The 72,089-nt window shown below is 40.6% G+C and overlaps 4 protein-coding genes and 1 non-coding gene across 6 annotated transcripts; 2 read left to right on the top strand and 3 right to left on the bottom strand.

Annotated features, from left to right (window-relative positions):
- Positions 1-13,601: 13,601 nt before the first annotated feature.
- Positions 13,602-14,451, bottom strand: LOC129721008 (general odorant-binding protein 56d-like). Its single transcript, XM_055673029.1, has 2 exons — positions 14,150-14,451; positions 13,602-14,085 (listed from the first exon to the last, which is right to left on the bottom strand). Exons 1-2 carry the CDS (start codon positions 14,198-14,200, stop codon positions 13,741-13,743), a joined length of 396 nt encoding a protein of 131 aa, XP_055529004.1. The 5' UTR covers positions 14,201-14,451; the 3' UTR covers positions 13,602-13,740.
- A 9,541-nt stretch (positions 14,452-23,992) lies between these two features.
- LOC129720232 (uncharacterized) lies at positions 23,993-25,854 on the top strand. Its single transcript, XM_055671683.1, has 3 exons — positions 23,993-24,191; positions 24,339-24,620; positions 24,683-25,854. Exons 2-3 carry the CDS (start codon positions 24,521-24,523, stop codon positions 25,852-25,854), a joined length of 1,272 nt encoding a protein of 423 aa, XP_055527658.1. The 5' UTR covers positions 23,993-24,191; positions 24,339-24,520.
- Positions 25,855-25,902: 48 nt separating this feature from the next.
- LOC129721006 (uncharacterized) lies at positions 25,903-62,927 on the bottom strand. 2 transcript variants are annotated; one of them, XM_055673027.1, is made up of 4 exons: positions 62,853-62,927; positions 27,214-27,542; positions 26,949-27,152; positions 25,903-26,885 (listed from the first exon to the last, which is right to left on the bottom strand). In XM_055673027.1, the coding sequence occupies exons 3-4, from the start codon at positions 27,019-27,021 to the stop codon at positions 25,903-25,905; spliced, it is 1,056 nt and encodes a 351-aa protein (XP_055529002.1). In that variant the 5' UTR covers positions 27,022-27,152; positions 27,214-27,542; positions 62,853-62,927. The 2 variants fall into 2 exon arrangements, with proteins under 2 accessions (XP_055529002.1, XP_055529000.1); XM_055673025.1 differs by lacking the exon at positions 62,853-62,927 and having other exon boundaries at positions 27,214-27,613.
- Positions 42,630-48,567, bottom strand: LOC129720231 (uncharacterized). The gene is made up of 2 exons (XM_055671682.1): positions 44,096-48,567; positions 42,630-44,007 (listed from the first exon to the last, which is right to left on the bottom strand). Exons 1-2 carry the CDS (start codon positions 48,565-48,567, stop codon positions 42,630-42,632), a joined length of 5,850 nt encoding a protein of 1,949 aa, XP_055527657.1.
- On the top strand, positions 49,027-49,098 carry Trnae-cuc (transfer RNA glutamic acid (anticodon CUC)). Its single transcript has one exon. It is a non-coding gene; the product is annotated as a tRNA-Glu (tRNA).
- Positions 62,928-72,089: the final 9,162 nt, after the last annotated feature.

Below are 72,089 nucleotides of genomic sequence, written 5' to 3'. Positions count from 1 at the left end.
CAGTCTAAAAATATATTGTTTTGTTCGTGAATATACGTTTAATCGCTTGCCTGAATCTATCTTCTTTCGGAAATATCGAAGGCCGTGAGGAATCTTGTAATTTTGACTACTTTTTCGGTCAATTATGAAAATGTTCCACTGGGGGTAAAGTCGCCCACTATACAAGGGGTAAAACCGCCACGAATCCAACTGCTTGTTGTTTTACTTCAAGACCCAAATGCCTCGACACTACAAAGGAAATATTTACAGGATCAGTAAAGCAACTTCAAGCCACATAAGACATCGATATTAATCGACCATTTTCGATTTGGTTTAAGCTTTTCTAGTAATATATTTTAACAAGACTTATTTTTGAAAAAAGTAAACCTGTGTGAAAATGGTGTTAATAAACCAAAATACTTTTAGAGCCAGGACGGTGTGTTTGATAGGTATGACGTCTCCGGCAGAATTGAAAATAGTAGTTTTTTACTTTCGAAAAAAGTACACACTCTAAAAAAATTTAAAGAAAAAATATAAAAATAGAATTAAAATATTTTTTTTTTTCAAATTTTTTTGAAAAAAAACATATTTTTGCCTGTAAAATCTACAAAAGGTAAGCTAAAATTTTATGGTTGTTGGATCATGGAGTAAAAGAAATATTAATAGCTCAATTTTTGTGAAGAATTTTTTCTACGGTTTATTTGGTGTATAGAGTCGTTGGTAATTTTGTTCTTCAAAAAAAAAAAAACATAGAAAATTGAAAATATAAATAAAAGAAATAATAATTATTAGTATTTTGCTATACATAATAAGTCTTAAAAAGAATCATACAGATAGGTTTAATGAGTTTTAATTTTTAGCTTAAAGATAGGTATATTATGAATTCAATATCTTGAAAAACCCCAATCCTGAAAAATCTTTTTATTTTGAAAACCAAAAAAGTTACCTAAACATTGATTTGAACTTGAATAATCAGAAAACAAAATAAGTTAAAACTTAGAAAAAATGTTTTTCAGATTTTTCACATTGTATAGAAAAAAACTACCATCTACAACTTTGTCAGAGACACTATACCGATAGAATCAACCGTGTCGGCCCTAAAAATATTGTTTATCCTCAAAAAATGGTGGGCGATCTTACCCCGCTGGTGGGAGGGCTTACCCCGCATGAAAAGGATCTGCACATTTTCAATGAATTTTTAAAATTTTAAAAAAAGCTGGAAAATAAACAAAAATATTTCAGTTCTTATTTTTTACATGGGGGTATTGAATAGAAAAACCTCTTAGCGACAAAAAAAATGAAATTGCAGCCGCAACTTTTTTTTCTATAAACAGAATTGCTTAAGGGGGCGGTTTACCCCGCTTACTCCTAATAATAGTCAGAGTATGCATGTAGATGCAGATAATTGACTTTGGATTATAGCGCAAAACGAGAAAATATTAACTTTTCAAATATTCATTTGTGTTCTTCAAATTTCAGTTGTTCAATTTAATATCCGATGAAATGTCTGGTTATTATCTGATGAAGCTCTGATATAGGCCAAATGATGCATTCCCAATTTACTAGGTCCATAACTCTGCCGACCGTGCTGGGAAAGCAATCGTATAAAGACCAATCAGAGGTCGAATTTTATGTTTGGACAAGGCTTAAGAATTTTCAATAGTACAATAGTTCGAATAATAAAATTGCAATTTCATGCATTCGGTAGGAATCTTAGACGATTTTCTAATCGATTGCTGCAAAAATGAAGGAAATCCATCGAAAACTAACCGATTTATTAGCATTTGAAATTGAACAAATTTCTCACTTTTTCCAGTTTTAGATTTTCATTTCACATCCGAACTTCCTGAGAGAAGTATTCTATTCCGAAACTGTTAGCGTCGCTGAAATTTTGGCCTTCGAAACGCTAATCGCTGATTCGCTAATTTTTGTAGAGAAGCGACGATAAAACTATTTAGAAAAACTGTGAATTGCTGATGGCGTACTTAAATTGCTTCGAAAGATGAACATACTTTACTGCGAAAATTACTCTTGGAACGGATATTTCGTTCAAACAACGTTCAATTGTCTCAATTGTCTAGAGTTTCTTTCTTTACGACACAAGTGCAAGTCAGTCTTTTTTCCCTAGCATGGAGTTCCAGTCATCGTACAAGCCGAAAGAGCATTTTTCAGAGCAAGCTCAAGGTCTAGATAGAATTTTCGGCAACCAAGAACTTTTGTATTTCGGCTTGAAATTATGACAACTTTGGTTTGACCTTTTCGATTCAGATAATAATTGAATTTTTATGAAAATATACCAAGGTATTTATTTTTTTGTGCAAGCTGAATAACTTTTGATACCCCTTGTTTTTCAAAACCAAGTATAAACACCGTATTGTGAACCTCTTATTGTAAATAGCTCTCAAAAGTATTTTTTTTCGTTTGTTTTACCACAAAAGATCAAAGTGGTCCAAATCTTACAAAACACGAGCAATAAATATAGCGATATGACTATTTACATATTAAAAAGTTAGCGATTAGCGATTAGCGAAAGTTCCGCTAATGTGGGTTTAGCGTTTAACGTTTAGCTATTATCGAGCTAAATTTTCCGGTTAGCGACTTAGCGATTAGCGACGCTAAATTTTCGGTTAGCGGTGCCCACCACTGCCTAAAAGGCAATTTTGCGCTATTGCTTCTAAAGTAATAGGGAAAAGTTTCGCGTGAATGGATGCAGTTGATTTCAATTGTATATATCGTGTCAGCAGTTTCTTACACAAATTCTATTGAAATTAGACGACAATATCGTGTCTGTAATGGAAACATGTTTTTCCAGATGGTATTTTTTTTCCTGAAACAAATTGGTGCAAGCGACCTCAGTATGACATTGGAATGAGCAGAGCTGTCGGCATTTTTGAACGTCTGGTTATATTCACTACATGTAGTTCCATCCATGCTTCATTTTAGAACTAAGCGCAAATCATTATTATTCATTAAGTTAAAATTAAATTCTACAGTACTAACTAATCAGGAATTCTTATGATTAAGTAATTCGTGTAAATCTCCTTTGCAATGACTTTCCGATATAGCGGTGATCTGATGGATAGCATTTCTTTTTAGCGTCTGATATTGCAGCAAACGTTGGATAAATATTTCTTGCAGAGTCTATCTTATAATAAGGTAGCCTCTTTTAGATAAGAGATGATTATTTGGTTATATTGACACCAGATTTCAGATTTTTGAGATTATTTTGGTATATTGACACCAGTTTTCAGAAAATCTGAAAATTCTTTCTGACCTTAAATACGCAAACCGCTGCGGCAGCAAAATGCAACTCACCTATGAAGAAAGCAAATTTTCAATTTTGCGTCGTTTAGTTCGATTGCAAGTCTCTTCTAAGTTATCTGGTGGTTGATAATCTTTTTCAACACTAGGTTCTGAGACAGGTACGGGAAACACTACATAATTTTCCAACCATTCCGTAATTGCATTCAAAAAGCGATACTTCGTCCGTCTCGAATTACTCCATCGGCGCTCAAACTGTTGAAGAAGCATGCAACAAGTTAATGCACGCAACATCTACATATTTTTATGTAAACTCTAAAAGCGGTTTGTTTTTACTCTAAACTGCTTAAAGCTAGTGCAAATTTCAAGATATTTTTTTTTTCAACGAAATCTCTTCAAAATAGAGAAACAAATCAAGCGTAAAAAGTTTGGGCATAAAAGTAAATAACTTACGTTTAATTTTGAATACATTTTTCGATCACAGCTGTCTACAAATTTTATATTCATAATAGATTTAACTAGATTCTTCTAGATGTTCACGCACGTATTATCCGATTAAGTTTGACTTCTCTATTTCGCACACTGCCGAACGATTTAGTTTGAACACTGCCTACTAGGATCAAAGATGCCAGATTTTATTTTTTCTTCATCTATAATTTATTTGACACGGCACAAATACAATTTAATGTTTAACGGCGCCAATTATATCTGGTAGCTTACTTTCTAAAGTATCTTAATAACTAAAAGCAAATTTTTTATCCTCGCTGCCGACTACGAGCTGAAACTAAATCTAACTTAAAGCTAGAATGTTTTGCATTAAAAGCACTGATTTGTTGTTTGATGGTTTTCCATCGCCATAGGTAAGCAGCATATTGAATATGCTCCGCTGCTGGGCCAAGATATTACGGACTGGCATATTGGGTTGTCTCCCTCGGGACCTGAGAGTATCGCGCGGGTCTAGTTGCTGTTTCCGGATCCGGGGTCTTAACGTGTTCTTGACGTTTGGTTGGATGTAGGCGGAAGGGGATAGGACTAAACTGGGGCGTGGGTGGATTTCAGGAAAACGTATATAAGGTACATGTAGGATAGGTCACGGCTCGCCAAGACATCACGAACAGGAACAGCCGGCTGCCTACTTTCGGCCTGCAGGGAAGCTATTAATTTAGACCTGGCGTCACGGTGTACAGGGCATGACCAAACCACTTGCTCTATGTCGTGATAACCCTCACCACAGGCACAGATACCACTTTCCCCGAGCCCAACACGACGGAGATGCGCGTCAAATCTATAGTGATTGGACATAAGCCGGGACATCACGCAAATGAAATCCCGACCTACATCCAACCCCTTGAACCACGGGTTCGTCGACACCTTGGGGATTATGGAATGTAACCACCTTCCCAGTTCCCCTCTGGTCCAAGAATTTGGACCGGGATTCCACGAGTTTCTTCTATCATGGATGTATCGAAAAACACAGTAGAATCAGAAGTATTTGATAAGTCGACACGATTTGGAATATTCGAAGAAGGTTTAATATTTTGGGACATGTGATTGAAATACAATGTCATAAAACGGGTTTGAGAATTAAGTTCGATTAACCTTTCAAAATTTTCAATCACGGGACGGTTCAAGACCTCACATTTGATAATAATACGAGAAGACAGGCTCCAGAAACGGTTTTTCAATGGTAGTACTCCAGCTAAGACCTCCAAACTCATCGTATGGGTCGACTGCATGCAACCTAAGGCGATACGCAAACAACGATATTGTATTCGCTCCAGTTTGATCAGATGTGTGTTTGCTGCGGAGCGGAAGCAGAAACACCCGTACTCAATAACAGACAGTATCGTTGTTTGGTAAAGCCTTATAAGGTCTCCTGGATGGGCTCCCCACCATTGTCCGGTTGTTGTACGAAGAAAATTCACTCTTTGTTGACATTTTTTCATCAGATACCTCACGTGACAACCCCAGGTGCCTTTAGAGTCGAACCAGACACAAAGATAGATAAAACCTGAGAAATCGTTTTACCCATTAATTGTGTTTGAAGCTGAGCAGGTTCATGCTTCCTAGAAAAAATTACTATCTCAGTCTTCTCCGGAGAGAATTCGATACCTAGCTGTAAAGCCCAAGCAGACAAATTGACCAAGGTTTCTTGCAATGGTCCTTGCAAATCGGCAGCTTTGGCTCCTGTAACAGAGATTACACTGTCGTCTGCAAGTTGTCTTATCGTGCATGAATTTGCCAGACATTCGTCGATGTCATTTACATAAAAGTTGTAAAGAAGGGGGCTTAAACATGAGCCCTGGGGAAGACCCATGTAGCTAATGCGAAAAGTTGCCAAATCGCCGTGCGTAAAATGCATGTGCTTTTCGGACAGCAAATTGTGCAAAAAATTGTTTAAAATTGGAGAAAATCCTTGTCGGTGAAGTTTACCCGAAAGAATGTCAATAGAAACGGAATCAAAAGCCCCCTTAATGTCCAAGAACGCAGACGCCATTTGTTCTTTGCGAGCATACGCCAGCTGAATATCTGTTGAAAGCAGCGCAAGACAATCATTCGTCCCTTTGGCACGGCGGAAGCCAAATTGAGTATCTGATAGTAGACCATTTGATTCGACCCAGTGGTCTAAACGACGGAGTATCATTTTTTCCATCAATTTCCGGATACAGGATAGCATTGCAATCGGCCTATAAGAGTTGTGATCAGAAGCTGGTTTCCCTGGTTTTTGGATGGCGATCACCTTCACTTGCCTCCAATCCTGCGGTACAATGTTTTGCTCCAGGAACTTATTGAACAAGTTCAACAAGCGCCTTTTGGCATTGCAGGGTAGATTCTTCAACAAGTTGAATTTGATTCTATCTAACCCAGGTGCATTATTGTTACAGGACAGGAGGGCAACTGAAAATCCTGCCAACGTAAAAGGTGATTCTATCGCGTCGTGGCCCGGAGACGCATCGCGAACAATGTTTTGCTCAGGAACAGAGTCCGGACATACTTTCCTGGCAAAATCGAATATCCACCGACTTGAAGACTCCTCGCTTTCGTTGACCGTTACGCGATTCCGCATTCTTCGGGCTGTGTTCCAAAGAGTGCTCATCGATGTCTCCCTCGACGTCTCGTTCACGAACCGACGCCAATATCCGCGTTTCTTTGCTTTAGCGAAGCTTTTAAACTTGGTATCAAGCTCCGAATACCATAAATAGTCGCCAGGTATACCTCCCTTCTGGTAGGCCAAAAACGCGTCGGATCTTTGCGTGTAGACATCGGAGCACTCTTGGTCCCACCACGGAGTGGGAGACCGTTCTTTAATCGTTACGCCGGGATATTTCTTCGTTTGGGCTTGCAACGCGGCGTCGAGAATCAAGCCCGCGAGGAGGTTGTATTCTTCAAGTGGTGGATGATGTTGAATCGAATCGACCGCTTTTGAAATCATTTCCTCGTATAACTTCCAATCGACATTTCGTGTGAGGTCATACGGAATGTCAACTGGTCGCATGCGAGTTGACCCGTTATTAATTGAAATAAGACTAGGCAAATGGTCGCTACCGTGAGGATCGAGGATTACCTTCCATGTGCAATCCAACCGTAGCGACGTCGAACATAAGGATAGATCCAAAGCGCTTGGGCGCGCTGGAGGTTTCGGGATACGTGTCATTTCGCCGTTGTTTAAAATAGTCATGTCGAAGTCATCGCAAAGGTTATAGATTGAAGAGGAGCGGTTATCATTGTTAGGGGAACCCCAAGCCACGCCATGAGAGTTGAAGTCTCCCAAAATCAAACGTGGCGAGGGAAGAAGTTCTATTAAATCAAAGAGCAGCCGTTGCTCAACCTGTGCTCTGGGAGGAATATATATTGAGGCAATACAAAGCTCTTTACCTTGTATTGTCATTTGACATGCGACAACTTCGATGCCTGGAATCGAGGGGAAGTTAATACGATACAAAGAATAGCACTTTTTAATCCCTAAAAGTACTCCTCCATATGGGGTGTCTCGATCAAGGCGAATAATATCAAAATCATGGAAGTTGAGATCAATATTTGAAGTAAGCCAAGTTTCACAAAGGGATAATGCATCGCATTTGTTTTTATTTATCAAAACTTTAAACGAATCAATTTTTGGTAAAATACTTCTTCAATTCCACTGTAAGACAGAGAAAGAATCCTTTATATACGCAGTTGAATTAGGCGTCGAAGGATACAATCGCTGCAAGGAGGGGCCATTGGGCAGTCAACTGCTTCAAAAATGATCTAACTGTTGGGAGGAATGCTGTAAGAAAAATTTTAATTGGATCGGGTACATTGAAATTTTCCAAAATCCAGTCCACAATGTCAGAAAATTTCACTAATCCAGAGTTTTTTCATCAACTGGATGTGCAAAAGGAACAACTGGGGTTTTAGATGTTCCTGGCAGTGCTGGGAACTCTTTCTGGGACTTTAAATTTGCAAGCCCAGGAGGAGTTTGCTTCGGTTTTTCCGCAGCACTGTTTGGTTTGTTCGTACTTTTCATTACACTTTGGGAAATCTTAGGACCTTTACGGGGAAGTTTAGGAGAAGAAACATTTTTCCTCTTCCTAGACTCCCCAGGATTGGCATAAGATGTTCCCGCTGATGAATCGTCAGAATCGGTTTCATCAGAGGACAACAGATCAAAAGGGTTTGATGTAATGGGAGAAGTGGTATCGGTCTTCTTCAGCATCTCAGCGTAAGAACGCTTCGAACGCTCTTTGAGAGACCTCTTTATTTTATCCCTGCGCTGCATGTACACCGCACATGTTGAAAGCTCATGCTGACTCTCCCCACAGTGAATGCATTTTTCATCATTTTTACTGCAGGAATCATCCGCATGATTCTCCCCACACTTGCCACAACGTGCCTTGTTGCAGCTGTAGGCGGCGGTGTGGCCTAACTGCTTACAATTCAGGCAGTTCATGACGCGAGGCACATATAATCGCACAGGGAGACGAACCCGGTGGATCGAGACGTGGCTTGGTAGCGCTGACCCGGCGAACGTAACTCGAAACGAGTCTGACGGAGTGTATACTGTTTTGCCACCGATGATCGATGCTGACCGCAATTGCTTGCAGTCGAGCACCTTTACATCGGGACAGGTTTTGTTCTTAAAGCACCCTTTGGCACTTTTCAGTATACACTCGACGGACAGACTCGGATCGGTTATGACACCGTCGATCTCCACGTCTCGTGCGCGTATGTAAACGCGATACTCGCGTGTGAAGAGCTCAGAGCAAGCTATATCGTTGGCCTCTTTCAGGTTGCTGACCACGACACGGAGCTTGTTAGGCCGGACCTTGGAAATTTCGGTCACGCCCTTGTACTCCTTCGTCAGGTCTTTAGAAATCTGCAAGAGGTTCAACTGTTTCGATTTCGGTCCCGCCTTTGGCCGAAAATAGACAGTATAGCTGCCCTGGGCTCCGTCTGGGTAAAGCCTGGGGCGAGGGGGGACTGAAGAATGAACAGGGGAGGGGGTAACAGAAGGGTCAGGGTCAGAGGGGTTCGGGGATGGTGGCGCGGGAGGCGAGGGATCTACATCCATCCCGCTAAGTCTAGCGCACTAGCGCCGACAAGAGCACGTACCTTTTTACTTCTCCCTTCCAGTAAGGTTGGTTGTCCGATCGTTCGAAGTTGCAGCCGTTACAGCCAGCAGCACCAATACAGCAGCACGAAACAGCCACCAGCAGCGAGCCAGGTGTGAGATCACTCCACACAGCGATACAGCTCAACTGTCAACTGATGGCTTCTTCTTTTTCCTCTTTTGTGTCTCGTCCACTGCTGTAGCACAATTCAGCCAGCAGCAAAATCGGCTTACGCACCAGCTGGCAGTCACGATGCGAAACAGTTGCCCAAAGGCGCGACCTTGAACCCGGATTTATTTCACTCGACCAGGCAAACAATGCCAACACTTGTTCACACGTCTTTTGTTTTATATTCTATCGGAGCGATCACCAAACACGTCCGATACTGATGCGTGTTCGGCACAGAATGAAAGATGCCAGATGTTTACCACTGCTCAAAGAACCAGAATGATTTGCTCGAAATCTGAACAAAATCCAGCAGCAATTAAAAAAAATGTGCTCGTTCTCATGAAAATCTGCGGAAATCTGTACACATTTTGAGAAAGTCTGCGCAGTTTCATGCATTTCTAAGACATTTGGCATATAAAAAAACTTCGATATCAACAATTTTATTGCCACTACCTGTACTTTTTTCATAGACATTTTTCTTGAAACTATGACCGCTTTGAGGCACGTTTTCCCGCTGTCCAATCGAGCTGAAATTTGGCATGAGGACTCTATTCGAGAAGACGAAACTTTTGAGCCCTACCGATAAACAATATTCGAAGGTCAATTTTTTATCATACACCTCATTGGCACTCTAACCTATCCAGCTTGAAATAAGTTGACATATATTCTCTATTAAATTTGTCCAATGAATTTAACGTACCAAAAGATCTCTTAATTTTATATGATTCCATTAGAAATCCATTTGTAAATTGAATGTGATACAATAATTTTAACGAATCGCACAATGAAATAATAATTATCGGATTTTCACATCCATTTTATTAGAAATTCATTTACGACTTACATGTGCCGTAAAAATTTAAATTTACAGGCAATATTGCGGAATACATTTCCTAAAGTGGATATATAAAACCGTCATGTATCGAAACCAACATATAAATCTTATTGATAAATCCATTAAACAAACGACGTGTGCTGTGACTTTTTGTCAGTTTTACTTGTGACGTTTGGATTTGGTATCAAATAATCCAGACTGTTATTCAAAATGGCTACACCACGAAAAGACGGCGTCTTATTGAGCGATTGGAAGGATATTTCCTTATCTCCAATGGGTAAGTTATTTTTCTATACTTCAATTGAGTTCAAACTTACGTAGATATTCACAACTATAGATCACGCCGAAGAAATTGGCACTTAGAAAATCGTAGGGCAAACAACGAACAGACCACTGGAACTCGGATCAAGTGGCCAACGTTGAACCGGTAATTTCTTTTTTATTAATCATTTGTCAGGAAGTCGGTAGTGAAATCTCTCGAAAGTTGTGACTGCCACTGACCAACGTAATTCGTTTTTGCTTTAATTTATAGGATTGTCGTTCAGGCAGCAAACAGTAAACAAACAATTAAGTGCAAATTCCTTCAAATAAATATTATTTTTATAATAAATTCTTGTATCTTTCATAAAAAACACTTCGATTTGTTTTCATGTACAAATTATATGAAAGAAACAGTCCCTTTAGTGAAGTTATTTCTATAGGATGATAACAAGGAATGCATGAGATTTTCCTATGAAATTGTTATTGTATGCCAATATATAAATTATGGCATTTCCAATGAGTCTAATGGATTATTTGTTCTTTAGTTTTCAAAGGATCTTCTTATCTATTTTAAAAGCTTGGTAGTAATGTGAGTCTATCAGACGATTCTATGTAGAATGCATGACCCTTTTTCGATCACATCGTTTTGGTTGGAAGCTCTAATAGTGAAAATTTATAACACTCCCATATAATATGAATAGGTGAGATTATTTCAGTGTTGGTAACCTGTTGGAGTCAATTGATCGGTACTCACCTAATTTTCGGTATCGATAATGAGATCATCAGCAGCGCATAGTCCAATAAATTGTATTCGTATTTGCACCAAATGTGTGTCACGCGCGTGTTTCAATAAACGTCTGCATACTGATGCCGGCGAGCCTATATATTTCTTCCCAAATCGCAAGACTCCTGAGAGAAGAGGAACGAAACGGTGCCGTGCTTGTGGAATTCGCTTGCTATCGAACAAACAGTTTAACAAATTGTTTGAAAAAGAGGATTGTTTTCCTAAACCCTTCACTATCGAGACATCAAATTAGTCTAAGTTCGTGGAAGCAAGCGTTAATTGACCCTTTGGGAGAGGGGTACTCTGTCATTTTTTTGATACTGATATAGAAAGAGTCACAATAAATAGATCGGAGCTACGGTGATGCCACCTACAATATGTTTGTTTTATAACTGCAGAGGATAGGAATTTCCTCAAGAGTGAATGTGATTGCAACCATTTTGGTAATTTTCCCCAAAATTCGCATACGGGTTGTCAATGCGAGTGAAGAAGATGATTAACTTCCGTCAGGGCGAACTGTTCTCGTAAATTTGTTTTTGAAACTTTTTATCAATTTTCACCGCTGAGCAATAAAATAATCATAAATAGTGTATTGAAAAATTGTCCAACATTTTATCTATCCAACAACATATTGGTTTTTGTTATCCATTATGTAAATATGCTATTATTAAAAATTAAAAAATATGGAATATGACGATTATTTGCTAGTTTTAAATCAAGTTTTACAGAATGTACCCCAGTATAGAAAACAAAGACGCAGTCCCACGTCAAAAACAGGAACAAGAAAGTGAAAATAAAAACAAAGGAAGTAGTAGAAAGTAAGAAAGCGAAAGATAGATTATGCCAGAGGTGAGATGGAAATGACGAAAATATACGAACTAGAAGAAGAAAATTTTCAAAATTAACAGGAAGATAAAAAGGGAACTTCTGTGAGTTCTATAATGTTTATTATTTCCAGATTACGCTATAATACAACAAATAGTACAATGTATCGAAGTGAAATACATTACATGAGTACATATACGTGAAAGTGAAATAATTTGACTGTTCGGAAAATATCACTGAATGGATGATTTCGTTGGAAAATATCAACCCTAATTATATTATTTCAAAATACTGTTTACACAAGATTTCTGCTATTTCTAATGGAAGCGAGAGCGCATTACCCAGACTTGCAGAACTAGAAACAATTCATTATACAAATACCTGATTTATAAGGAGCGAAAAGAATCACTAAAAATAAACGCTCAGTAATTTTCAATGATAATTTTTAATTAAGAAATTCGTACACATTTTTTCTTTTGATTTCTTTACTTTCTTAACTGAGTATGAGCTCATTATAGCTTTTAACGAAAGGTGTATCATGGATGATTAAAAAAAACTATATTTAGAAAAACCTATTTTCTATACATAACAAAATCTCTTACTACAAATTAGTACTAACAATATCATTCCGAATGTGCATTTTACATAACCTGGAAAAACCTAACATATTTAAAATAGAATAATTTTCTATATAAAAGAACTGAAAAAGTCAGGTAATGTTTAGAATAATCGTGTTGATGACTTGAAAGAACTTTGCCTTGAGGATTTAATTATGCTTTGTGCGTTCGAATACGTATTAAGTCAAAAAGTCTTGAATTCAACTTTTCAAAGAAAAATCCTGCAAGCTAATTTACGCTGAAAACAGGCAGCTTTGCGATTTCAAATGAATAAGACTAGTAATTTATTCATAAATGCAAAGTTTTAAGTCTCTTATAAATACAAGTCGCTACAAAGGTTTGTCATTCGGGTCGCTCCAAAAAATCATCTTAAAACGAAAGGTAGTAGCATTGATGAAATCCACGGACTTCATCTACTTACTATTATTATTAACAAACAATCTTAAACAATTTCGAAGATAATAACCAGCGAGCGATAAACAGATGATGTAATAAAGGTTGAATAATCAATCATAATCAATAAATTATAAATACGAATTCAAGTCGTTCCACAAACTAAAATACCAGTACCAACTGTTTACTAATATTAATTCTTACCTGACTTACTTACTTTTATTTTCTGCAGTTTATACCGCCGAAAAATCAACAGTTGGAATTGATTGTTCATATATCTATACTAATAACAAAAGCCGGATTTAGGGTTGTTGATGCCCGAGAGCCAACTCACTTATGAGGTCCTCTTTTCCGTTGTTGAAACTTCAGTATAGGAATATGTCATACAAAATTGTGTTAGTTTTATTTCAAAACGTCACATTCACTTAAAATATAAATAACAAGACTTGGGAGAAACTTTGAACATTGATTGATGTAAGAGAGATTATTTTCTTCTCTAACTCGCACGTAAAAGTGTCACGAAATGTTTCGTCTTTTTAATTTTTTGTGTTAAGTTGTGGTCCGGGAGCCTGCAATTTGACTAGAATTACTTGTTTTGATTTCTCGCCAAACATGTACCTTTTATGTTTGATTAGAAATTATAGTAACAAAAGCCTTTTGTTCGAGATGTAGAAAATACTGTTAGTTTGATATGTAGATTTCTGATCCTAGTGAAAAAAAATTGAGACTAAAAGTCAAAAAGATCACGAGGGGTTAACAAAAGCTATCAAACTGTTAAACAATTATGCATTGCTGAGTATATTTGCCTGTTGGTGCAGAATAGAAACACAAAATTACTGATGAAACTGATATTAATCGTGATAATGAACTAATAGCACTCAAAAATATTTCACTGTTTTTATTCATTTTATTATTTCTTTAGTTTGAATAAATTAAAATGTTTTTCGAATTTTAAAACCAAAAAAAATATGGTACATCCACTCAACGCTAGAACTTCTTCCCAAATCACAGATAGTCACTTCCGGCCTAGACTAGTCCAGCCTTGGTATTGTAGAAGCATTTGTAGGCATTGAACGCCGTATCACATGCATTGGCACCCTTTTGACCACACTTCTTCAGGGTAGCTTCCACTTTGCTCTTGTCGTGGTCTACCGAGAGCTTTTCCACGACCACCTTCTCCTGGATGTCACCCTGGGCATTCATGAATCCGGCCTTCTCCAGAACACACTTCGAGAAGCACTTTGTCTTATCATCGGCACCGGTGAAATCCCCCTTTTTCAGCTTACCAACCGATTCCGGGGCAGCTCCAGTGGTTTTGACACATTCAGCAGCGTAAGCCTGAGCCTTTTTCTGCTGCTCAATGGTCAAACCCTAAGAAAGAGATAATCGAATAATCATTTTTGGATAACTATACTACAATTTCTGTTGGTCTTACCCATGCTCCAGCAGCCAGTGCCACGATAACGATAGCGATGAATACCTTCATTGTGCGTTGAGTGAGATGTTGGATGGTGGATTGATTACTAAAAGCTTTGAATGCTGTGTACCGAATGATAGCTTCTAGTGGCCCAAGTGTTCTTTATATAAGAACAATCTCTCATCTGTGCTCTGTTTCCAGATATCCTTCCACCTGTGGACGCTTTCCGTTCGATAACCTACTCAAGGAATGTTAGTTTTTCTAACTTATCAGCATTTATCTCGGTGACAGCGATTTCCTGGTTTTCATAATTATTCCCGAGAAAAATCGTCGCAGTCTAACTGACTGCCTACTCACGCATCGCGACATTTCAATAATCGTTTTGCATCAACGCTTCAACACGACGGAGCTGACGGTAAGGGCCCGGATAAAACGAGAAACTGTGCTAAACTGCAAACCGCAAAATGTCCTTGAACTTGTCTACTGACTGCTAGAGCTAGACTCTATATTTACGCCCTAATAGCAGCTCGAGCATGCAACAATGTTCTAACCCGGTCAGCTGTTCAGAACTTGTGGTTAGCCGCAGGTTGAGTTGCACGGGAGGCTTGAGAGTAAGAAAATACGTTAATAGCAACATTAGTATAGTAATCCAAATTGTTCATACCAAGGTCACTTTTACGGTTCATGCCTCGCGTGAATAATGCGTTAAAAGGGTAATAAAGCTTGAGGCAAAACTTTCTTCCTAGGCTTGAGTTGGAACAGGTTATTAAAAATGTTCATCTACGGTGCAACAATTATATTTCAAAAAAAAGTCATTATTTTAATAATTGCTCCTGCAAAGGGTAAATGTTACAATTACATTTGCGGTAGGTAACCTTCTGACCTTGGCGCTACAGAACAATTGTGGGGCTATTACAACATACACACAGATTTTAATAGTTTTTTCCTCACCGTGACAAATAGGATTTATTATAATATTCTCATATCTCAAGTTTAACTGATGACGTTAATAAGTTGGCTCTGAGCACTAAAGGCAATGTGAAGTTATTCATTGTAAACTTCTTTCCTAATATTTTATTTATATATTTTTTTTTTCATTTATTTATTTCTTTATTTAATCATCTAGCCATGAAGGTAACGATGTTTCTAGGGTGGGGTAGTGCATCTCCATCCAAGTTCATCTTAAATAACCAAAAATCAAACTCAAAAAAAAATTGTAAATATGGACATACAATATTCAAATTCAACATTTCGTAGTTAATATAAGGAAGAAATTTCAATCATTAATGTAACATAAAATGCTTAGAGACTATTCAAAGTTAGTTATCGTACCATCAACACGTCCAATAGTTTGTCTTTGCCTATGTTTCAAAATATCACTAAGAATTCAAGAGATAAAACTATTGAATGATTATATATGAGACAAATCGCGCGAAATGACCGATGGTCGAGTATCGACCATTTTTGATTTGAATGAAACTTTGCACACGTATTTGGCTTAGCAAACAGAACATTTTTCACAGGTGGACAGATTTTTTACACCCATGAGTTACATTCTAAAAGGGCGTATGCCTTTTGGCACAGGTTTTATTCGAAGCATTGTAGCCCAGAAACCGTTGGTTGTATAGAAAAACTGTCTGAGAATGAGTTGTAGCGAATTCAAAATGCACCATAAAAAAATATACACTGTACAAAAAAAATTTTTTTGACCAAAAAAAATTAAAAATAAACATTAAATTTTAATTTAAAATAAAAAGGAGTTGATTTTTTTTTTTAAGGAAATCTGACGTTAATACGCAACTTTTAAAAAAAAGTCCAGGATGGAGAAATAAAAAATAATTTTTTTATGATAGATTAATTTTTTTATAAAAATTCTACTATAAACATTTTTTCAAAATATTTGTATTCTGATGATTTTAAAAGATGCAAAGAGTCATTTTGAAACAAAAAGCTCTTGGTAGTAAAATTTTAAAGGCATCGGTTTTCGAGTTATTTTAAATTTAAGCTCGAAAAATTATTAATATTTCGGAAAATACACGTTTCTCTTAATTTGTCCATGGTTCTCCAGCAAAAACCATACGTTTATTGGAATGCTTGATCAAAAATATACAACTCATTCTTTGACAACAAAACGATTGGATAAAAAACTCAAGCGCTAAACCTTAGCCTACCTACACGTTTCCCCTTGCCGAATGTTTTATAAAAAAATATGTTTGTCGTGCAACACTACCTACTTTTTTACTAATAATAACTGTTTGTAAAGTACGCAACCAATAACTACTGGGTTACTTATAATATCTGTTTTCGTATTTAAATACGATTGCACTACTCCAGATGTGTTAGTAACAGTTTGCATTTTGTGAAGATGAATAAAGTGAAAATGGAATACACCAAGCCCAAATGCTGTAAACCCTTTCCTGATCATCGGTGCTCATCAAGCTTACGCAAATAAACGAAAACGTTATTGCAAAATATTGAACAGTCAAGCTCATTTTAATACGTCTTTATCAATTTGTGATTCGTGTAGTTATTGGAATGACAGTCAAGCCACCATTCATCCCTTCGTTGTTTACTATTCAAATCTGGAACACTTAAGAATATCAGCTTCATCATAATATCGGAAGTACTCCATCATGATACTGTTGCGGTTCAGGTGTTCATTGCCAAATTAATGAGTTTTTTGAAAACAACAATAGAGTTGAAGAAAGCGATATTAATGTCTGATGGAGCTGCCTCAGAATATAAAAATAGAAAAAAACTTTGCAAGTCTTTGCAAGTTCAAAACAAAATATAACGTCGATGCAGAGTGACATTTTTTTGCGACTTCTCATGGTAAAGGCCCATGCGATGCAATTGGTTGCATATTAAAACGAATGGCAGTTTTGTTTATTGTGTATTTTCCTAAATAATTATAATTTTTCGAGCTTAAATTAGAAATAACTCAAAAACCAATGCCTTTAGAATATTTACTATCGAAAGCTTTTTGATTCAAAATGACTTTCTGCATCTTTTGAAATCATCAGAATACAAATATTTTGAAAAATGTTTAAATTAGAATTTTTATAAAATAATTAATCTACCATTACAAAATTATTTTTCATTTCTCCATCCTGGAATTTTTTTTAAATGTTGCGTATTGCCGTCAAGTTTCTTTAAAAAAATAAGAAAAAAATTCAACTCTTTTTTTTTTTAATTGAAACTTAATGTTTATTTTTAATTTTTTTAGGCCAAAATAAATGTTTTTTGTACAGTGTATATTTTTTATGATGCATTTTTAATTCCCTTCAACTCATTCTCAGACAGTTTTTCTATACAACCAACGGTTTCTGGGCTACAATGCTTCGAATAAAACCTGTGCCAAAAGGCTTACGCCCTTTTAGAATGTAACTCATGGGTGTAAAAAATCTCTCCACCTGTGAAAAATGCTCAGTTTGCTAAGCCAAATACGTGTGCAAAGTTTCATTCAAATCAAAAATGGTCGATTAAATTTTCGCGTATTTCCAGGCGATTTGAAATGATTTTGCTCATAATTATGATGTATAATAGAGGTTCCGTTGGACAAAGCTTAATACAAAGATATTGATTATTTTGAGCAACGTAAAAACTAGCAATCCACAAGTAAAAAATGTACGGGAGTTAGAAGCAGTAAATAAGTGTAAATTAACGAATGACTCGGGTGACAACTTAACACTTTTACTGCTGTAAAATGATAGGTACCGATTAATTTCCCGCAAAAATACATTCTATAATAACGAAACAAAGTAATATATGAGAAAGGTCCGTAATCGGTGGAAATGAGGTCAAGTGGTAGGTCAGGAACGTTAGAGTTTTTGGCTAAAATACATACTAGCAAAAATGATTTGTTTTTTCTTATTCCGACAGTTTCGGTGACTTTATTTCACTTTTTCAAGGAGTGGTGAAGTAAAGTCACCGAAACTGTCGGAATAAGAAAAAACAAATCGTTTTTGCTAGTATACACGGACTGATTAAGCCGATAAACCCGTTGAAATATTTTCAGTTATTCAAATGAATCTGGAAAAAGCAGAGTGTAGAGTTCAAAAATAAACAACGCATTATGTTGTCCTGGCGGCGCAGCGTATTTTGCGGCACCCGAGAAATCATATTGATTTCTGATATTTGCTGCTATACGAAACAAAAAGAAGAAGTCAATTCAAACGGAAATTAAATTGTGTTCCACGCCCCACTGTGCGTCAACAGCGGCAATGTAGTATTCACTTGGCTTGACTGCACAAAAATGACTCGATATTCATTTTTTCTGCACTGATAGAAGACGAGTAACCAGCGCTTTATTCATACATTGCTCGGTGCAGTACTGTTTCCTGTGCCATCACATTCTCCTTCAAGACATCAGTTTAATCAACATTAACATATTTATTAACAGCAGAACGTAATACTGTCTGACATTGGAGGTGGTTACGAACTTTCCGAAAAAGCTTCACCTTCAAGACATCAAAATAGTCTAGGCTCATGGAAGCTAACATTAGTTGACCTATTGTCCAAATTTTTTTGTCACTGCTATACAGGATATCAGCAGGCAGTTGGTGTCTATTCATGGAGTCTGTGCCAGGCGTGCTCGCATATGATTGGTATATTGTTGGTGAAAATTCGACCTTGAAACTTTTATTCAATTTTCACTGTATAACAATGAAGTGATAAAGAAAATTGAAGAATCACAAAATTGTCCATCATTTTATCAATCCAACGACATATTGATTATTGTGATCCATCATGTGGTTACATCAGTATAACCGTTTAAAATCTTTCATTCCGACGTTACATCCTGGTTTTAGTTTTCGCGGAATGTATGTGGATATAGTGCGGTTAAACGTAGTCCTACGTCAAAAAACAAGAAGGTCAAGTTCCGATATGGGATGTTAGAGGCAGGCAGGAGCTTTTAGGTTTGAAATACAAATCGTTTGAAATCATTGGAATACAAATATTTTTGACAATGTAGGAATTGATTTTTTTTTCTTAATCTAAGTAGGTGTTCAATAAAAACTTTCTCTTTCATTTCTCCTTCCTGGATTTATAATCAAATATTCGACTATAATTACTGGTTTCTTTGAAAAAAAAAAAAACTTTAAAAAAAAATTAATTTATTTCAGGTAAACTAAAGGCAGACGGTTGAGGCGAAAAAAAGGCGAACTGAATAATATGATACAGACTTGGGAAAGTATACAGCATCCACACGGGACTTGAACCCGCAGTATCCCTATCTCTGGCATGATGTTTTATCCAATTAAACCACTGGGACGAGAGTAACCTGTATCAAAATCCATAATCCTATCACATTTCACAGCCGCCTGTTCTAACACTCACCCCTTATTTTTTTAAACTAGAGTTAAGTGTTTCTCAAAGATATTTCGTAGTAAAGTTTTTTGCAGTGGCAGGACATCATTAGTTCCCTGTAATTTATTCTTATACAGTTTTCTATGCAACCAAAGGTTTCTGAATTTCAAAACTTTGAGTAAATCCTATGCGCCCTCTTTTTTCCTATGTGGACTGCGACCACAGACATTTAATCCAATCCATTAGTGATATTGCCCAGCTGTTTTCTGTACTCCGCACTTTGTATTATTGGAGTAAGTGATACACTTTTCATTTATATCCGTGCTTGTGTGTGAGTTTTACCCTTCGTTTCAAACTTACTGCTCTACTAAACTAAGCCTCTTTCTATCCTACCAATATCGCCTAGTTACAATTCCCTGAAGAGAACTTCCATACATTCAGTTTTGCTATAAGAGTGACTTATTTTTTTTTTAGGAGGAGATTCAACAGGGGGTACTGTGGTTTCATGGTTTTGCTCATGCCCTTTTTGGTATGGGAATAATACTGGGAAAGATACGCGTACGTACGATGTGATGGAAGCCGATCAACGTGTAAGTTTAGAATTTTTTTCTACTGTTGGGTACATTTTCCACTGTGACCAGAGATTTGATCTTTTATGGGGGGCCCGATTTGATGTAAGCCTCATCGGGGTGTCGTACAACTTTAAAGTTGAATGGTTTCCACTTGCTAAATATGGGCACCGTCCCTTTAAGGTATCATTGAACGAATGAAATTCACTACCTTATTCGTAGGAGTCATTCCAATATCTAATGGTTTTTTATTAAGAACTTTTCAATAAATTGCTTCCTTTTCTGAATAAGTGCTTCACAGTCACTTAGTAAAAGTTTAGGATAAAGAGTCGGTCATCAACGTAAACTGTTCAAATGGAAAGAGACCCGACGATGGAAAGGAAGCGTTCTACATGCAGCTGGGACGTAAAAATCGATAGCCTGCATGCCGTGTCTAATGATAACAGCCATCATTAAGTGTATTTTGCAGCCTTCCGTGGTGTGGTAGTTCGATGTATCGTTCCCGTAAAGATATTCACAAAACCACCTAGAAAGCACCCGACCAACAAACAGAGAACCAAATCGACCACATTCTAGTCGACGGCAGGCTCTGACGTCAACAACGTTTGCATCTACTGCAGTGCGAATAGTAGCTGTGTGTGAGGAGAACGAAGTGTAAAACCAGCACATTCGTGGATATCTGAACGGCGATGCAGTATAGCGCGGGGACGGTATGCCAGTTGATCTTGTTGCACGAGCTGAAGAAAACATGATTCTAATCCCTGATCTCCTAGAAGTAAAGGGGAAGATTGGCCGGCTAAAAACGATGAAACTGGCGTGAAACAACTTTTCAGCGAGCTGTTGAAATACGGTGGAGAAACATTGGTTAGAGCCGTGCACTGGATCACTGCCAAGATTTGGGAGGAAGCACGACCAAAGTGTTTCGGACAAACTAACACGATTGACCAAAGCGACGATGGATCGAGTGATGTGTGTGGTTCGAATATCGGGGGTACTCTCGAGCCTTTTCAAAACTCGAAGTTGTTTCAAGCAAGGTGCCTCTTTAAAATCGCTCTGAAAGGTGTGATTTGGAGAGCGGGGATTAACTCCCATCTCGAGTTCAAGTTGGTAGTGTTGAAATCGAGGTGATCAACGTGTTCGTGTAGCTGGGTTCCCTGGTAACTACCGACAATGCTACCAGCAGAGATATTCATCGGCGCATTATGGCAGGAACTCATATAGTGTAGGGGAGGGTAATTTCGGCGTACTGGTATCTTCGGCCTATTCTCAGCATTTTCAGCCACATTTACCTGCACAAATAATTTGTGAACATAGGCTGAAAACTTCGCTGAAATATTGTTATTTTACTAGCGGTATCCCCATATTTATTTCACTGAAAATATATTTTAGTTTATTCCACGAAAACGTATGTTTTATATACAAAACATTTTGTTGTTTTCTGCAACAAAACCAATGCGTAATAAATATGAAGGTACTTTCTTCAGAACTGTCAAAACTGTTACAGATTTATATTCGTATACGTAACGAAAGGTTTTAAAAATAAACGCAATCAATCGTACAAAGAACGCCGCATTATGTGAATAGTACGAAAAATTAATAAGTTTCGTACAATAATTCGTACAAAGAACGCTGCATAATATAAATAGTACGAAAAATTAGTAAGCTCACGCAGATAATTCGTACACAGAGCGCTGCATAATGTAAATAGTACGAAAAATTAGTAAGCTTACGCAATAATGTATACATTATACGAAATCAAAAATAAAAGAGAAAGAGAGAGCTTGAAGGAGCATGATGGGATCATCACCGGTTCGCCACAACGCGATTCTAGTTCTATCGATTGCGGGAGAGCGACGACGCGCGCCTTCCCAACTTAACCCCAGAGACGTACAAATGTTCACGAAAGTGATTTCAATACGAAACCTGAGCGAAGGCTATATGTATCGCGCGGCGGTTCTATCGATCGATGCGAAAAAGATGTTGTTTCAGAAACGTATAAATGTTCTCTACCTCATCGTGGGAAAGCAACGGATTCGGACCAAGTGTGAAGGAGTAGAACTCACGACCATCTGCTTATCAAAGCGGACTCTGTAACCATGTGGCTACCAGCTCTGTTTATACGAAATCAAAAATAACAGAACACCTTTAAGTAATTACTCGTTGTTATCCACGTTCATACGAAAGTACATTCGTGAATTGGACAAATTATGCGTAAATTGCAATTCTATTCGATAACTTGCAATACGAATGCTCTATAAAATCAACAAAAGTGCTGTACACTCTACGAAATCCATGTTTTCGAAGTGTTCGTGAGTGGAATAACGAAACAATTTTTGCAGTGTGATATATCTTCAATGAGTATTAAATATGAAGGTACATACTTTCGTCAGAACTGTCAAAATGGTTGCAGATCTCTATTCGTATGCGTAACGAAAGGTTCAAGAAATGAACGCAATCAATCATAGGCTATTGACATACTGAGGCGTCAAATGAAGCGAAGCAAGAAGCGTCGCAAAAGCGTCCGAGCTACTTCTTCGAACGTCTATATAAAACGCTCAAACCGGTCATACTCAAGCGGCAACGACGCGTCGGTAGAGGCGGCGAAACAGAACGAGTAGTGTTTTGACGCGCGTATACTTACGCGGTAATACCTTGTTCAGACAAAATCTTTCATCGCGAGGTGCTTTACATTTGCTTTGTTTTGGTTTGGTAATTGAAAAAAAGCAAATAGAATACATTTTCGGTTAACAAAATGTTAAAATGTATGAAAAATGTTTGTTCAGTAATACCATGTCCAGACTAAACCTGATATCGCCAGGTGCTTTTTATTCGTTTTATTTTGGTCTTAAATATAGAAAATATCGGGAAAAATTTTCAGGTCGTCAGGAAAATAACACTGGTATTTTTGATTGATATTGCATGCCTAACATACTGAACAGATATCATAAACTAGTTGAACGTTACTTGGGGTCAGCGGGTTTAAAATTTAGAATAATTACTTATATTTTTTTCTACGTCTGTAGCGCAACTGACTTCAGAAATATTATTTTACTTCATAAAAAAATCTCTATGTTTACTTTTTTAGTGATTTACTGTGCTTGAAGCAGCAAACAAATCTTCAATAGAAGAATTCATATTTTCTTTAAACGAAACCGCTGCTGGAATCTAGGAATATGACAACACAACGCATTTGCATCGCTCGCTCCAGTCGCTCCAGTATGTCATAGGAAGCTTCACTCAACGCTTCTGTTTATTCCGCTTCTCAAACGCTCAACGCTTCGCTTCATTTGACGCCTCAGTATGTCAGTAGCCATAGTCTTTTCGACAGCCGAGCAGGAAAGTCGCTTTTCTAGAGTGCTCTGTGGATTACCGAAATTAATTTCCCGCTCTTTTTTTTTAGCGTTCGCGTGCGCAGTGGTGTTGTTTGGTGTGCGAATACGCGTCGTTTTTGGTGGGGGAGCCCCGACAGCCGAACAGCGCCAGTGGTAGTGGTGCTAATCGGCGCGATTGCTGCGTTCGCGTGTGAAGGTGGTGAGTCGTGCTTGTTTTGACGCGAGTGCTGAAAGGTGTCGTGCTGGTCCAGCATCAGCGAAGGTCGATTCCCGCAGCAGAGGAGTACGCAGCTGTGGTAGTGGTTAGTTGGCGTGTATGCTGTGGAACCCCGACAGGGGGAAAGCGTACGGCATCGCCGCTCTGCAGTTGAAGAGACAGCGCAAGCAGTTCTGCTGATTCATAAGATAAGTGACACAATCCTTACTTATTAACCTTTTTTATTTCCATTTATACAAATATATATATTTTGATTTCGCATTTTCATTCATTTCTTATATATAGTCATTCTTTTTAGCATTAAATATATAAGTATTTCTCTATATATTTCATAAATTAGCTATTAGCGGCATATAGTTCACAACCGCTATTCGCTATGACAGAGCAACGGTGCTGCCATCTAGGATAGTTTGCTCTGTGCGTGATTGAAATGTAAACAGAAATCGGAAAAAAGTGAAAATTCCTGCTTAGATTTATAGTAGTATTTATTTGACTTTTCAACAAAAAGTGTGCATATAACTGTCGTGTGAGCTCCAGGAATCAGATTCCAGCGAAACTGAAGCAGTTTGAGTTGATTCCATAGTGTGCAGACGGCAAAAAGTTAGACGTTCTTTCATGACCTAGTTCTGCAGGTAACTTTAACAGATAAAAAAAACTGATAGAAAGTCGAAAGAATTGAAGCTTCTAAACAGAATTTATCGATACATCTCTACTCTTCATCAACAAAATTGCAAAACTTTATCCTAAGAAAAATTTCGTTACTTTTCCGATGATTTTAGAATACGTTTCATGAGGAAATATGGCCGATTTTAAAGAAAATTTCCCATGCGAAGACCATGACCAAATTGTGTCCACCCAGACAAAGGCGAATAGAACGGTGTGCATAGTTCCTGGATGCAATCAACGCTATGGTCGAGGTGCTTCATTCCACACATTCCCAAAGTAAAAAGATAAAAAGAGAATGAATGCGTGGGTGGCGAAACTGCGATTGAAGCTTGAGCCGACTTCGACGTCTAGAGTTTGCAGTTCTCATTTCAGCATTGAAAACTTTATTAGTCCAAGTGAGTTCTATTCGGTTTAATTATACTTATTGAAATAGTGAAGTGCAACATCTTCGCCTTAGCCTCGAAACGGTGCACCGATCGAATGATATTAAAAAGTACAGCTGTACCGGATATCAACCTTCCCCGTCCAGCTATTGATCCGAAAAAGGATAAAGCTGCAATGGATCGTGCCGAACGAGCGGATAGGCGACGTGAACGAAGTGACACTCAAGAAGGCATTCGGATGCCCATCTGTATGGTTACTGGGGATAAAAACCTAGTGAACCAAGCACCTGTATTAATGGAAGCAGCTGTCCAGGTTGATACTTTGAACTTAGATAAACTTTTTGTCGGTCGTCGGAGAACAATGTCTGTGCGGTTTAAACGTGACCGGGAGTTAAATTCATGGACTGGACTAGCATCTCTCAAAATGCTGAGTACCATTGTTGAAAGCTTAAGCTCGTTGGCTACTTATAAGAAGCGACCACATTCTACTGTTTCTGTTGAAGAGGAAGTGCTGGTTGTACTTATAAAAATGAAAACGAATCTGTCATTTTCTTGCATGAGCACCCTCTTCAATTTGCAATATCAGACTATTTCGTTAGTATTTTACCGGACAGTTCCGCAGTTGAAGATGATCTGCACTGCTTTGATACCATGGCCATCGCTGGAAAATGTTAGGCGTAATATGCCGCATTATTTTCGGCCAAATTATACCGATGTTGTCGCAGTGCTCGATTGCACTGAAATGGCAATAAAAAAACCAACCTGTCTCCACTGCAGAATCAACGCATATTCGCATTATAAAGGACGCGAGACTGCAAAGTATTTTATTGCAGTTACCCCTGGTGGGACGATTTCATATGTTAGTCGTGGATACGGCGGAAAGGCTTCTGATAAGCAGATAGTTGCGGAGGAAAAAATGCTTGAGATGGTGAATATAGGAGAGGCAGTAATGACCGACAAAGGTTTCAGCATTGACGCTGAATGTAAAGCCCTCGGGGTGAAGCTCGTGCGACCTCCGTTTTTGACGGCACCACAGTATCAGTTGAGCACCACGGATGCGTTTGAAAACGTATCTATAGCAGCGGCAAGAGTGCATGTTGAAAGGGCCATACAACGCATTAAAATTTTTGAAATATTCAACAACAAAATAGATACACGTTTTCTTCCTGTATTGGACGATCTTGTTTACATTGCTTGTGGAATAGTGAACATTTCGAAGCCAATTTTGTCTAATGTACGGTTTTAAAAATGTTTAAAATTGCTTTTATTTCTAATTAATAAACATGTACATTCATTAACCCTCAAAAGTAGCATAATATAAGTACTTAAGAAAAACATTAAAATAAACTTCTTTCAGTACTGCCATCAATGATCGAACGTATTCCGCGTCAAATTTGATTTCTTGGACGTAACACTTATCTTCATATGCTGAATAAATTAAAAAATCTGCTGATTTACATTTTAAAATGAATATATTTAGCTGGACTTGAGCGTAGTACGCATGACTTTTCCTTAAAGATGAGAGCTTCGTGAGATAGGGAAGCTCGCCAATGAAATCGTTCAAACATTTATGTTTACCGGCTTCCGGACATTTGATTTCGATCACTTTTTCTTCATCGACAATGATTCCATCTGGAGAACACCCCAACCATGGTATATGAGGAGGTATAACAAAACCACATCTCAGAACGTCTTTTCCGAAATCTCGCTCATATGCTGCTACTGCTTGCTTTTCACATCGGAGACCATGTTCAATTGCAGGTGTTGAAACATGTCTAGGTATCACCATACTCATTATTTTCCTTTTCCAATCCTTGACTTTTTCGGGTTGAGTTTTATAATATGTATACAAAAAATAAGCCCTAGATGCAGTGATCCGACGAGCACGCTCTTCTTTCCACTTCGATGACGTACTCTGGTTGACAGTTTCTGTACAAATATTAAATGATTCGTGTTCTGAAACGTTCACGTTTACTTCGAAATAAAGATGCAAGTTCTCTTCCAGTGGGCCAACGAATTTCATTATTTCATTGTCAATCATCGTGAAATTATCCGAAGAAAATGATCTCCTTAAAAACGATTTCAGCAAATAGGATACTAGGTCTTCTTCAACGGAAATCAATGACACCATCGAAACAGTTGACAAGTTATTCTGTCCATCTAAACCAAGCAGGTTATGCAAAACATTCGATTCATTCTCAGTTCCATACATTTTCTCTTTTTTTCTTATTTCCGGTCGTCCTTTCATTTCATATGCTAAATTACTTTCAGGGAAACCTAAAATTTTTGATGAAGCGTTACATCTAACACACAATTTTGATTATTGCTTTAATATCTAACTATCTACAAAAATATGGAGAATATTGGCCTTTTCTTCTCTAGTTAAATCCATTGGTGCAGCAGCCGATGCCATAGAAGTATGAGCTTGAGACGGATTTTCGGTTATCTTCGACTTCTTGCAGAATGAAGTTAACAACTTTTTCGGCAATTTTACCCCATTTCTGCTGCACGTCTGTTGTAGTTAGTAAAGGAATCGAAGGAAACCTGAAACGCAATTTGTTTCAATAATATTGTAAGGCTTGTTTAACAAAGTTATGGAACTTACATTAATAGGTGGTTTAAAACAGCCATGACGTGCTTACACTTTCCCATCCCGGCCTTACATGAGCAATGCAAGGACCAATTTTGAAATACCGGCCTGGTCCGGATAGAAATTTTGTGTGGGTCTGACTTGGGTGAAGATGATTTCAAGCAAGTTGCAAACACGGATAGGCCGTCCGCATGCACAGTTTGAACTCCCACGAGAAGCAGATGGTTGGCTTTGAATACCCGTTCACCTTCGATTATAAGCCTGCTTCCTCCTGCGACATACTGAAGAATGTCAGCGAGCTGTATTTTCACCGCGCACGTCGAATGGATTTCATCGTTAGATGCCTGAATTTGAGAAAAAGAAGCAATTTTCATTCACCTGTTTTATACATTCGAGACATCACAGGAACTGTATTTCACTTAATTATCATAACCAAAGGTTGTGATTTTACATTGCACCAAACAAAAAGCTCCAAATAATTATTTTAATCAAGTTTTTTAATCCAGTAGCAGGGTCAAATTTCCGAAATAGAAAATTACACTTTTCTTTGATGGCAATTTCACGTTTTTTTTTTTTAATAGTTTATTTGACACGGCACGATACAATTTATGTTTAACTGAGCCAAGTACATTTTTTTTAAATTCTAAACTAGCAGGGAAAAGAGGGAGGCCTTTTCTTTATTCTCGCGGCCGACTACGAGCTAGTGGGGACTTAAGGTGAGAGGAGGGGAGTTACAATTTTTATTTTAACTATATTGAGTTATACGATTTATTTATTTGTACATGGCTAAGCAGTGATGTTCTATGAGCAGTTTGGACTGAGGTGTCTGCGTGAACATAAAGATGACGAGTCTTCGTTTGAGTGTCTCCAGCTTAGTGTATCATCTTCTTTCAGCGTGTAGCGGGAATGGTTATCTAACAAATAGATAGAAGAGTTTCATATTTTAATACCAGCGTGTTTTATGAACACGTATAGCTGTGTCATGTACTGGAGATCACCGCTTCCCAGAATGTCTCTAACGGGTACGTTCGGTTGTTTTCCTCGGGCCCGAAGGGAATCTATAAGGTCAGACCTAACACCACAGTATTCGGTACACGACCAAACAACATGCTCGATGTCATGGTAGCCATCGCCACAAACGCAGTGATTACTGTCTACAAGCCCTATACGAAAGAGATGCGTGTTTAACGTATAGTGATTGGACATAAGTCTGGACATCACGCGAATGAAGTCCCTACCTACATCCAACCCCTTGAACCATGCTTTCGTCGATACCTTAGGAAAAATGGAATGTAGCCACCGTCCCAGTTCATCTGAGTTCCATGATGATTGCCAACTGTTGAGTGTTCTCTGACGCAAAATGCTATAAAAGTCATCATAAGCAATTGGTCTTTCATAAATATCGCCGTCAATAGCACCCACCTTAGCTAAAGAGTCAGCCTTTTCGTTACCCGGAATCGAGCAATGAGAAGGGACCCACGCTAAGGTAACCCGGTAATTTTTATCTGTTAAAGCACTTAAAAACCGCCGTATTTTCCCCAGGAAATACGGGGTGTGCTTCACAGGCTTCATTGATCGCAGAGCCTCAATGGCACTGAGACTATCTGTGAAGATGAAGTAGTGGTCTATAGGTAGGGTTTCGATGATTCCAAGAGAGTACTGAATAGCAGCAAGTTCTGCGACGTACACGGAAGCAGGAGCATCGAGTTTGTAGGAGGCGGTAAAATTTTCTTGGAAAACACCGAAGCCAGTGGACTCATCTAGATTAGATCCGTCAGTGAAAAACCTTTTATCATAACTAACATGTTTAAACTTATTGAAAAAAATCTTAGGGATCTCTTGGGGTCGCAATTGATCCGGGATACCAGAAATGTCTTGTTTCATGGTGGTGTCGAAGAATATAGCATTATTAGAAGTAGCTAAAAGTGCGACATTGGAGGAATCGTATGAAGAAGGATTAATATCTTGACCCATATAGTCAAAATATAAAGTCATAAATCTGGATTGAGATTGAAGGTCGACCAACCTCTCGAAATTTTCAATTACTAATGGGTTCATAACTGTGCATCGAATTAGCAACCGGTAAGAGAGATTCCAAAAACGATGTTTCAACGGAAGAATACCCGCTTACACTTCAAGACTCATCGTATGGGTCGACTGCATGCAACCCAAGGCAATACGCAAACAACGATATTGTATTCTCTCTAATTTTATAATGTGTGTGTTCGCGGCGGAGCGAAAGCAGAAACAGCCGTACTCAAGAACTGACAATATCGTTGTTTGGTAAAGCCTTAGAAGGTCTCCTGGGTGGGCTCCCCACCAGGTTCCGGTAATCGTACGAAGAAAATTAATCCTCTGTTGGCATTTTCGTGTCAGATACCTAATATGACAAGCCCAGGTGCATTTAGAGTCGAACCAGACCCCGAGATATTTAGCGACTAAAACCTGAGAGATCGTTTAACCCGTTAGTAGGAGCTGCAGCTGAGCTGGGTTATGCTTCCTAGAAAAAACGACCAGCTCAGTTTTCTCCGGAGAGAATTCGATACCCAGCTTAAGAGCCCATTCAGACAAATTGTCTAAGGTATCTTGCAATGGTCCTTGCAGATCGCTAGCCTTGCCACCGGTAATGGATACAACGCTATCGTCTGCAAGTTGCCTTAGCGTGCATGAATTTGCAAGACATTCATCGATGTCATCGACGTAAAAATTATATAAGAGAGGACTTAAACATGAGCCCTGGGGGAGGCCCATGTAACTAATTCGGGAAGTTGTCGAATCGCCATGTGAGAAATACATATGCTTTTCTGACAACAAATTGAGCAAAAAGTTATTCAAATTTGGTGAAAGTCCCTGCGAATGAAGTTTCGCGCTTAAAACTTCTACAGAGACAGAGTCAAAAGCCCCCTTAATATCCATGAACGCAAAAGCCATGTGCTCTTTTAGAGCAAAGGCTAGTTGAATTTCAGTAGAAAGCAACGCTAGGCAATCGTTCGTCCCTTTGCCCCGGCGAAAGCCAAATTGAGTATCTGAAAGTAACCCGTTTGTTTCGACCCATTTGTCTAACCGTAAGAGGATCATTTTCTCCATTAATTTCCGGAGGCAAGAGAGCATCGCAATCGGCCTATATGAATTGTGATCAGAGGCAGGTTTCCCGGGTTTCCGAATAGCAATGACTTTTACCTCCCTCCAGTCATGCGGAACAATATTTCGCTCAAGAAACTTGTTGAACAAATTCAACAAGCGTCTTTTTGCAGAGTCGGGTAGATTCTTCAACAGGTTGAATTTTATTCTATCTAACCCTGGAGCCTTATTGTTGCACGACAGGAGAGCCATTGAAAATTCCAACATCGAAAATGGAGGCTCTTCCGTAGTTACTAATAACGCGTCGCGAAAGGTTTTCTGTTCCGGTACAGAGTCTGGACAGACCTTTTTGGCAAAATCGAGTATCCAGCGATCTGAATACTCCTCGCTTTCATTCGAAACGTCACGGTTCCGCATGCGCCTGGCGGTATCCCAAAGAGTGCTCATCGCTGTTTCCCTCGACAACGCGTTTACGAACCGCCGCCAGTACCCGCGTTTTTTCGCCTTTACTAAGTTCTTCATCTGCCTGCCCAGTGCCTCGTACTTTCGAAGCAGGTTGACAGTGCCGTACTCCCGGTAGTCCTTATACGCCGCGGACCTTCGCGCGTACAGCTCAGAGCACTCTTTGTCCCACCATTTGTTGGGAGGGCGCTGTCTAATCGTTACCCCGGGGATCGGTTTCGTCTGAGCTTGAGTCGCGGCGTCGATTATCAAGCCAGCTAAGAACGCGTATTCTTCCTCCGGAGGAAGTTTCTCGTGAGTCTCGATAGATTGCGCTATAATAGACTCATAACACTTCCAATCAATATTACGTGTAAGGTCGTAGGAAATATTGATTGGGTTCGGGGGAGTTGAACCATTAGCAATTGATATAACGATTGGAAGATGATCACTACCGTGGGGATCGTTGATTACTTTCCACCGGCAATCTAACGCTAGTGATGTCGAGCAAAGGGATAGGTCAAGCACGCTTTCACGTGCTGGAGGATTAGGTACACGTGTCGCTTCCCCAGTATTCAAAACTGTCATATTGAAGTCGTCGATCAAGTTACAGATTAAAGAAGATCGGTTGTCATCGTACAGCGACCCCCATAGCGAACAGTGAGAATTAAAATCTCCCAATATCAAAAAAGGCGCGGGAAGCAACTCTGCTATATCAGTGAGATGCTTCTGTTCAATCCGCGCGGATGGAGGCATATATAACGAAACAAGGCATAAGTCTTTTCCATTCATATTAGTTTGAATGGCAACGACTTCAATATTCGAGATCGAGGGGAGGTCGATTCGGAAGAAGGAATAGCACTTTTTAATCCCTAAAAGTACCCCTCCACCGTGTGAGTCTCGATCTCGACGAATAGTGTTAAAATCGTGGAAATTGAGTTGATCGTTTGAATTGAGAAAGGTTTCACAGAGCGCAAATGCGTCACAATTGTATGTATTTATTAAATGAGAAAAAAGATCGAATTTGGGGATGATACTTCTGCAATTCCACTGTAATACAGTGACAAAATTCCTAACCTCTTTCGCCGTATTAGTCATCGAAAGATATGATAGCTGAAATGAGGGGCCAAGTTGCTGCTAGTTGCTTCAAAAAGGTTTTCACTGTAGGAAGAAGGGCAAGAAGAATATTTTGTAGGGGATCTGGTATGTTGAATGTTTTAAATATCCAGTCCACAATATCAGAAAATTTTATGTACCCTGTTTCTTTTTTATCTTCTGATCGAGAAATGGGTGCACGAGGGGTTTTTGGTGCCCCAGGAAGCGGTGGGTACTCCTGGTTTGATTTAAAATTAAAACCGGGAGGTACTTGCTTCGGTTTTTCTTCACCGCTTCCTTTTTGTGTTGGCTTATTGGTCATTCCGCTAGGGGTTATCTTGCGACCTTTGCGAGAAAGATTAGGAGAGTTGATCATTCTCCTCTTCCTAGATCCTTCTGGCATGGCATAAGAACACCCTTCGACGGGATCGTCAGATGTACCCTCATCGGTTGGCAAAAAGGAAAAGATGTTTCCTGTCGAGGGTGGCTCAGCACTCTTCAGCATTTCTGCGAAAGAGCGCTTTGATCGTTCCTTGAGGGAACGCTTTATTTTTTCCTCGCGCTGTTTGTACGCGGGACACGGCGAAAGGTCATGCCGAGTTCCCTCGCAGTAAAGACACTTTTCAGTATCCTCACTGCAAGCGGTCTCAGCATGATTGCCTCCGCACTTGCTGCAGCGTGCCTTGTTGCAGCAGTAGGTGGCTGTATGACCTAACTGCTTGCAGTTTTGGCAATGCATGACCCGCGGTACGAACAGGCGTACAGGCAGACGAACCCTGTCCAAAGAGATGTAGTTCGGCAGTGCGGATCCGGCGAATGTTACACGGAAGGAATCCAAAGGGAAGAATTTCTTCTTCCCTACTTCGATGGATACTGAATGCAATTGCTTGACATCCAGTATCTTTACATCTTGAATCAGGGGGTTCTTGAAGCAGCCAACCCCGTGACGCAAAATGTCTTCGACCGTGAGGCTTCCTTCGGTAACCACACCGTCGATCTCCACGTCCTTGGCAGGGATGTACACGCGGTACTCTCTCGTGAAGAGCTCGTAGCTAGCAATTGCGTTTGCTTGCTTCAAGCTACTCACAACAACTCGCAGTTTGTTCGGTCTAACCTTTGTAATTTCGGTTACGTCCGAAAACTGTTTTGCCAGGTCCTTGCCGATTTGAATTATATTTAGAGGCTTCTTTATGGGTCTGAAGTAAACTACGAACGGACCTTTCGAAGCATCTGGGTAAGCTTTCACCCGTGTTGCCGGTACCCTTGGTACGGGGCTAGGTAGCGGGGAAGGTAGAGGGGAATTGATGGGGGAGATCTCAATCTCTTCCCCAGTTGTTTCCACATCCAGGAATAGTTGCACCTGCATGTCGTCCATTTTGCGGGAGCGTTACGCTCTACCGCACACAAACGATAAATATTCGAATGTGAGGGGGGTCAAGTAGTTGCTATTAAATTTTAAAAACAATTTTTCAAACTACAATGGATCAAAATAAAAAAAAAGGCAGTAATACTAATACTAATAACAATAGTAATAATAATAATAATAATAATAATAATAATAATAATCATAATAGTAATAATAAAAATAATAATAATACTAATAATAGTAATAGTAATAATAATTATAATAATAACAATAATAATAATACTATTAATAATAATGATAAAAATTCTAAAGTGAATACTTCACCGAACGTCTAAGTCACGACCTCACGGCTGATAGTAGGATTAATCGAGCGTCTCCGCAGAACAAACAATGACGATCCAGCTTCGTGTTGTGACACAGTGGCCGTATCCTACACGCGAGATGCCACTTGTAGTTGACTTCCACTCGCTCGATCGTATGGTGGTCCGTGCTGCTAGCGGGGTAACAGCGGTGCGGGAGAATTATTCTTGCTGATATATCAGCTGCGTATCGAATCACTGGCGGGGTAGCCTGCCCCTACCAGTGTGCAGAAGATGTTTCTGCCGATAAACTACCGGCTATTGTTATCGCGCAGCACAAGAACTAATCGACAAAAAAACACCCGTACGATAACTCGTGAATTGTTATTTTGCAAACTCAAACGGAGATGAACAATTTGCGTCTAATCGAGACGAAAGCAAAACAACGAATGGCAATTTCACGTTATCGTTGATAGAAAATATTCGGTAAACACTACAAGAAAGTTGAACGGGAGTTCCTTAATTGATTTTCACTTACCATTGTAATCAAAAAGTTCTGAAAAACGAGCGAAACCTTGCAAAAAATTAATAATTATTTGAACCGTTTGTTTACCACTGGCTTCACGCACACGAAACGTCAAAAACAGTGCAGTCAACGCGAATGGCGGTGGGTGGATTGCCTATTCCACCGGACATCTCATCCTGCTCAGAAGGTGACGAGTCCGGGATGGATTTCTCTGACATCCCAAATAACGAAAACAACGCTTTTTTGACGTAGTTAAAAAGCGTAAAAGACCCCGTAAAACTTCCCCAATTGCCCCACCCACTAATGACGGGGAAACTCGGGTTATGTATGTACCAGCTGAATCAACCTGGTCTACGTTGGGTCGTGTATTTCCGACCCAAAATATGCAAAACTCTGAAAGAAAAGTCTTCAAGCTTGACCGAGGTTCACAAGGTCAAAGCAGATAGACTCAAGGCAACATTCTCGGATCCCCGACAAGCAAATGCTGTCGTCCAGGATCCAAATTTCAATATCGAGTACCGCGTTTATATACCGGCACGCGTAGTTGAAACAGAGGGTGTTATCACCGAGGCTGACCTCACCGAAGAGGATATCATGAAAGGTGTTGGATGCTTTAAAAATCCATCCCTTCCTGAAATCAAGATCCTTGTGTGCAGGAGAATGTATTCCAAGGATAACACGGGCAAGTATTCTCCAAATGACTCATTCAGAGTGACTTTTGAGGGAAAAGTACTCCCGGATTTTGTCGAGCTTCACAAGCTCCGACTACCCGTGAGACTTTTCTTTCCGAAAGTCATGACGTGTACGAACTGTTTGCAGCTAGGGCACACGAAGACCTACTGCAACAAAAAATCCAAATGCTCCAAGTATGGTGAAATCTCCGAAAGTAACCACGCTTGCGGTGATCAAGAGACAAAATGCTGTCTTTGTGGTGGTGATCCACATGAAGTCGAGGCGTGTCCGAAATATAAAATACGCTCAGAAGCGTTAAAAAAATCAACAAAACAACGCTGTAAGCAGTCATTTGTACAAATGCTAAAGACTGCCTTACAGCAACAGGAAAACCCATAAACCAGCTTGGAACATGACGATCCCAATGATGATGAAGGGGTTTATCAACCTCTTCCGTCGAGTGGAGCCGTGCGTGAGCGACCAAGCGAATCTTCCCCCAAGCTTCCTAGAAAGGAGCAGAAGAAAACACATACAGATACCCCAAATGGTCCACCTTCTAAGCAAAATATTACTTAGCCGTCACCTCCAGGATTTAAGCTTAATCCTGAGGGTAACAATTTCGATAAAGAGTTTCCCAAACTACCAGGAAAACAATCTGCTTCCGCCAAAAAACAGTCATCGGAAACTGAAATACCGACCACTGATGGACGTATCTCATTCAAAATGATCGTTGAATGGATATTTACCACTTTTGGTCTATCTGATTCCCTCAAGAGTATGATTTCGGCTTGACTTCCAACAATTTGCATGTTGGGTAAGCAACTAAGCACCAAATGGCCCCTCCTCGCGTTCGTATCCTTCGATGTCTAAATCAGACAGCCGAAGTGACGAATCGACAACAAGGATCATACAATGGAACTGTAGAAGCTTGATCCCCAAATTGATAAATTTAAACTCCTGCTTCACGATAGCAAATGCGATATTTTCGCGCTATCTGAAACATGGTTGTCAACTGATACGACACTAGCCGTTCAAGACTTCAATATCATCCGTTTAGACCGGGGTAACTCTTATGGTGGAGTGCTCCTTGGTATCAAAAAATGTTACCCATTCTTCCGAATTCCTCTCCCAGCAATTGATGCAATAGAAATTGTTGCTTGCCATATAACAATTGCTGGGGAGGGCCTCACTGTCGCATCAGTCTACATTCCGCCTAGAGCGGTTATTAAGCGGTTGCAGCTGTCACGAATAACGGAACTGCTTCCGACTCCACGCCTCATCCTGGGAGATTTCAATTCTCACGGTACGGCGTGGGGCGCACCCAGGGATGATAGCCGCGCTGTTCTTATTGAAAGCTTTCTCGATGACTTCGATCTGACCTTATTCAACATACCTGGGTTGGCTACGAGAATTGCAAGGCCTCCAATACGAGAGAGCACATTAGACTTGTCGATGTGTTCCTCCTTAATGGCTTTGGACTGCAAATGGGAGATTATTCAAGATCCTCACGGTAGCGACCATTTGCCAATCAGTATTTCGATTATGAGCAGGCTCCATTCTGCTACCACAGTCGAAGTAGAGTATGATCTTACCCGGAATATTGATCGGGAAAAATTCTCGAACACAATATCCCAGGGTCTCGAAACAACGGATGAGCTTTCTCCATCCGACGAATACAACTTCTTTGCAACATTAGTGCTAGATAGCGCGTTGCAATCTCAGAAGAGACCTGCCCCTGAGAGCAAGTTGAAAATTCGTCCCAACAAGCGATGGTGGGACAGAGAATGCACCGAGATGGAAAAAAGCTCTAAAAGCATCATACATAGCATTCAGGGATGGTGGTTCAATTGAGCTTTATGATCAGTTTAGGGGGCTAGAAATAAAACAGTCTAAGCTACACAAACTGAAAAAAAAGATCATACTGGCAAAGTTTCATAAGCACGTTACCCAGAGATGCTTCTATGAGCTATCTCTGGAATACGGCTCGAAAAATGCGCAATAGGTCCGACAGTAATGAGGCTAATGAATACTCTGAACGTTGGATCTATGATTTCGCGAAAAAGGTATGCCCAGACGCTGTCCCATCACAGCAAAAATTCTGCGATACAACGGCTATTGAAGAACCAGAATTTACCATGTTGGAGTTTTCAATTGCCCTCGCGTCTTGCAAGAACAAGGCTCCAGGACCGGACAGGATCAAATTTAATTTGATGGAAAACCTGCCGAGCTCGGCCAAGCTACGATTTCTTAAAATGTTTAATAAGCTTATCAGGAACGATATGATTCCGGAAGCTTGAAGACAGGTTAAGATTATCGCAATCAAAAAGCTAGACAAACCTGCCGCAGATCACCGCTCGTACAGGCCGATTGCGATGCTCTCATGCATACGCAAATTGCTTGAAAAAATGATCCTGCGTAAACTTGAAAACTAGGCAGAAACAACTAACCAACTTTCAGAGACCCAGTTCGGCTTTCGTAGGGGCAAGGGCCCTAACGATTGCCTGGCATTGCTAGCCACAGAAGCGGGAATGGCTCTTGGCAGCAAACAACAAATGACCTAGGTTTTCCTGGATATCACAGGCGCATTTGATTCAGTTTCAATCGAAATTCTTTCCGAGAAACTGCACCAAAGAGGATTCTCCCCTATATTGACAAACTTTTTGATCAACCTGCTGTCTGAAAAGCATTTACCTTTCAACCACGGTTCTTCAACAATAACACGAACAAGCTACATGGGTCTCCCCCAAGGCTCTTGTCTGAGTCCGCTGTTGTACAACTTCTACATCAGTGACATCGACACATGCTTGACGGACGGCTGCACAATGCGCCAGTTAGCTGACGACTGTGTGGTATCAGTCACAGCGACTCTAGCTGTAGACACGAAAAACACCCTGCAAAATACGCTAGATAATCTGACCGGTTGGGCCAGTTGTCTTGGAATCGAGTTCTCGCTTGAAAAAACGAAGATGGTAGTCTTTTCGAAAAAGCGACCACCACCTCGCTTCGAGCTAGTTCTGTCCGGAAGACCCATCACTCAGTCACCCAGCTTCAAGTATCTAGGAGTATGGTATGACTCTAAGTGCACATGGGAAAAACATGTCAATTACCTGAAGCAAAGATGCCAACCGAGAATCAATTTTCTTCGGATGGTAACAGGAGCCACATGCCCAAGTAACACACAAAGCATGTTAGAAAATAGATTACAACGAAAGTAGTCATATAAGTGTACTACAAGCGCAATTAAAAACTTGTGTTATTATATCGTGTTTTAAGTTGTTTTTCATCAGTAATACAACCGCATTTCGAAAACAAGCTCATTTTTTCTGGTTTTGGAGATGTTTTTAATAACATGAGTTCAAGAATAACAATCACTATCACTTGGTCTTTTCGTTAGACATTGCACCATCTAATAACAACATTACGTACCTGTAAAATGCTATGATCAAATTAATGTGATCAACTTGATCAAATTAATATTTAAATTTTTTTAACGATATCTATATTTATTCGAAGCGGGTCAAAACGTGCCATCAAAAGATAAACAAAACGCTTGCAGTGTAACCAATATCACTTCAGTTTTTTGTTATTGTATATCCAACAACGTTTTCTAGTTTTGTTAGATTTCATATCCAGATAACGTTGAAACTATGCGAAAACAATTTTAATATTCAAGCAAAAGAAACAACTCTTTTTGAAAGGTTGAAAATCATTTTTTGTCATCAATTTATAACCAATTAAAACTGCTACTGATAGAAGCTATTGTCGATCTAGTTGCACTGCGCCGTCACAACACATTTGCGCATGCGCTGGTTAACAGTTGTCATAGCAACAGATTTGCGCATTGCCGTATTAGTACTCGAGATGTATTTTGCCACTTAATTCTATCAAGTTGGCTTGCTCTCATGCTATTATCGGTACTTGTTCTATTAGCCTTCATGTTTTGTGCTTTTTTGGTGATAGAGATGTCATGGAATAGGTAACGTCAACTATTTTATACCAACGTGTGTTACTTGGGTGGGGAGCTCATCCACAGGATTTGATACGACTCTACCAAACCACTATTCTGCCCGTAATAGAATACGGCAGCATATGCTTCAGAGGAGTCGCAGCCTCACACATGCTGAAGCTAGAGAGGATACAATACCGTTGTTTGCGTATCGCTCTAGGCTGCATGCAATCGACACATACCATGTCTCTAGAGGTCATTGCGGGAGTACTACCACTCAAAGAGAGGCTATATGAGTTGGCTCTTCGTTTCCTCATCAGATCGGAGATAGCAAATCCAATGATAATCGAGAACTATACGAAATGTTTGGAAGATGTTCAAAAACCCTGTATGTCAGTATACCATCAGTTTTTGACTATGGAGATAAACCCTTCGGATGTTGCTCCATACCGTGAGATTTCACCATCGCTCAACAATTCTTCTGTTGTATTCGATTTGAAGATGAAACAAGAAATCCACAGTTGTGCCATCAATATTTTCGGCAAAATTCGGCCATCTCCCAGAACAGAACTCCTTTTTCACGGACGGATCTGTGATGGATGGACAATCCGGATATGGCATTTTAAACACAGATCATCACATATCCCGCAAACTGGCACAGCCCTGCTCCATATACGTAGCTGAATTAGCTGCAATACACAATTCGCTGCGAATTATCGAGCTCAAGACACCAGGTAATTATTTCATCTTCTCGGACAACCTCAGTTCTATCGAAGCTCTCCGATCGATTAAACCGGTCAAGCACCCGTCCTATTTCCTTCCGGAAATTAGACGCATATTAGAAGTGCTGGTTGATCGGTCTCTCATTATCTGCTTTGTGAAGGTCCCCTCTCATTGCTCAATCCCAGGCAATGAAGAAGCTGATTTATTAGCGAAAAGGGGGTGCCATAGAAGGAGATATATTTGATTGACCGATCACCTATACCGAGTATTTTCACCTGCCTCGTCAACAGGCCCTGGCAAACTGGCAGGAAAAATGGGATAAAGACGATCTTGGGCGATGGATGCATTCGATTTCGCCCAAAGTGTCTACAAAAGCTTGGTTCAAAGGGTTAGATTAAACTCGAGATTTCATTCGAGTTATTTCGCGCCTAATGTCCAATCATTATGTTGCAAACGCACACCTTTATCGAATAAACTTAGTCGATAGTAATCTGTGCGAATGTGGAGGGCACGAAGATATGGATCATATAGTCTTCGTATGCCCCAAGTACCACAGAGCAAGGACCAAGCTTATTGATTCTCTCCGGAAACAGAAAGTGACGTTTACAATGCAAGTACGGGATGCGCTTGCTAGCCGCAACCCCGCGCTTGTAATATTTATGACTTTTTAAGAGATATCAAGTATCGAATTTGATTATCTCCTTGCTATTTCTTCTTATTTTTACAACACAACCTCCATCAAAAAGTTTCACACTAATTCTGTTCTTTTTCTTCTTTCTTTTATTGATCTTTTTAGAGACACATGAATCATCGCTTCTTTCTGAGAGACATGATCCATCGAACATAGATATAAGTTTTGATTTCTAAGAGATAAGTAACCATTACACCTCAACGAATAGTATTAAGAATTGATATTTACCCATACAGAGAAGAATAATGTTATTGTTAGCCGTAGGTTTAAATGACATGTATTTTTAAATTGTATTTATAAAAGAGAAAAGATGAGAGGGTTTTTATGCCTGTTTGAGGAGGAGCAGTCGGGATACAGACTCTACTCAAGCTGGCTTTTCCCTACTCCAAAAGATATTCGGCCCCGTTATGCTTTGCGGTTGGGCCTCAATAAATATTAGAGTATTAAAAAAAAAACGCAATCAATCGTACAAACAAACGCTGCATAATGTAAATAGTACGAAAAATCAGTAAGCTTACGTAATAACATATACATTATACGAAATCAAAAATAACAGAACACAAAAATTTCGTTCAAGTAAATGCTCGTGCTCCCGTTTTTTTTTTTGTTCGTTGTTATCCACGTTCGTATGAAAGTACATTCGTGAATTGTACAAATTATGCTTAAAGTTGCAATTCTATTCGATAACTTGCAGTACGAATGTTCTATACATCCAGCAAAAGTTTACAAAATGTGCGTGCAGAGAATAATGAAAAAATATTTTCAGTGTGTAGACGGAAGCTACAGGACTATTAAAGAATATTTATGGAGAAATCGGTTATGCAGCACATTTCATTACTGAACAGTTCAAGAATGAAAACACATTGCCAGAAACTTAACCGTGAATCTTATTTCGGCCTCAAGCACGTTGTATGAAATCGTTACACCAAGCCGCCAGCATACGCTGTTAATAAAACCATACTAAAATGATATATTTGCGAGATATATGGGCAGCCCGGAGTCATCACAAAGCATTGCGTCGCGTCGGAAGGTGAGCTGTTCAGTGTTGACGAAAACATAACGTCAGTGAACAGTCGTTATAGGCATAATTGTAATGATCCGTCGGATTTACTGTTTGTATAAGACAACTATGCGTTGTCTTATGTCTAGTGCTCAAACCAGTGTTTTGAAAATGACTGCAAGACAATGACAACAAATTTTCAACTGATCCGGCTCTCATTGTATTGCACAGCTCTCTCTGCTCCCCACACGTTCGATAAACAGTCCGACAGCAACTGACGACAGCACACATGCAACTCCATACGGGCTGTTATTTTTCATCTCCTTATGTCTGTTGGTATTTCCAAGCTGTCGCAAATGACAGCCTATAATCTTCCGACATCCTTCAACACGAATCCGAGCGGGATGTCAGGTGATTATGATTCACGACAGTAAGGTCGATGAAGGAATGAAAGAGAGATGGTGCGAAACACGTTTTTTCTTACGTGAGGAACAACATCAACAATGGAAGCGGTTTGCTTTGTATTCAATGTGCCACCAGCCTGTGAAAACGGAGAAACGAAAAAATGCAAGTCGATGAAAGCCGCAGCGGATCAGCAGGCTGTCAACAGCAACAGGACATCCTCAAAATGAGCAAACTAGGCTGTCATGTCCGAACGAACAAAACACATGCGCAAGAATGAGCTGTCGTACGCAACACAAGACAGTTTCTTTGCCTTGTGTAAGCTGTAACTGTATGTGAGCTCTCATGAATAGCTCATGCATGAGGCTGTTAGAATGAAAAGAGAGAAAAGTCGTCAGTATAGTGTCGCTCTCCAGTCATTTTCCTAAGCTTGGCTCAAACAGTCGTGCTGAAAGTGTTGCGGTTCTACATACACATATGTAGGCGAATAATCAATCAGACGTATGCCGAAAATAGAATTCCATGTGGACTGGAAATATGATTTTCAGGCCGGAATTGCCCGCCAAACTCTCACGTGTTTGCATAACTATTTTTCGCATTTGAAAACATTTTATATGTACCCAAAAGCACCAGACTATTTAAAACCTAAATGAATCCACCTAGTGGTCAGACTCGGCCTATCTCATTCAAACTTATTATATGTAAAAATAAATTTACTGTTGGGTTTCACGTTTTCGGCCAAGACAAGTAAAAACAGTTTCGAACAGCAGTTTCACTTTAAACAGCTTCAACTAGAATTTGTTTTATTTAATCGGTGAATTGTAACAAATAAATTTAGCTTACAAATCTAGTTTTTCCTTGCATGCGATTTCCCCAACCTTAAACTGCCTGAATTATTACCAACGACTGTAATTAAAATACAATTAGGTATCGGTATCACTTCTCGCATCTTTATTCGCTTACTGCAACACTATCTTTCACTTCCAACTGATCTATCTTTCCGAACTTCACTTTTACTATCAAATTTTCTACTAATCTCCCGTAAATTCTATCTTTAACCACGCCAGAATCTCTTTTTACCTTCCTGCTTTTACAGTATCTGTTTGTTTACAATTTTTCTATGCTTCTATGCTCCAACACTTTTCTTTCTGTCATTTCTACGCCTTAACCCACTGACATTTCTTGGTATTCAAGCATGCAGCGACGCGGCTGAAACATAACCAGTGTGGCCAGAACATTCCCCGGCCCGTAACCCTGTCCCGGGAGTGCTATCCGGCTCAGAGTTACCTTCTTGAATCTCCATCACTGCTAGTTTCGCTGTCGCTCGCTTGAACCTTCCGCTTTTTGTTCGCACCCATGCCTGTCGAACCCGTCCGTCACCTGACACGATGGGTTCCTCCACCACTCCTCGAATCCAGCACTTTCGGCTGTTACCTTCCACGACGTACACCAAATCTCCAGATTTCAACGGTCTAGTCTCGCCGAACCATTTTGTCCTCTGATTTAGCGAGGGAACATACTCCATTATCCATCTCTCCCACATCACGTTGTCTAACTGCTGTGAACGCTGAAACGCGTCCCGAAGTGCTTTTGCTGTGTGTACAACTGGTGAACCTGCGCAAGGCTGGTTCGGTGAGGTACCCCTCAAAAAGTGGTTCGGGGTGAGTGCTTCAGCTTTCTCTGTCTGCTGTGAAACGTAGGTGAGCGGACGAGAATTTATTATGTCCTCCGCCTCGACAATAGTTGTTTGCAGAATCTCATCCGTTACACGCCTACCGTCGTCAAGAGCCGTCAGCATCTCCTTCACTAAACGTACAAGACGCTCCCATACGCCTCCCATATGGGGTGTTGCTGGCGGATTAAACGTCCACTTTGTCCGAGCGTTTGTAATTTGATCGGCGCAGTCGTCTCCTATTCCCCGAACAACTTCTAGCACTTCTTTGCTAGCTCCTCGCAGATTGGTTCCGTTATCGGAAAAGAATTCGCACGGCCAACCACGACGACCCACGAACCGATATACTGCCATTAGGCACGACTGAGTAGTCAACCCGTGTGCCACTTCCAAATGCACCGCGCGTGTTACCAGACAGGTAAACAGCGCGATCCACCGTTTCTCTGTTCGGCGCCCAACAGTAACATCAAACGGTCCCAAATAATCGACTCCAACGAAGCTGAACGGACGAAGGTTTGGCGTGAGTCTCTGTACCGGCAGCGGAGCCATACGCGGAACTTGAGGCCGACTACGATGCACCTTGCACCAAACGCATGAAGACGATACCTTTCGAACCACCGCATCCACGTGTGGAATGTAATACAATTGCCTCAGCTCGTTTTTCACCGCCTGGCGGTATCCATGTCCACTCCTCTCGTGATAATGTTGAACAATCAACCACGTAATTCTATGATTGTTCGGCAGAATCGCTGGAAAACGTAAAACAAACGGAAGAAAGTCTGCTCGCTCAACTCGTCCCTCCATGCGGATCAAGCCACTCTCATCGAGCAACGGAGTCAGTTTGTACAACGGACTAGACCTTTCGATGGTTATCCACTGATCAGTCGGACGATCCCTGTTTCGTTTCAGTACCGTCAGTTCATCTATAAAGTTTTCCACCTGCGCCATTTTCAACAAAAATAGTTCCGCTTGTTGGTACTCGCTTTGCTGAAGCGGCCGCCTGATCGACGCGCCTTTTCTTAACTTCAGTGCCTTCGCCTGCTTGTTCGTTGCACGCAGCCGGCAACCCGGCAACATTTCTTTTACAATTCGATACGAAACGAAGTACGCACGCCATAGTTCGTACTAACACCGTCCATTTAGAGAAGCGGCCAGGATCCACGAGAACATCCGATCCTTTCACCTCATGCAGCAATAGATGGATTCTCAGTTCCTCTGTCGTGTTTGCCGGCGGCAGTTCTCTTTTCGGCCACCCTTCTTCACTTTGGTACAAAAACGCTGGTCCGCGAACCCACGAACTGTTAGGATGCATATCCGGATCCTTGCCCCACTTCGTAAGCTGGTCTGCAACGTTAACTCTGGTCGGTACCCAGCGCCAATCGGTTAACCTCGTCAGAGTAAGAATCTCGCCAATCCGGAACCCCACGAACTGTCTGTACCTTCGCTGATCGGATCGAATCCACGATAGCACTACGCTCGCGTCGATCCAGTAAACAATTTTTCCAATAACGATGTTGTGGTTCTCGAGCACAGCCCGCGACAACCGTGCTCCCAAAACAGCAGCCAGAAGCTCTAGTCGTGGGATCGAGATCTGCTTCAATGGTGCCACCTTAGATCGACTCATGACCAACGCACACCTTACTTCTCCTTGCACAATCGCCCTGAAATACGCTACACACCCGTACGCTGTCTCGCTAGCATCAACGAATACGTGCAACTGCAGATTCGTTATTTCGTTAGACTTTGCACCTCCAAAATAACTCCTTGGCAGCTTGAACGACCCAACGTTTCGCATCATCTGTATCCAGCGCAGCCATTTCTGGAACGATACTTCATCGATCCTAGCATCCCATTCACAGCCATTTCTCCAAAGATCCTGGACCAACATTTTTCCACATACGGTAATCGGTGTGAGGAATCCCATGGGATCAAATTGAGCCATCACAAAGCTGAGAACCGCCCGCTTCGTCGCATGTTCCACGCCATTGAGGATTTTGAGGAAATCCGTCTTTGAAGCGGTAGCGAAACAAAAACTATCATCCACCGGTTCCCAAACGATCTCTAGAACACGCTCGTACTCCGTGCCTTTGTCTCGACTGAAATGCACTGCTGTGTCTGCACTACGTTCGCCGATTCTCTGCAGAAACTCCTCCGAGTTCGACACCCAGTTTCGTAAGTGAAATCCTCCCTTCGAGTGAATATATTGCACTTGCCTTGCCCGTTCGACTGCCTCCTCGACGGTATCTACACTGTCGTAGTAGTCATCCACGTAGTGCTTCTCTATTATAGCTACCGCTGCTTCCGGGAACTCTTTTTCGAACTGTTTCGCATTTAGATTTTTAACGAACTGCGCTGAACATGGCGAACACGTTGCACCGAAAGTTGCCACGTCCATCACATATACTTGCGGTGCTCCAGTTGAGTCACTGCCAAACATGAAACGCAGCGCTTGCTTATTTTCAGTCCGGATTTTTAACTGGTGATACATCTCCTGGATGTCCCCTCCGAAAGCCACTGGACCTTGTCGGAACCCGCAAACGACTTTGGGAAGTGGTACCAGCATATCCGGTCCCTTCAGTAACGCTGAGTTCAGCGAAACACCTCCAACTGACGCAGCTGCATCCCAAACCAGGCGTACTTTACCAGGTTTCCGCGGATTTATCACCACGTTCATCGGTAGGTACCACACCGTCGAGCTAGGAGTTTCTACGATCTCTTCTGCAGTTATTTTATGAGCGTAACCCTTCTTTTGGTAGTCCACAATCTGCTGGCAGACGTTCTGTTTCAACGCTGGATCCTTCTCCAGTTTTCGTTCGAGTGCCCTCATTCTCCGCACAGCCATCGGATAGCTGTCAGGAAACCATCGCTCATCTTTTCGCCACAGTAACCCTGTTTCGAAACGATCGCCCACCCTCCTCGTTGTCGTTTCGAGAATTTCTCGAGCACGTTTCTCGTCGACCGGTTCCGGCGCGGTGAACGGTGTAACCGCTGTCTCATCCATCTCATATTGTTTCCAAATAAGGTCGTGCAGCTCTTGGTTGCTCACTCGTGCCACTGAATGCAGATTCAGATATGTGTGGACACTGGTCTTACGTTTTTCCAACCCATAAATCGTCCAGCCGAGCCTCGACCGTACTGCGATAGGTTCACTTGGTCTACCGATGCGCGACTCCAATGGCGCGAATAGATATAGGTTGTCTAAACCTATAAGAATCTTGGGCAGCTCCGACGGATAATCCTTATTTGGTACCTCAGCCAAATGCTGATACCGTTTCGCCCCTTCCGCAAGCCGTACGTTTTGCTTTGGCAACTGCAACTCCGAAACCGTCCTAGTATTGAACAACGGGAACTTCTCCTTCGAGCCTTTCGCGGATATCATTATTTCCACCCTCCTGGACCTGTTCTCGTAACGGTTGATGTTGCCCGTCCAAGTGACGATCAGGGGCTCTAGCATACCCTCCGCTCTCAACTGCTTGGCTACCGAATCATCCACCAACGTAGTTGACGAGCCTTCGTCAAGAAACGCCAACGTATCAAACTGCCGACTTCCGTAGTAAAGAGTTATCTGCATCATCCGAAAGATCACCGCATTATCAGCATTCTTCATCGCATTACATTCCGCCTTCTGCAACTGAACCGATTCTTCGACTCGATGCAACAGTGGATGATGGTTGCGCTGACAATTCCGAATCGTGCACCGAGACTTCGACACACATCGCCCATTAGCGTGTTTATTAAGGCATAGCCCACATAGCTTCTGCCTCTCAATTTCCCTCAGCCGCTCCCCCACATTCATTCGTCTGAACCTTTCGCATGACTTGATCAGATGATCTGGCCGTTTACAGATCCAACATACCTTTCCTACTATGTCATTCTTATAACCGTCATTACGCTCCTCTGAATCGTGCATGTGCACAAACTCCTTCATCTTTGGATTACCTCTACTAGACCGCGCATGATCGTTCACCGACAGCATGGCAAACTCCGTAACCTCGGACACGTCAGACACGACCTCGTTCGTAAAGTTCGTGAACATACGAAGTGGACTGTCTACCTTGTTCCGCTTATACCGGACCCAATCCAGCTTGTAACTTGGCGGCAGCTTATCGACTAACTCCGATACCAGCATCGGGTTGTTAAGGTGTTCAATCAAGCGAGCAGCCTCGAGATGATCGCACAGCTGCTTTACAGTAATCCCGAAGTTGATAAATGTTTCCAAGCGATCCGCTCTCGGTGCCGGTGCATTCCTTACCTTCGCCAACAGGGTCTTGAGCAGCTTCTCTGGTTTCCCAAAAAGGTTCCTAAGATCTTGGATCACATCCGGTACAGAATCCGGTATCACTAGCCGACTCCTTACAGCTTCAAGCGCGTCTCCCATCAAACAATCCTGCAATCTCTTCAAATTTTCCAAATTCGAGAATCCGCAAGCCGTCGTCGTGTACTCGAAACTGCTTATAAAAAGCGGCCACACTTCCGGTTCTCCCCTGAACTTTGGCAGATTATGAGATACCGCTTTTCGAGCAGCCAACTGGTCTCTCGAAATCCTGTTAACACAGCGCCCCGGCCCATTTTCGACTGCCTTACTGCGCACACTGTCGTAAACGCTGTTTTTAGGCTCCTCGAAAACGTCACTGTCAATGCTCTCTGCATCTCCGCTGTCCTCAATTTCGCCACCTCCGATTCCGGATGTATTCAATCGCTGCGTCTCCGTTTCACTTCGTCGTGATTCGCCTTTCGGTATAGCACCGCGATAGTCTTTTGCTACCGATCCCGCACCAAATTTTCTTTGCTCTTGCAACCAATCGTTTACCTTCGACTTCGATTTTGCATCCAGAGCACCTTCGTTTTTTCTCCCAACCGCGTCCTCTTGCTTTTTCAAAGCGTTGACTCGCTGAATACTACATTCTAACTGCTTCCGAATCGTATCCCGCCTTTTAACGAAATTTCGTTCGGCAGCCAGTTGGCATTCCAACATTTTTTGCTCGTGCTCTAACTGCTGCTCTTCCATTTCTCGTTGGAATTGAAGCTCCTGTTCGCGCATTTCCCGTTCTTGCTGCATTTGTTCTTCGTAAAAAGCCTTCTTTCTAGCGAGCTGTATCTTCCGGACCTCAATCTGCTTCGCAAAATCCTGCCTCATTCGCTGTTCCTCTTCCGACTGCTGCTCAGTCGAACCTATGACGAAACCAGCCCCTTGCTCGGATCCTGCATCGCTCTTCGAGCCAGATTTCTTAGCACGCTTCTTACCTGCCTCCGGTACCTTCAACGGTTGATCAGCAGATCTATCGCATCGCGGACAGTACCAATCCGTATTGGCTACCTCCTGATCCACACCTGCGCAAGAAAAATGTGCCCATTTTCTGCACTCCGGACATTGGACCCAGTCGATATCGACAGATTCATCCTCCGTTTTCCGGCAAAACAGACACCTCTCGTCTTTGGAAAGTGATGAGCGCATTCTCACAGGTTATGTTCTCCGAAGTAGATTTTTGAAGTTTTTTGGGTTTCACGTTTTCGGCCAAGACAAGTAAAAACAGTTTCGAACAGCAGTTTCACTTTAAACAGCTTCAACTAGAATTAGTTTTATTTAATCGGTGAATTGTAACAAATAAATTTAGCTTACAAATCTAGTTTTTCCTTGCATGCGATTTCCCCAACCTTAAACTGCCTGAATTATTACCAACGACTGTAATTAAAATACAATTAGGTATCGGTATCACTTCTCGCATCTTTATTCGCTTACTGCAACACTATCTTTCACTTCCAACTGATCTATCTTTCCGAACTTCACTTTTACTATCAAATTTTCTACTAATCTCCCGTAAATTCTATCTTTAACCACGCCAGAATCTCTTTTTACCTTCCTGCTTTTACAGTATCTGTTTGTTTACAATTTTTCTATGCTTCTATTTAAGGTTCCCATATTGTCTAGTGGTTAGGATATCCGGCTCTCACCCGGAAGGCCCGGGTTCGATTCCCGGTATGGGAACCAGGCGATCGTTTCGAAACAGGGTTACTGTGGCGAAAAGATGAGCGATGGTTTCCTGACAGCTATCCGATGGCTGTGCGGAGAATGAGGGCACTCGAACGAAAACTGGAGAAGGATCCAGCGTTGAAACAGAACGTCTGCCAGCAGATTGTGGACTACCAAAAGAAGGGCTACGCTCATAAAATAACTGCAGAAGAGATCGTAGAAACTCCTAGCTCGACGGTGTGGTACCTACCGATGAACGTGGTGATAAATCCGCGGAAACCTGGTAAAGTACGCCTGGTTTGGGATGCAGCTGCGTCAGTAGGAGGAATTTCGCAACTGGACCTCGGTGGTTAAGATTGTTTTCCCGTTGGCAATGCTTATGATCGATACATCAACCAGTCAGTATTATCTAGTCATATATTTAATTAATATGGTGGGCATGCTGTTCACCGGAGTGCTGCTTATCATAGAAGCATAGAAAAATTGTAAACAAACAGATACTGTAAAAGCAGGAAGGTAAAAAGAGATTCTGGCGTGGTTAAAGATAGAATTTACGGGAGATTAGTAGAAAATTTGATAGTAAAAGTGAAGTTCGGAAAGATAGATCAGTTGGAAGTGAAAAATAGTGTTGCAGTAAGCGAATAAAGATGCGAGAAGTGATACCGATACCTAATTGTATTTTAATTACAGTCGTTGGTAATAATTCAGGCAGTTTAAGGTTGGGGAAATCGCATGCAAGGAAAAACTAGATTTGTAAACTAAATTTATTTGTTACAATTCACCGATTAAATAAAACTAATTCTAGTTGAAGCTGTTTAAAGTGAAACTGCTGTTCGAAACTGTTTTTACTTGTCTTGGCCGAAAACGTGAAACCCAACATTTACATAAATGCTTAAATACAATAAAGGTATAATCACTCTTTGGGTTCTAAAATATTGATGTTGTAATTAAGGTTTAAATTAATTTATTTGACACGGCACGATACATTTTCTGTTTTACTGAGCCAAGTACAATTCGTATTAATTCTACGTTAGCAGGGAAAAGAGGGAAGCCTTTTCTTTATTCTCGCGGCCGACTACGAGCTAGTGGGGATTAAAGGTGAGAGGAGGGGAGATACAATTTTGACTCAAAACTATTTTGGAACTTTGTTTTTCAACTGGTAGAGCAATTGTATTCTTGTTTGTTGTGGGTTCAAAATATTTGTGTAAGCATAGATGCGGGCTCTTCGTTTCCGTGTCTTCAGCATAGCATATTTGTATCCTTAATCTGACAAATAGACAAAGAAAATTTTAAATTTTGATGTCAGCGTTTTTCAGAAAGCAGTATAGCTGTGTCATGTACTGGAGATCACCGCTTCCCAGAATGTCTCTAACGGGTACGTTCGGTTGTTTTCCTCGGGCCCGAAGGGAATCTATAAGCTCGGACCTAACACCACAGTATTCGGTACACGACCAAACAACATGCTCGATGTCATGGTAGCCATCGCCACAAACGCAGTGATTACTGTCTACAAGCCCTATACGAAAGAGATGCGTGTTTAACGTGTAGTGATTGGACATAAGTCGGGACATCACGCGAATGAAGTCCCGACCGACATCCAACCCCTTGAACCATGCTGTCGTCGATACCTTAGGAAAAATGGAATGTAGCCACCGTCCCAGTTCATCTGAGTTCCATGATGATTGCCAACTGTTGAGTGTTCTCTGACGCAAAATGCTATAAAATTCATCATAAGCAATTGGTCTTTCATAAAAATCGCCATCAATAGCACCCACCTTAGCAAAAGAGTCAGCCTTTTCATTACCCGAAATCGAGCAATGAGAAGGGACCCACGCTAAGGTAACCCGGTAATTTTTATCTGTTAAAGCACTTGAAAACCGCCGTATTTTTCCCAGGAAATACGGGGTGTGCTTCACAGGCTTCATCGATCGCAGAGCCTCAATGGCACTGAGACTATCTGTGAAGATGAAGTAGTGGTCTGTGGGTAGGGTTTCGATGATTCCAAGAGAGTACTGAATAGCAGCAAGTTCTGCGACGTACACGGAAGCAGGAGCATCGAGTTTGTAGGAGGCGGTAAAATTTTCGTGGAAAACACCGAAGCCAGTGGACTTATCTAGATTAGATCCGTCAGTGTAAAACCTTTTATCATAACTAACATGTTTAAACTTATTCGAAAAAATCTTAGGGATCTCTTGGGGTCGCAATTGATCCGGGATACCAGAAATGTCTTGTTTCATGGTGGTGTCGAAGAATATAGCATTATTAGAAGTATCTAAAAGTGCGACATTGGAGGAATCGTATGAAGAAGGAATAATATCTTGAGCCATATAGTCAAAATATAAAGTCATAAATCTGGATTGAGATTGAAGGTCGACCAACCTCTCGAAATTTTCAATTACTAATGGGTTCATAACTGTGCATCGAATTAGCAACCGGTAAGAGAGATTCCAAAAACGATGTTTCAACGGAAGAATACCCGCTTACACTTCAAGACTCATCGTATGGGTCGACTGCATGCAACCCAAGGCAATACGCAAACCAGACTTCCCGTGCACGCGCTTTTTTTTCAGGCGACGAGAGAAATCTTTCTCTCGCTCGTAGAATTTCCATGCATGTGCGACGAGACGAGACACGTCACATGCAATTTGCAGGTTGCTCTTTCGCTTCTCTTTCGGTTCGGATTGCGATGCGCAAGGCGATGTTTCATCGCACTACGAACTGAGCGAGACGCCCGTACTGTACATACTTGATACAGCTCGTGCGCTACAGCTCGTGAGACTTTCTCGTGTACACAGACTTCCTGTACACGCGCTGAAACGACGAGAGGTTTCTTTTCTTTTTTTTTCTTCGGTAAGAGACTGCGGCGCACCACACGTTGTCTTATCGCTTTACGAACTGAGCGAGACGCCCGTACTGTACCTTAGTGAAACTGTATATTAGAGAAATGACAAAGCACTCACCGTTGAGGAAACTGTCAACATCAAAACGGGCGAGCTGTATAATTTTGCATTGCCGTTATCCGTTTTGATGTTGACAGTTGCCTTAACGGTGAGTGTCTCTGCGTCTCTCTGGTGTATAGGCTGCCTACCGTACCTACATACGATATATGCCGTCAGACCCTTCTGAAGGTGTATTAATCGGAAGAATTCATAAAACTATATTACTACGATCAGATTATCACGAACCTTCAGAACCTGATTTGCAATAGCTATACACTAAGGTCGCTTTTACGCGGTTTTTTTACGTGGGTTCCGGAATTTACGCGGTATTTTTTTTTCTTGCGGATTTCGGTTCCTCTTCACTCGGATTGCAGAATTTACGCGGGTTTTTTTTCGCGGATTCCGGAATTTACGCGGTTTTTTACGCGGCATGTATCCCCCGCATAAAAAGCGACTTTAGTGTACTCAATTCGAAAATTCTATCCAACATCAACATGTACTAGAAAATATGAACAATTTCAATGGTTTTACTATTTTTAACTCCCGAAAAACTTATGTTGTAATTTCAAACCACATTTTTTATCCTTAGAACTACAAAACAGAATTCTATCATAATATAGTCAATGACATCTAAACCGACGAAAGGAACACTTCTGTTAACCAACGTAACACTCTGCATCCGGTGCATTTTCGTACCGTTAGCATAATAAGTATAGTAACAAAACGTTCTTATTTCATGTTAACAAAAGTCGGATGAATTAATCATAGAGTTTTGAATTGATAAATGAATGAACTAGGTTATATCATTGATAATTCTAACGGTGTTTTGATGCATGCTGCTATAACACCGTAAATGAAAAAAACATAAAATGCCCTGCCTGTTTCCTTCTGCGCAAAATCAATTTCCTTCTCGCACCATTAGCACAAAGCAACATGCGAGGCAAGCTCGCGAGACGAGCTCACGAGAATTTGCACGCAAGCTGTCTCAAGTACGCGACGCCCATGCACCGCACTCGTTAAGTTGAGAGACGAGATATCTTCGTGTACGTCGCAATAAAAATTCCCATGCGACGAGACATGGCTCGTACGAATGGTAAGTTTTCTCGCTCGCACGCTGCACACAGCACGAAGCGACTGAATGAGAAACGAGACTTGTAGCGCAAAGCACACTGTCTCTTCTTTGTGCGAGCGAGATTTCAGGAAGTCTGACGCAAACAACGATATTGTATTCTCTCTAATTTTATAATGTGTGTGTTCGCGGCGGAGCGAAAGCAGAAACAGCCGTACTCAAGAACTGACAATATCGTTGTTTGGTAAAGCCTTAGAAGGTCTCCTGGGTGGGCTCCCCACCAGGTTCCGGTAATCGTACGAAGAAAATTAATCCTCTGTTGGCATTTTCGTGTCAGATACCTAATATGACAAGCCCAGGTGCATTTAGAGTCGAACCAGACCCCGAGATATTTAGCGACTAAAACCTGAGAGATCGTTTAACCCGTTAGTAGGAGCTGCAGCTGAGCTGGGTTATGCTTCCTAGAAAAAACGACCAACTCAGTTTTCTCCGGAGAGAATTCGATACCCAGCTTAAGAGCCCATTCAGACAAATTGTCTAAGGTATCTTGCAATGGTCCTTGCAGATCGCTAGCCTTACCACCAGTAATGGATACAACGCTATCGTCTGCAAGTTGCCTTAGCGTGCATGAATTTGCAAGACATTCATCGATGTCATCGACGTAAAAATTATATAAGAGAGGACTTAAACATGAGCCCTGGGGAAGGCCCATGTAACTAATTCGGGAAGTTGTCGAATCGCCATGTGAGAAATACATATGCTTTTCTGACAACAAATTGAGCAAAAAGTTATTCAGATTTAGTGAAAGTCCCTGCGAATGAAGTTTCGCGCTTAAAACTTCTACAGAGACAGAGTCAAAAGCCCCCTTAATATCCAAGAACGCAGAAGCCATTTGCTCTTTTCGAGCAAATGCGAGTTGAATTTCAGTAGAAAGCAACGCCAGGCAATCGTTCGTCCCTTTGCCCCGGCGAAAGCCAAATTGAGTATCTGAAAGTAAACCGTTTGTTTCGACCCATTTGTCTAACCGTAAGAGGATCATTTTCTCCATTAATTTCCGGAGGCAAGAGAGCATCGCAATCGGCCTATATGAATTGTGATCAGAGGCAGGTTTCCCGGGTTTCCGAATAGCAATGACTTTTACCTCCCTCCAGTCATGCGGAACAATATTTAGCTCAAGAAACTCGTTGAACAAGTCCAACAAGCGTCTTTTTGCAGAGTCGGGTAGATTCTTCAACAGGTTGAATTTTATTCTATCTAACCCTGGAGCCTTATTGTTGCACGACAGGAGAGCCATTGAAAATTCCAACATCGAAAATGGAGGCTCTTCCGTAGTTACTATAAACGCGTCGCGAAAGGTTTTCTGTTCCGGTACAGAATCCGGACAGACCTTTTTGGCAAAATCGAGTATCCAGCGATCTGAATACTCCTCACTCTCATTCGAAACGTCACGGTTCCGCATGCGCCTGGCGGTATCCCAAAGAGTGCTCATCGCTGTTTCCCTCGACAACGCGTTTACGAACCGCCGCCAGTACCCGCGTTTTTTCGCCTTTACTAAGCTCTTCATCTGCCAGTGCCTCGTACTTTCGTAGTAGGTTGACAGTGCCGTACTCCCGGTAGTCCTTATACGCCGCGGACCTTCGCGCGTACAGCTCAGAGCACTCTTTGTCCCACCATTTGTTGGGAGGGCGTTGTCTAATCGTTACCCCGGGTATCGGTTTCGTCTGAGCTTGCGTCGCGGCGTCGATTATCAAGCCAGCTAAGAACGCGTATTCTCCCTCCGGAGGAAGTTCCTCGTGAGTCTCGATAGATTCCGCTGTAATAGACTCATAACGCTTCCAATCAATATTACGTGTAAGGTCGTAGGAAATATTGATTGGGTTCGGGGGAGTTGAACCATTAGCAATTGATATAACGATTGGAAGATGATCACTACCGTGGGGATCGTTGATTACTTTCCACTGGCAATCTAACGCAAGTGATGTCGAGCAGAGGGATAGGTCAAGCACGCTTTCACGTGCTGGAGGATTCGGTACACGTGTCGCTTCCCCAGTATTCAAAAGTGTCATATTGAAGTCGTCGATCAAGTTACAAATTAAAGAAGATCGGTTGTCGTCGTACAGCGACCCCCATAGCGAACAGTGAGAGTTAAAATCTCCCAAAATCAAAAAAGGTGCGGGAAGCAATTCTGCTATATCAAGGAGTTGCTTCTGTTCAATCCGCGCGGATGGGGGAATATATAACGAAACAAGGCAAAGGTCTTTTCCATTCATATTCGTTTGAATGGCAACAACTTCAATATTCGAGATCGAGGGGAGGTCGATTCTGAAAAAAGAATAGCACTTTTTGATCCCTAAAAGTACCCCTCCACCGTGTGAGTCTCGATCTCGACGAATGATGTTAAAATCGTGGAAATTAAGTTGGTCATTTGAATTGAGAAAGGTTTCACAAAGCGCGAACGCATCACAATTGTATGTGTTTATCAAATGTGAAAATAAATCAAATTTGGGGATGATACTTCTGCAGTTCCACTGTAACACAGTGACAAAATTCCTAACCTCTTTCAACGTATTAGTCATCGAAAGATACGATAGCTGAAATGAGGGGCCAAGTTGCTGTGAGTTGCTTCAAAAAGGTTTTCACTGTTGGGAGAAGGGCAAGAAGAATGTTTTGAAGGGGATCTGGTATGTTGAATGTTTTAAATATCCAGTCCACAATATCAGAGAATTTTATGAACCCTGTTTCTTTAATGTCTTCTGATCGAGAAATGGGTGCACGAGGGGTTTTTGGTGCCCCAGGAAGCGGTGGGTACTCCTGGTTTGATTTGAAATTAAAACCGGGGGGTACTTGCTTCGGTTTTTCTTCACCGCTTCCTTTTTGTGTTGTCTTATTGGTCATTCCGCTAGGGGTTATCTTACGACCTTTACGAGAAAGATTAGGAGAGTTGAGCATTCTCCTCTTCCTAGATCCCTCTGGCAAGGCATAGGAACACCCTTCGACGGGATCGTCAGATGTACCCTCATCGGTTGGCAAAAAGGAAAAGATGTTTCCTGTCGAGAGTGGCTCAGCCCTTTTAAGCATTTCTGCAAAAGAGCGCTTTGATCGTTCCTTAAGGGAACGCTTAATTTTTTCCTCGCGCTTTTTGTACGCGGGACATGCCGGAAGGTCATGCCGAGTTCCCTCGCAATAAAGACACTTTTCAGTATCCCCACTGCAAGCGTTCTCAGCATGATTGCCTCCGCACTTGCTACAGCGTGCCTTGTTGCAGCAGTAGGTGGCTGTGTGACCTAACTACTTACAGTTTTGGCAATGCATGACCCGCGGTACGAACAGGCGTACAGGTAGACGAACCCTGTCCAAGCGGACGTAGTTCGGCAGCGCGGATCCGGCGAATGTTACTCGGAAGGAATCCGAAGGGAGGAATTTCTTCTTCCCTTCTTCGATGGATACTGAATGCAATTGCTTGCAATCCAGTATCTTTACACTTTGCATCAAGGGGTTTTTAAAACAGCCAACTCCATGACGCAAAATGTCATCGACAGTGAGATTCCCCTCGGTAACCACACCGTCGATTTCTACATCCTTGGCAGGGATGTACACGCGATACTCTCTCGTGAAGAGCTCGTAGCCAGCAATTTCGTTTGCTTGCTTCAAGCTTCTCACGACAACTCGCAGTTTGTTCGGCCTCACCTTCGTAATCTCGGTTACGGCCGAAAAATGTTTTGCCAGGTCTTTGCCAATTTGAATAATATTCAATGGCTTCTTTATGGGCCGGAAAAAAACAACGTAGGGACCGCCAGCGGCATCTGGGTAAGCTTTTACCCGTACTTCCGGTACTCTTGGTACAGGACTTGGCAAAGGGGAGGGCACAGGGGAAGGTAGGGGTGAGCTGATGGGAGAAATTTCAATTTCTTCCCCGTTTGTTTCCACCTCCAGGAAAAGTTGCACCTGCATGTCGTCCATTTTGCGGGAGCGTTACGCTCTACCGCACACAAACGATAAATATTCGAATATGGGGGGGGGGGTTCAAGTAGTTGATGTTAAATTTTAATAACAATTTTTCAATCTACAATGGATCAAATAAAAAAAAGACAGTAATACTAATTCTAATAACAATAGTAATAATAATAATAATAATAATTATAGTAATAATATTATTAATAACAATAATAATATCAATAATAATATTATAACATAGTAATAATATTGATAATAATAGTAAAAATTCTAAAGGTAATACGTCACCGAACGTCTAAGTCACGACCTCACGGCTGATAGTAGAATTAATCGAGCGTCTCCGCAGAACAAACAATGACGATCCAGCTTCGTGTTGAGACGCAGTGGCCGTGTCCTACACGCGACCTTGTAGATGCCACTTGTAGTTGACTTCCACTCGCTCGATCGTATGGTGGTCCGTGCTGCTAGCGGGGTAACAGCGGTGCGGGAGAATTATTCTTGCTGATATATCAGCTGCGTATCGAATCACTGGCGGGGTAGCCTGCCCCTACCAGTGTGCAGATGTTTCTGCCGATATATAACAGGCTATTGTTATCGCGCAGCACAAGAACTAATCGACAAAAAAACACCCGTACGATAACTCGTGTATTGTTATTTTGCGAACTCAAACGGAGATAAACAATTTGCGTCTAATCGAGACGAAAGCAAAACAACGAATGATTGATGTTGTAATTGAAGTATTAAATATGAAATTTGACGTAATGTTAGTGCTTCAGAAATAGCGAAATAAAATAAATTACTCTTAACTTCGAACAATTTAGTCACGAGCGATACCAGGAACGTTCGATACCACAAGTACGATACCACATTTTAATCATGTTGAGGCCATATATATTGAACAAAGCAGATATAGTTTTGAATAGGCTTTGAATTTCTTTTCTTTCTAAAATTTTTGAACCACATGACTCGTTTGTATGACACTAGTTATGTTCAAATAAGTCGTGTAATACTTGAGATAATAAACTTTCGTTGTTCAACAATTTAATACATAACGGTTGCTTAAGTCCGATTAAAATCAAATGAAAAGGAAACGTATAGGGTATCCAAACTTTAAAACCACGTGTTCAATCATAATTCATCAGTTAACCCTTAACTAGCCCGTTCATCTGATATAAATATTGTTCAAATCGGTTGTGTAGTTTCTGAGATAATGAAGTTTCGTGACTTTCAAATTTCGATACATTACAGACGAAGTTACAGTCCGATGACAGCAAAATTCAATAGGGTGTTATGAGGCAGCTAGACCTTTCATTTTACACTAATTTTGTGGAAATCGGTTCAATCATCTCTGAGAAAAGTGAGTGAGTTCAAGTAGTCTTCTGAATATGTTACACACACATACACACACATACATACACACACAAACATACACACACATACAGAAAATGCTTAGCTCGTCGAACGGAGTCGTGTCATATACGACATTCGGCCATTTTGAGCACTTTTATACCTTTAGTTCTTGCAGTGATTGCTATAACTTTCTAGGAGAAAGGCAAAAAGCTTGACAGTCAAAACAATGACTAACATTCAAGTAGCTTCATTGTTTCTGATCGGTAATTCAGGAAAACTTTTGTGGCGGCTGCCTAATACGCCGAAAATAGGTCTTTTATCCTACATTTTGGTCTTTGAAGGGCGCTTCGATCTAGTAGAATTCGTCGCTGCCCCAAATTGACCATCTACAGTATCCTGTATCAGAACGGTAGTCTTTTACGGCCATCAGATATGGAATATGTTTGTGGACCAATGCATCCTTGCGGTCTTCGAGCGGAAGGTATTGCGTACAATTTCGGAAAACAAAACGTGGAGAAGGCGAATAAACCATGAACAGAGGCTGTTTTGGGAAGGACGGTTTCTAGTATTATAGATTGGTTCAAAATACGTCTAACTGAGAAGGGAGTACAAGCGCGTAGTTCGAACCCTCAACCAGAAACCGAATGCATCCGTCAGAGATGGGGCAAAATAACTATATTTGAGCAAGACTAACGCGCTAGATACCAAAACTAGAGCTGGATTACAATCTTAAAGATTCAAAAAGTCTGAAGCCTTGACGAGAAGCAAACTACGATCGCAAAAAATCGTGTCCGAAAGTCCGGAATACGACCTAAAAGCTGATAACCCCACAATAATATGGCCGTTATGGTAAAGCGGACTTCAAACAAATTCCAGGGAACCGGTATTTCACTTGATACTCCAGTGAACCTCCGAACACACAAAGCAAAGCCTTGGTGCTTCATTACGATTCGGATCTCGACCTTCTGTTCATTTTTACACAGACTTCGCAGCCAATAGTGTACAGGACAAATGCGATCGATCCTACTGACACTAACAGTTTTTCCCGAGTTGAGATCCGAACCTGCGACGACTGGCTTGTTAGACCAGCATCGTACCTTGAGACCGTCTGAAAGACCATCCGAACACAGAGAATGTCCAAATTTACCACGAAATTTGACGAAGCGAAGTACGCCTTTCGTTGTCTTGAGCACCAAGAATGGACAGGTGTGTTTGGAAAGGTGTCTCCAACAGCGGTTTCTTCCTCTTCTGGTAGCTCACAACGGTCCAATGATTATGGCCGGATTTGGCACCAGGCGATGGAGTGGTATGAGACAAATGTTGTCATTTTCAGGCTGAGGGTTATTAACCCCCAAGGAGCAGCACTCAATCGATAAACATTGGGCTATTATGAAGGAGCGTCCTCTGAAACATCCCAGAGTAGTGAAGACAGTTGACGAAATGAAAAAAAAACATAAGCAAATATGCAGAAAATTATCGTTTCCGAGGTCGTGCAGAATCTTATGACCGAAGTTGAGATAGAGATAGAGATAGAGATAGAGATAGAGATAGAGATAGAGATAGAGATAGAGATAGAGATAGAGATAGAGATAGAGATAGAGATAGAGATAGAGATAGAGATAGAGATAGAGATAGAGATAGAGATAGAGATAGAGATAGAGATAGAGATAGAGATAGAGATAGGGATAGAGATAGAGATAGAGATAGAGAGAGAGATAGAGATAGAGATAGAGATTGCTTTCCTTAATTACTCAAAAACGGTCACGGATATCTTGATGTCGACTTCGTTTCCATCACGTTTTTCGTTTTAGGCCAAAGGGAATCATATATCCGTTTACAAAAAAAAATCACAATTTTTGGTGTAAATACTGAAAATTTTAAATGTTGAATTTTGGTCTCTAGATTGACCACTATCATATTCAAACGAAGTTCAAACATTTTAAAACGGTTTTCTTCGTTATATTTGCAACTCGAAAAAATCTTATTTTTAGCGATCCCATGCAAATTTGAAACGCATCCATTGTGTAAAATAAGACCTTACTGTACTCTGAATAATCCAAAACTCACATGACTAGTTTAAAAGCTATTATGTTTCTAGGAAAATTTTTGTTATACATATGACCTGATGAGACCGTCAACTTCCTTAAAAAAATTAAATTATTTTCGTGGAAATATCTCAGTCGATTAAATCTTGATCCGAGTACATATTACAAATAATTTTCACTGAGCCACTAATTGGTACCATTTACAGCCCAGCAATAGTTCATAAGTTCTGGTTGCAGTCAGAGTAAAAATTAGGCAGTTCCAAAGCAACAAAGAAAACATAAAACCATGCAGTTAAACAAAGAAAAAATCTATCTTAAAACAAATATCATATCATATTTCCAGTTCGCTTATTTTTCGCTCTCCCTACTTCACATACTGTCTGCTTAATGAACTCAAATCGAAACTTGCAAAAGAAATAAAAGTGATACGAACTTCCCATTCTTTCTCCCCTTATGTCACCAATTGGATACAGAAATAAAATTGATGTTTACACCACTCATAATGGCACAGATCGTGATTATCAGTTTTCCTCGTTTCTTACTGAACCATTAAGAGATGTCACAGTTGATAACATAGCCATTGATGAGGCTTTACCTTCCTTTAATATGATGCTTGTATCGAATGGTGTGAGCCCAGGTGGGTTACCGCCAGTATTTGTAAAATCAGTTATAGAGGAACTACCACAACCTCTGTTGTGGTTGTTCGATTCTTTTTTAGAATGCTACTCAATCACACCTATCTGAAAGTAGTCATTTATTATCCCAATTGTTGGTAAAAAATCAGATGTTGAAAACTATGATGGAGATGCTATAATATTATGCATTTCCAGAAAAACAAACACGAATAGTAAGGTTCAAAAGCAGTTTTTCATTATTAGTGAAAGTGACATTCGGTGCCCCACAAGCTTCTCATGGAGGTTACGGTTCAGCTTATTTGTTAACGGTGTAAACTGCCCATAATTCAAAAATTGACTAATATGCCATTTTCATCAAAATCGAGAAAACAGTTTCTCGTGATGGTAAACAGCCTAAACAAGGTCCCTACGGAAGCCGATTGTCAAAAAATGCATTTGGGAAGGCAGCAAATGTGAAAAAATTTTGGCTAATATCCAAAATAATTGAGAAGTTGGCTAATATCCAATATGTCTCTACGTGTGGCATGTTCATGACCCAGTGTATTATTACTGTACTTTGTTTCGTCTAACTTCCGAAAGTGTGTTGTAGCCTTGTGGTTATTGGTGACAGATAAGCGATCGTAAGGCCCTCACATCAAATTTTACTTTTTATGAAGAATATATGATGTAACAAGAATTGATTTGTTGTGCTGCGAAACCCAATGATCAAAACGTGTGACTGTTTCCATCTGTCATAAATCTTTACATTCTTGAAAATGCTATTTAGCTCTTTGGTTAGAAGCAATATTAAAGAGAAGATTCAGATTTCATTTTGGATTTGATGAGAAAAAATAGGAAAGTGGATTGTGAGATTATTATGAATGATAATATTTTTGTTATATTGTTACATTGTTGCACAAAACAATTGCCTACGTCCTTTTCGTCCTCACTTGTGCTTCCGTATTGTTTTATTAAATTTGAAACCGTTTTCATCACCAACGAACACAATATAATTCACATCGTATGGATATTAGCCAAATTGCCCACCGGTTTGTCAACTGACCTTTCGTTTATAATTGAAAAAACGGCTACTGTGCTAAAAATACGTGGCGGATGGAATTTTCCGGCAGATTTCTCTGTTTCAACTCAACGGCAATCGATGCCTATGGCATATTAGCCAATTTTTGAATTATGGGCAGTAGAGAATATTTTGAATGTGCTCAATATTTGCAGACGACATTACACTGGGGTCGCTTTTTACGCGGGTTGTTTTCATGCGTTTTTTTAAACGGGATATTTTTACAATAACGCGAATTATTTTAATTCGTTTCGAAAAATTATTTGTACTCAGTATCAAATAAGTTTAGTATAAGTATATCAAATCTAATCCCTAAAATGCAGTACAACCAACCGCGTAAAAAGCGACCCCAGTGTATACTTTTACTTCGTATATGCACGTAAAAATTCTGATCTTGAAGTATTTCAAAGTGAAGTTGATAATATGCACACACACGGTGCATGAAAAGCCCATTGAAAACGTAATTCCATCTCTTTCATCAGGAAACATATCATAAGACATAAAATCATTGACTATAGACATGAAAACAGTTTGGTTAGATATCTATAAATTACAGTCGACTTCAAATTGACCTTCTATAGAAATATTATTAGTTTTAGAATTAATCAGATAGAGTTAGAGACTCAGAATATTTTCAAAAGCTTCGTAACCTATAAATTAAATTCAATATTTACGTTTATTATTGGATTAACTAAAGAAGTATGGAACTGAAATGCTTACGTGAAAACACAGTTCCTAGCAAGTACATTACTCACTACACTCTCTTTAATATGCCATGCTCTTGTAGAGACAAACCGAACCAGCTGACTATCGAACAATTTACAGCTTTACCAGTCAAACCCTCTAATCGCGTGCTACGCTTGTTATATTAACGATAGATCAAATGGTATGATCTCTCCGGTATTACCAATTTGCATCGTGTGTGAATGGGACCAAACTGCAAATTTATACTTATGTGTCGTCCGAACGTAACAACAAATCACAATGCAGCGCACAAGTCATTGCAAGCATCACATGGTAAACTTCCGACTTGAAACGGTAGCCATGTTAACCAGCAGCAGCGACGTTTTGACGTAATGGCTCGGCTGAACAAAGGTCAGTCGGCGCAATTGTCAGTTTAGTAGCGCGACTTGATCGATAAGTATGCAAAATGCAAATTTCCTACCGTCTAGCAATTATCGTTGCTTTTAACCTTTCACACACCGTAGTCAGCAGTTAGACGCATGGTTGAGCACGAAAAAAAATGGTTACTCAACAGTTGAAGATATTTCTTGCCATTTCCATCAATGTTTGATAAGTTAAATTTTTACATTTAATGTTAAAATCGAACAGTTTGAAATTTTAAAATTATCGATGCAAGAATTGAGTTAAAGAATTTATTCGTGTACAGCTTTAACGCGAAGTCTAGTTGCAAGTCAGCGAAGCTTTCAAAGGTGTGTGTTTATATAACGCATGGATAGTGTGAATCCGCAGTTCGCACTACAGAAATTGCTTGGGTTCAATGATTGCAACTCTGTAACAAAATAAACAAAACAATACGAGGTAATCAAAAATAGACTGTCAGCGACACTGAAAAATTGTATATCAATTTTAGTTAGGTATACGAATTCACAACTTGACAAGATTTTCAGGAATTTTTAAACTTTCAAACAAGAGTAAAGTGCAAAATACAAAGATACCCTGTCCTGCCATCGCTCATAAAATTCAGTCCGATGAATAAATAAACAATAATAACTTAAAATTCTAGATTTTGTATGCACACAGTATTTTCCACAACCCACAACGTTACACGTGTTAAGTGACGACGATAACATTTACATAAATTACGCACAGGTTTTCCATTCTGCAAACTTTCGACGACTTTTCGAAAATAATGGCGCAACAATTTGTCTTTGTTATTCTCCTTGCCCAGTTTTATCACATTTATTACAGTTCGTTAATCCAACTAACAAAAAAGCACGAAATTTCCCCAAGGACTTGTACTCGGCCATGTTGCAAAGTTTCCTTTTTTTCTCATCCCACTTTGATCACCCTCGCACCAGGCGCACCCCCGACGCGGGACAGACCGTACGTGCCAGGATGACGAACCGGCCTTCGGATGAGTGACGAGTGCTTCCGTGTTGTTATTTCGGTGCTTGTGAAAAAGTTGCTTTAATTAACGGTTGTAAAACGGCACGATACCCGTACAGTGTACAGCTGAGTGCATTCTCTATTGAAACTACAGAATTAATTGCTGGATTTTCACTAGCGTCCAGCCAGCACGATAGCATAAATAATAGAGGTTGTGCAGCATTTTGCTGGCCTGTTCCATGATTAAATTTTTTCAACATGAAAGTTTGGGGAGTCACATCAAGATCACACTTTAAAAAAATTTACTAATCAATAGCTGCTAGAGGAAATTTTGCCGTTTGATTCTTTGTGGTTTAAAAGAAATAAAATAAAATTTATTCCATGATGTATACTGAGAAATTATCAACATATTATACGGGATTGTTGTCATTATTTATTTTTTATCTTTTTTTCCTTATTTTGTGATAAGTTCCATCAAGCGTTAAAAACAGCACATGGAAGGTTGCACACATTAATTCAACATAACTGTTTTCGTAACAGCAAATCATCTCGAAACATTATTTTGCTACGAACTTTAACATTTTTGTCACGTCTATTGCGTCGTAACAATAAAGTAACTTTACGAGTTTTGCAGCGAACAGTTTTAAAGTCCATAAATAGACGCATTTTCGTATCGTCTTCTCTTTGTGTGCCGAGAAAAATCGACAATGGAAACAGTTCTCGTCGTAAATACTAACGTTTTATAACAAAACGTCGCACAAGAAAGTCATCTCCGGCTGAATTTTACTGCTTAGAGTAAATGGATGGAAAAGTCACATTTTATTTCACTATCACTTGCCAAGTCAAATGGCTAGGTATTGTGCTTAGTGTGGCTTTCAACGTAGTTAAAGGGGTTCACTTCCCGGACCCATGAATCGTAGTGAATCTGTTCGACAGTTTTCGTCTCTATAGTTTCGGAATATTTCTTCGACTAAGGATATCGTATACCGATACTATCGTCATACTTGCATTTGTGTTTTACTGTGACAAGGCCAGGTGAAAATCGATAATTATTATTATTATTATTTATATTTATTTCCATCTGACCCGCAGTGGTCTTAATGAAATGTTGGTACAATAAGAAACAAAGAACAAAGTGCAACATTAACAAACAAATTTCCAGCAATACCAATTATTTAACAAACACATGAAACATTTTTGAAGTATTCTATGCACTATATGAATCGTCTTAACCTATTCTTAAAAACGTCAATGTTGTGATCCACGCGATCAAACGATGCTTTGAGATCCGTGTAAATAGAGTCCATTTGAGCACCATCTTCCAAATGTTTGATACATTGAGAGCAAAACTGTAGCAGATTCGTTGTTGTAGATCTTCCAGGAAAGAAACCTTGTTGGTCTACCGAGCTATAGCTATATTCTGTTTATCCCCTTTTTTGAAAACTGGGAACACTGTTCATTTTCTCCAGCGCTCTGGAAACACAGCTTGCGCCAGCGACTGGTCAAAAATTAATTTTAATGGAGCACAAAGGGCAGTAGCACATTTTTTAAATACACTAGCAGGAATTCCGTCTCGACCAGGTATCATATATGTTTTTAATTTCTTCATTGCAAGTAGAATATCATCGTCGGTGAATCGAACATTGCCTAGATTCATACCATTGCTCGGAACGTTTTGAAGAGCATTTTCTACGTGTATAGCGCTAGCAAGGGATGCGTTGAATGCACTGGAGAAATGTGAAATGTCTGCAAACAAGTTGCAGATGCCATCGCGAGCGTTTGCAACTTCTCAATCCAAAAATATATGGAAAGAGAGTCCACTTTCCTTCCGCTTTTCATTTACAAAAGCCCAGACACCTTAGGGGTTTCTTCTGAGATTAGACTGTGCAAGTAGGATGTGCTGTGATTAGAGAATACGATTACATGCTCTGTAGCTGTTACTGGCCTGGGTGAAGTTTCGTTTTGTCAAGTGATTCCGTTGATTTGTGTATCTGGAGAGCGTACTTGCTCTCAAACGTTTTAGTTTTTTCAACCGCTGATTGGATCAGAGTGGTTTCGGTCTGGGAGAGGAGCTGGAACGTGACGACTGAACAGCTGTAGTAGAACAGTTGAGAGTCTTTCTACGATAAGATTGACTTCCGCAGCATGATTTAGTACCGTCTCCGAGTTTAGTACCGCCTCCGAGTAACAAATCTATGAGTGCATTGAACTCTGCTTTGGCAAAATTGAGTTCCCTATCTTCGGGCGTATCATCAAAATGAACTGGTTGCGGAAATGCTTGAATGACCAATATAGGAGGGTGATGCGAATCCTTTTCAATTAAAGGCTCTTAAGCTTCAACAACAGTGCAATCCGGTGCGGATTCTTCATTGACGAATAAGAGATCCAACGTTCGATTTCTATCGTTAGTGGCAGTGCACATCTGTAACATATTCAGCAGCTACATACCGTCCAGAAGAGTGAAAGCAGTTCCAGGAAACGTAGACTCGGAGATGTTTGAAATAGCATAGCCCGAGCTTGTACGTGTCCAGATAATACCAGGCTGATTGTAATCTCCTAAGTACACAGATTGCGCCTCGATGCAAAACGGTTAGATACAGCAATAAGTACACCATCACCTCGCAACATCGTTTTCCGAGTCAAGTGTCGCCAGGAACAGATCATTTATTTTTGTTCGTAAACCCCTCACGTTCTGGAAGTAAATTTTTATGTTATCATCACAGTAGTTCTAGAAGCAGAAGTTTTGTCAGCGATTGAAGCGTTCAAACTTAGCGGGTACTTGTCTTTTACAGCGGGTTGGAGAACTCCTTCACCGCACCCATGCACTGGGCCGTGAACGGCTGATGATCGCCAGCGGCAGTGGCTCGACAGTGGAGGGGGGCTTGAGGGTTTCCATAATGCAACTTCGTTGCGTCCCAGTATCCGGTATGCAGAAATAGAAAAAAAAATCACAAGAAGGTTGTATGCAAAGCCACGACCGCAAGGTTGAAGTAGAATACTTTTACAAGAAAGATAACCTGGCTGCTTGCGTGTCAGTCATTTTTTCTAGTAAATAAACGTTGACCGTTCATTGGCAGTATTGTAATTTCTTTTTGTCTGATATTTTGAATGAAGTTCATTGGATATTTTTAAATTTTGTGCAAATGAGAAGTTGAAGTGCTGCCGAATTGTAATATGCACATTTAATACGACATCAATAAACGGGAACGGAACAAAGGCTACGGTTATGCAGAACGCGAATGCCGGCGCGATGCGATTCGCCTTACCGTGGTGAAATGTACAGCTCTTTTTAAGGCGAAGTACAGGTATACATTTCAACAGATTTCGTCTTGCCGAATCGCATCGCGCCGTTATTTGCGTTCTGCATGACCGTAGCCAAACACTAAGCGATGCAAACACGTAATAATAGTCAGAGTATGCATGTAGATGAAGATAATTAACTTTGGATTATAGCGCAAAACGAGAAAATATTAACTCTTCATATAATCATTTGTGTTCTTCAAATTTCAGTTGTTGTGTTTGTTTATTATCTGATGAAGCTCTTATATAGGCCAAATGATGCATTCCCAATTTACTAGGTCCATGACTCTGCCGACCGTGCTTGGGAAAGCGCGGTATAACGACCAATCAGAGGTCGAATTTTGTGTTTTGACAAGGCTCAAGAGTTTATAAATAGTACAATAGTTCGAATGATTAAATTGCAATTTCATGCATTTGGTAGGAATCTTAGAAGATTTTCTAATCGATTGCTGCAAAAACGAAGGAAATCCATCGAAAACTAACCGATTTATTAGCATTTGAAATTTTTCTCACTTTTTTCAGTTTTAGATTTTCATTTTACATCCCTATGTAGCCGAACTTCCTGAGAGAAGTATTCTAATTCAAAATTAAATCTTAATTAATTCTTTTGTTGTCCTTATAAGGACAATTGTTCAATTTATCATAGGATGTAGTGTTTATCTTACATCTCTGTGTTACATTGATAGTGAGGACTAAGGCGCACGGTCAACACAATGAGAAAGGTGTTTTCACATTGAAAACTAGAAACGGCTTTACTGGAGGAAGTGTTGGCAAATGCTAATGCTAATGCTACCGCTAATACCACCGCTATCATACGAAAGCGCGTCGTTTCATGTGGGGAATATCAACAACGAGAAATGACGCGCGTCTAAGCATAACCCGAACTGTTTCGCCGTGCTGCTCCCATTTACCTTTACATCGGCCTCAGGGAAGTACCGGCTGCATCTGCATCTACCGCTGAGGCTGTCACTATACTGCTATTGGCACCAAAAGCTATTAACTCTTCAAATAAGTGTGTTATTTGTTCTCAAAAAAACAATTGTTCAACTCAAAATCGGATTTACGCAATCGCATCTCTGTAATATTACCGTAATAATATTCTTCTGAACAAACTGATACAACTTTCCCATTAGGCCTCTGCCATAATAGACGCGAAAAGCGACGCGAACCGATTCGCTCAGCTGTAGGTTAATGTACAGCCATCAGTAGAGCTGTACATCAACCTACGGCCGAGCGAATCGGTTCGCGCCGCTTTTCGCGTCTACTATGGTAGAGGCCTTAGAGAAAGTTGCTGGCTGATGTATTCACTTCATGCAAGCCTGCTGCTGATGCTTCCCGCTACCACACTGAAACAGCATTTTAGTGAAGGGAGTGTCGTTGCATCAGCTGACCCTGCTACTATCGATGCTGATATACCCGCTGCAACAGCTACGCTATGCATAGCCATGCAACAGTTGTGGCCGCTATACGCTGGCCCAACTGCTGAGCAACTGCAACGCTATCCGTAGCCATGCCACAGTTGTGGCCGCCATTGGTATCAACCGTACCTGCATCTGCTGGCCCTGCTGCTATCGATGGTGAGATCCGCTGAAACTGCTACGCCTATTCGCAGCCATGCCACAGTTGTGGCCGCTATCCGCTATCGATGGTACCCACTGCTCGCTCCCGCTGCTGCTAAGGGAGGACTGCTGTCGTCGCTGTTCAGAACTACTATGAGCGGCTTCGACTAAAACAGGCTCTTAAATAGGGATGAAAATAGGAATGAATTATTTTACGTACGTGGTGGAATGATATAACTTGAAGAATATGTGTGACTTCATTCTGGTTCAGAGCGATCATTTGATAAGCTCCACCTCTTTTTTCAGTTTCTAAAGTTTTTCCTCAGTTTCGTAGCACGGATGCACAAAAATGATTTCTTGTGAACATTCTGTCGAGCCGGACCGATAGCACTCTCATTGAAGCAACAAAATAACATGTTTTGTGTCGTGTTGTGCAGCTTGGTTGAAGAAAATGTTCCCGTCCCCGTGTCGCATGTAAGCAGATTATTGCGTTCAGTAGACAGTAGATAGTGTATCCAGCGAATAAACACCGATGGCGCTCTCACACACGCAACGGTTTTAACCCGTATCTTATTGCGGTTTGTAACATCAAACGATTTCGTTTGCTCGCTGTTGCGTGTTGCATCATGTTGCAACTTGGCAGCTGGGAGACGACGAAATTCTGTTTATGCTGATTGATTGAATCGACTTCATATTAGCTCTGCATAGTCGAACTAACTGCTTTTGTGAATGCGTTCTAACTGGGCAGTTTATTATTCAATGTCGGTTATGCTTATCGCAGCCTTTGCGCTGCCCCTACAGTGGGGTGTTTACTAAATAAAGTGAAAATTAGACAACTACAACAGAATTTGATTGCATCCCGCACAGAATGTCTGCTTGTGTTGATGCCAGAAAATTATTAACCTTCAATTATTTTTTATTTGCTTTCAAAAAAGCATTTTGCTGTTCAAAATCGGTTGCTAATTACAACCTTTGAGCTGCCCTAACATTGGGGGAATTAAGATACATGGACAACATGCACTGTGGAAGCTATTTCACATTCAGTAAATTAGACGGGTGCGACAAATTTGAATTGCTAGGATGCAACACAGAATACTTGCTTGCGTTGACAAAAATTATTAACTTTCAATGACTTGTTTATTTGCCTTCAAAAAGGCATTTTGATTTCCAAAATTGGATATCATGCAATCTTCATGCTGCCCCAACGCGGGGGGAATAATGGTTGTCTGGCGACACACGCTGAGAAAAACAGCGCTGCTCCTGAGACGTGGTGACCAACCACAGGGCTAGTGCTGCTGCTAAGAAAGGACGACTGCTGTTGTCGCTGTCTAGAACCATTATGAGCGGCTCCGGCTGAAACAGGCTCTTATATAGGCCAAATAGCATGTTTTCAATTGCAAGGTATATGATCCTGTCGACCGTGCTTGGGAAGCAAGCATATAACGACCAATCAGAGGTCTAATTTTTCTTTTTAACAGGGCTTGACTATTTTCAATAGTACAATAGTGTGAATAATAAAATTACAATTATCTTATTCTGGGACGAATCTTAGAAGATTTTCCAATCTATTGCTGCAAGAACGAAGGAAATCCATCGAATACTAACCGATTAATTAGCATTTGAAATTGGACATATTTTTCACTTTTTTCGGTTTTAGATTTTCATTTCACATCCCTATGTAGCCGAACTTCCTGAGAGAAGTATTCTACTTCAAAACAGAAGCAGACAGTCTTGATGACATGGTACTGGAACTTTCATTGCAGATAGCACTGTTCCGATCACCGAAAACCTCAAATAAAGGAATGAAGCAACACTGCAAATTGGATGAAATTCAGAACACGAATAAGCTCTAGTTAAATTATACTTGCCTGAGTGAGCAAGTTAGATAGCCCCTTCACCAATTCCGAACACATGAACGGAACGACTTGGATGGCCGGAACAGACTACTAAGGACGAAGAAAAACGATAGTTGTCAACTGTGTCGGGTGGCTCAGAGGCTTCCATCATACGATATGGCGTACGTTCCGTTGTTCTCAGTTCTCGATGAGAGAAGGAATTTAATGTTGCGTTGAAACTGCATCGATCCGAGGGGTCCCTACGTCGATTCGTGGAGTTTTCGCAGGTTCCCAAAAACCTTGATCAGCTTTCAAGTTCTCAAATTCCCTGAAGAAAATCCCTTTCGGCCATACAGATGGGTTAAGTGCTTTATCCTTCAACTCTTCTTCTTTTCCAATTTTAAACGAAATGGAAACAAACTGATTCAAATCTGCATCTCTACGCACAAGTTTCCGAACATCGGTTGGCTGTTTAGTTTCCAAGCATTGTTTTACTAGCTCGAAAATAGCTAGCTTCGGTAACATGACGAGCAATTCTGGAGAAATAAAGCCGGAGCCGAGTGTCGGATCATATACACCGTAAAGTAACAGCAAGTAAGACGTACAGATGAGTACATTCTACTGCGAAACTGTATTTTTATATGATACTGATACGGCGGCAGAAGAAATGCTCCACCAACCCTGATAGTTCATACATAAAGATCGTGCAGCTCATAATTGCGTCTGTTCTCCTTATTAAAAGCTTCTGATTAATATCCTGCTGGCAGCGATGGTTTATCATTGAGAGAATAGTTTGAAAAAGGCCCAAAAAGATGCTCCGGAAAATAAAATCGGCATAAACTTAGGCAAAAAAATCAAGACTCAGATTGGAAACTCGTAATTTGATAGTTCAAATCGCTTCCCGACAGTGACAGGTAATCTATTGTGGTCTACATCCACTCTACTTGGAAATCGGAGCATTCAAGAGCTAAGACAGTACGGTAATTGATCGTGGAGGTGAAAGAACCCTTCCCAGAGAACTTGAGAGGTGGAGAAGCACTGGCTAGAGCACATATTTCACTGCATGAATTTGATAGGATGAGCGAGATTCGGGAAAGTAGATGAAGGATTTCGTATGCCCCATCTCCGAAAAAAGCAATAAACAGGAGTGCTAAAACTACTAGACGACCACAAATTAGGTTTGCAAGGTTGTC

The sequence above is a fragment of the Wyeomyia smithii genome, chromosome 2, assembly GCF_029784165.1.
Source record: "Wyeomyia smithii strain HCP4-BCI-WySm-NY-G18 chromosome 2, ASM2978416v1, whole genome shotgun sequence".
NCBI lineage: Eukaryota > Metazoa > Arthropoda > Insecta > Diptera > Culicidae > Wyeomyia > Wyeomyia smithii.
This window is presented reverse-complemented; position numbering and strand designations above follow the sequence as displayed.

Excerpts from the sequence above, each read along its gene's own strand:
- LOC129720232 (XM_055671683.1), top strand. The coding sequence starts at position 24,521 with ATGAATGCGTGGGTGGCGAAACTGCGATTGAAGCTTGAGCCGACTTCG. Across the intron at positions 24,621-24,682 it reads TGAAAACTTTATTAGTCCAA|CCTCGAAACGGTGCACCGAT; the intron begins GTGAGTTCTATT and ends TCTTCGCCTTAG.
- LOC129721006 (XM_055673027.1), bottom strand. The coding sequence starts at position 27,021 with ATGGCATCGGCTGCTGCACCAATGGATTTAACTAGAGAAGAAAAGGCC. Across the intron at positions 26,886-26,948 it reads TCTCCATATTTTTGTAGATA|GTTTCCCTGAAAGTAATTTA; the intron begins GTTAGATATTAA and ends CAAAAATTTTAG.
- LOC129720231 (XM_055671682.1), bottom strand. The coding sequence starts at position 48,567 with ATGCGCTCATCACTTTCCAAAGACGAGAGGTGTCTGTTTTGCCGGAAA. Across the intron at positions 44,008-44,095 it reads CAGGCGGCCGCTTCAGCAAA|GGATCGTCCGACTGATCAGT; the intron begins GCGAGTACCAAC and ends GAAACGAAACAG.
- LOC129721008 (XM_055673029.1), bottom strand. The coding sequence starts at position 14,200 with ATGAAGGTATTCATCGCTATCGTTATCGTGGCACTGGCTGCTGGAGCA. Across the intron at positions 14,086-14,149 it reads CACTGGCTGCTGGAGCATGG|GGTTTGACCATTGAGCAGCA; the intron begins GTAAGACCAACA and ends TCTCTTTCTTAG.